Raw genomic sequence first — 56755 nt, forward strand, 5'->3', positions numbered from 1 at the left:
TACAGGCAATGGTCACGATGGTGGTCCCACAAGCCATCGATCTGGTCGGGAGGAAACGACTCTCGTTCCTCCGGCCTGGGGATTCTGCTGCGGGGAGGCAGCTTCACCGTCTCCCAGGTTAAGGAGGTGGTGGGCGGGCGCCTCCTCGTAGCAGACGTAATGTACAAGAACGCTCCACTCCGGTTAATTAACATCTACGCTCCGTCACAAATGACGAGCGGCTGGAGGTTTTTCAGCAGCTCCCACTGCTGCTGGCAACCTCCAGGCCGGTCATTCTGGGCGGGGACTTCAACTGCATCATCGATGCGGCTGGACAATCCGGCAGGGCCGACAGCAGATTGAACGCTACGTCCAGATCCCTGATGGAAACAGTTAAGGATGCCAAGCTGCACGATGTCTTCAGCAACCCTGCAGATGGAGTGCAGCGTAGATACACCTGGTCACGGCCTGACGGGTCCGTCTGTTCCAGGATAGATTTCCTGTTTGTGTCCCGTGCATTCGCAGTCAGATCCACCGACGTCAAGCCGCTGTTCTTCTCTGACCACTGCCTCCTAATGGCTGACTGTCACTTAGAGAAGGACCAAAGGGTGGGCAGGGGGGCATGGAAACTGAATGTGCAACTGCTGACCCTAGAGAACATTGAGGAGTTCAAGAGAGATTACAAAGGTTGGAGAACCGTGAAACCCCACTTTGAGTCCCTGACACACTGGTGGGAAGCGATCAAGGGAAACATCAAGAGGTTTTTGATCCTCAAGGGCACCCAGAAAGCTGGAAAGGAACAGAGGGAAATGTCCCGACTCCAGAAAAACATGCAGAATCTGCTCCGGCTGCGGTCGATGGGGGTCGATGTCAAGGAGGAACTCCAAGAGGTGAAGAGCCAGCAAGCCTTGCTCCTTGTCTCGTAGGCCTCCAAGATCATCTTCCGTTCCAGAGTCCGCTCCGTGGAGCAGGATGAGACGTGCTCACATTTCTTCTTCCAAAAGGTACACAGAGAGAGCTCTGTGACCAGCAGCCTGAAGGAAGAAGACGGCTCAGTAAAGTCATTGCAATCTGACATTTTGAGGATCAGCAAATCCTTTTATGCCAGATTATATGACGTGAAGCCCACAGACAGCACGGCCTCCCAGTCCTTCCTGTCCTCTATCACGGAGGTCTTAGACGACAGTACACGGGAGAGTCTGGACAAAGCGCTAACTCCTGACGAACTGACTAAGGCCCTTGAGTCCTTCGAGAAGAGTAAAACTCCCGGAAGCGACGGCTTGCCGGCAGAGTTGTATTCGGCTCTGTGGGACTGGATCGGCCCAGACCTGCTAGAAGTGTACGAGAGTATGCTCCTGGCCGGCAGTATGTCAGAATCCATGAGGAAAGGCATTTTCACCCTCATCTACAAGCACAAAGGGGGAAAGGGAGGAAATTAGAAATTGGCGACCCATTTCACTGTTGAATGTGGACTATAAGATTCTGTCCAAGGTCATCACCAATCGGGTCAAGTCCGCTCTGGAATTGGTGATCCACCCTGACCAGACCTGCACTGTGCCAGGCAGGAAGATCTCTGACAGCCTCACGCTGTTCAGGGATACGATTGCCTATGTGCTGGACAGGGGTGTGGATACCTGCCTCATCAGCCTGGATCAGGAGAAGGCCTTTGACAGAATATCGCACACCTACATGGTGGATGTGCTCTCCAAAATGGGGTTTGGGAAGGGAATTCGCAATTGGATCCAACTGCTCTACACTAACATCAGTAGTGTAGTCTCTATCAATGGGTGGGAATCAGATAGCTTTCCTATTAAACCTGGAGTCAGGCAGAACTGCCCTCTCTCGCCTGTTCTTTTCGTGTGTTGCATAGAGCCCTTTGCTGAGTCCATCAGGAAGGATCCGGGCATAAGAGGAGAGACGATCCCAGGCAGCGGAGGCACTCAGGTCAAAGCCTCCCTGTACATGGACAATGTCGCCGTCTTCTGTTTGGATCCGCTGTCGGTGCACAGACTGATCCACATCTGCGACCAGTTTGAACTGGCCTCGGGAGCCAAGGTAAATCGTGGGAAGGGCGAGGCCATGTTCTTTGGGAACTGGGCTGAGCGATCCTTTGTCCCCTTCACTGTCAGGGCTGATGGCCTGAAGGTGCGGGGGATATGGTTCGGAGGGACCAGGGCATGCGTTAGAAACTGGAAGGAGCGAGTGTCTATGGTGAAAAGGAAACTGGGCAAGTAGGAGCGACGCTCCCTCTCCATTGCGGGTAAGAACCTGGTCATCAGGTGTGAGGCACTCTCGCTGTTGCTGTACGTGGCGCAGGTCTGGCCCATTCCACACTCCTGTGTGGTGGCGATCACCCGAGCCATCTTCCGCTTTATCTGGAGGTCGAAAATGGATCGTGTCCGCAGGGACATGATGTACAAGCCTCTAGATAAAGGGGGAAAAAACGTGCCCAACATCGCCCTCATACTGATGGCCACCTTTGTGTACGGCTGCATCAAGCGGTGCGTAGACCCTCAGTATGCAAACACCAAGTGTCACTACATGCTGAGGTTCTACCTGTCCCCGGTGTTTGCGAAGGATGGGTCTGGCCACGATGCCGCGGAACGCTCCAAGTAGTTGGACCGTGCCGTACCACCTGTCCCTCGTGGGAAAATTTATGCAGAGAAACACCTTTGACCACAAGTCCATCAGGCAGTGGTCGGCACGTAACGTCTTAAAGGCCCTGAGGGAAAAGGAGAGGGTGGATCCTGTGGGATGGTTCCCTGAACAGACTGACAAAGTCATTTGGCAGAATGCCTCAGCGCCAGAATTTTACAACAAACACCAAGATGTAGCTTGGCTGGTGGTGAGAAATGCCCTCCCCGTCAGATCCTTCCTACATGCCAGGAGTCTCACCCCCTCTGCAAGTTGCCCTCGAGGTGGCTGTGGTGGGGAAGAGACCGTTGTTCACCTCCTTGTAGATTGTGTCTTTGCAAAGAAGGTCTGGAGAGGGATGCAGTGGTTTCTGTCGAGGTTCATCCCGAGCAGTTCTGTGACACAGGACTCTGTGCTCTACGGGCTGTTCCCAGGGACACACACCGAGACAAACATCAACTGCAGCTGGAGGATCATCAGCTCGGTGAAAGACGCTCTTTGGTCTGCCTGAAACTTGTTGGTTTTCCAGCGCAAAGAGTTGTCCCCGACCGAGTGTTGCAGACTGGCCCAGTCCAAGGTCCAGGACTACGTGCTGAGGGACACAGTTAAGCTTGGGGCAGCCGCCGCAAAGGTGCAATGGGGAAGGGTCGCTGCCTAAGACCTTTCTGCCACAGTGCACTGAGGGGCTGGGAACTGTAAAGAGCCCCTCAGGCTGTACAGATTAAAATCTATGTCTGCCAATGATTGTAATATTCATTGTTTGTACTGATACACCTTCTGATTCATGTTGTAAAAGTTGAACCTGATTGTATTTTTATAATGGTGATTTTGAAATGGTTCGAAATGTTTTTGAAGATTTATGAATAAAGTATATTTTTGCAAAAAAAAAAAAATTCTCTGTCCCTAGCTCTGTCCTTCTACTGCTGAAACCCTCATCCATGCCTTTGTTACCTCTAGATATGACTATTCTAACACATTCCTAGCCAGCCTCCCACATTCTACACTCAGCAGACTGGTCATTTGAATTTATTCAAGGCTGAGTTAGATAGATTTTTGATAAACAAAGGAGTCAATGGTTATAGGGAGCAGACAGGAAAGTGGAGTTGAGACCATAATGAGATCAGCCATGGTCTTATTGAATAGTGGAGCAGGCTTGAAGGGCCGAATGGCCTACTCCTGCTCCTAAGTCCTCTGTTGCCTGTGTCTTAACTCACACCAAATGCCATTCACCCAGCACCCCTGTGTTCATTGACCAACGTTATTCCCAATCAAGCAAATTCTTGATTATAAAATTCTCAACCTTGTTTACAAATCCCTCAATAGCTTCATCCCTCCCTTTCTCTGTAATCACCTCCCGCCCCACAACCTAACAAATATCTGTCCTCATCTAATTCTGGCCACTTGTACATCCCCGATTTTAATTGCTCCACCATTGGTGGCCATGCCTTCAACATCCTGACCTCTCAGGTCTAGAATTCTCTCCCTAAACCATTCTGCCCCTCTCTCTCCTCCTCCTTTAAACCTATCCGTTTGACTAAGCTTTTGATCACATACCCTAATATCTCCTTTATGCTGCCTCTATAAAGCACCTTGGGACATCTTATTAGTTATTTTATTAATTAATTACTTAGTTTATTGATTTTATTATACATTAAAAATGCTATATATTTACGAGTTGTGGTTGACAATGATTTGTCAATTGTAATTCTTCAAGATGGAATTCAGTGTACAAAGATATTGCAGTGTTGTGTTCTGAAGCACTGTCCTTCCTCCAGCAGGTGTCAGTGGCAGGTTTCAGTGTCACCATCCACTGCCAACGGATTGAATTCTTGGTGTTTTTCTGCAGTGGCATTGTTATACAGCAGGGGGCATTGTTACATTAATATATTATTTATACAGTTTAATGTATCATCTTATCACATTGCTATTTGTGGAATCTTGCTATGCAAAAACTGGCTGCCACATTTTCTACTTTATGATAGTGACCAGGTCCCAGACTCTCCAATTCTGTCTCCAAACCTCTCCGCCTCTTTGTCCTCCTTTCAGATGCTCTTTACCTCTTAAAACCTCGCCATGCGCCACCACCCCCCGCCCCGCCCGCCCCCCCAAGATTTTGGCCATTTGACCTAATCATGTGACTTGGTGCCATATTTTCTTAAGCCCTTGTGAAGTGTTTTGCGATGTTTCATTAAGTTAAAGATGCTACATAAATATAAGTTGTTCTTATAGTTAGCTACATTTCAAAAATACTTCATTGGCCATAAAGCACACCTGGAGATCCTGAGGTTGTGAAAGGCACATCTGAAATGTGAAGGGAGGTGGTGTTGTAATGGTGTTGTCACTGGTATACAGAGACCTGGGGTAATACTCCAGGGACCTGGGCTCAAATCCCATCATGTAATATTCATCGATTGTACTGAAGAACCTTGTGATCCATGTGCAAAAGTTGAATCTGATTGCACTCTTGTGATGGCCATTTAGAAATGTTTTTTCAGATATTTTATGAATGAAGTATATTTTTCCAAAAAAAAATCCCATCATGGCAGATAATGAAATTTGAATTCAATTTAAAAAACAAATCTGAAATTTAAAAGTCTGATGGTCACCATGAAACCATTGCCGGTTGTTGTAAAAACCCATCTGGTTCATTAACGCCCTTTAGGGAAGGAAGTCTGTGGGCCTACAAGTGACAATTAGGGATGGACAATAAATGCTGGCCTAGCCAGCAATGTCCACATCCTGTGAATTCTCTCCTTTTATGGGATGTGGGGGTTGCTGACAACACCAACATTTGTTCTGCTGAAGGGTCATGAGGACTCGAAACGTCAACTCTTTTCTTCTCCGTCGATGCTGCCAGACCTGCTGAGTTTTTCCAGGTAATTCTGTTTTTGTTTTGGATTTCCAGCATCTGCAGTATTTTGTTTTTACCAACATTTGTTGCCCATTCCTAATTACCCTTGAACAGAATGTCTTGCTAGGCCATGTCAGAGGGCAGCTAAGAGTCAGCCACATTGCTGTGGGTCTGGAGCCACGTGTAGACCAGACTGGATAAGGACAGCAGATTTCCTTCCCTCAAGTACACCAGTGAACCAGGTGGGTTTTTACAGTTGTCATGGTTCACCGCTACTGAGGCTGATTTTTGTTTTAAATGCCAGATTTATTAATTGGATTTAAATTCCACCAGCTGCTGTGATGGGATTTGAACCCATGTCTCCAGTGCATCAGCCTGGCCTTCTAGATTACTAGTCCAATGACATTTGGTTAGATGACAGACTGAGGGCCAAGTGAAGCATCAGTGCTTTATATGGTGGATAAGGTGGTAAAGGAAGCATTTGGAATCCTTTCCTTTATTGGGCGAGGTATTGAATACAAAAGCAGGGATGTAATGATGGAACTGTAAAAAAAGCTGGTTAAGCCACAGCTGGAATTTTGTGTACAGTTCTGGTCACCACATTAATTGCTCTGGCGGGGCTGCAGAGATTTATAAGAATGTTGCCAGGGCTTGAAAATTGCAGCTATGAGGAGAGATTGGATAGGCTAGTGTTGTTTTCCGTAGGAGAGAGGAGGCTGAGGGATGACCTAATTGAGGTGTACAAAATTATGAGGGGCCTTTGACAGGGTAGACAGGAAAGACCTGTTTCCCCCTAGCTGAGGGATCAGTTACCAGGGGGCATAGATTTAAGGTGATTGGCAGAAGGTTTAGAGGGGACATGAGGAAAACCTTTTTCACCCAGAGGGTGGTGGGCGTCTGGAATTCGCTGCCTGGTTAGGTGGTGGAGGCAGAAATCCTCAGCTCATTTAAAGTGTACCTGAATCTGAAGCGCTGTAATCTGCAAGGCTACGGAGCAGGTGCTGGAATGTGGGATTTGAATGGGCAGCTAGTTATTTTTATTTTTTTCATTTTCAGCAGGCACTAACATGATGGGCTGAATGGCCTCTTTCTGTGCTGTAATTTTTCTATGGTTCTAAGGTTTTTGTAGCCTTGCATTTTTAATGGAGTGTCAATTCAGGGATGTGAAACTAGTAATGTGGATAGTTACTGGAGCTATTTCCACTGAAGCAGAGAAAACCAAAAAGAGAGTTAATGCAGTTTTAAAAAAATAATAGAGTTTTAATAGAGTGAATGGAGAAAGTCTACTTATGCTGGTTAGGAAGTCAGTAAATTGGAGACATCAGTTTAACATTGTCATTCAGAGCGTGACAGTGTTCTATACCTTTATGCAGGGAGCCACTGGGCACATGGAGTGCTTTGCAATTGGTTGAGGCGGAGGTCACTGCATCTTTCAAGTGCAAATTGGATCAGATCTTAAGATACCACATTCTGGGGAGCAAACAGGGCAGTGCAATTAGTTTTGGACTGTTCAAGCGTTTCTGTATAGGTGAAAACAGCAAATACACCACATTTGAAAGAAAGAGAAGGGTTTATGATCTAGATTAAAAGCCAAAAGAGCTGAACATACGCCGCAAATCAGACAGACTGCATCTGTAAAGAAAAAGAGCTGAAGGGGAACAGACAAATGAGAAATACGTAGACATTTCAGTGAGAATGGAACAAAAGGAAGACAAGGGAAGGGAGTCAACATGTAGACTATAATATTCTGGATCATTGATCAGAGAAGCTAGGTGCCTGTTTTTCAGAATTACAATTAAAAGCATTATAAAAGCATTATAACATGGATGCTGCATTCTGTACAATGGTTGCAGACAATGCCAACAGCAGGACAGCACATCAGCTGCAAAGAAACAGGGCTACAAAAACAAGAGTAATATTTGCAAAAGCAAAATACTGGAAATGTGAAATAAAAATAGAAACTGCTGGAAGGACTCAGTCAGTCAGGCAGCAATGGGCAGAGAAAGAAACAGGGTTAATGCAGGGCGGGCACCTGAACGTTTGCAGTTTTCTTTGCATATTTGCACAGTGATGTGCGTGAAGGCAACAGCTCTTTTTTTATCAGTGATTACAAGTACTTCCATTTAGTTAGAGCATTTGACATATAAGAAATAGTCCACATCATTTCAGAGAGGCAAAAGATGAACACAGAGCCAAAGAAAGAAATATTAAAGCTATGGCCAAACACTTTGCAAAACAAAGAGAAAGATGAGGAGATTTAACATAGAAACATAAGTGTTATGACTTGTGGTTCCCAGAATATTGAAATAACCACACTTTTAAGCTCAAATGCTGGAGCTTCATCCAATGTATTTCTCAGATCACAACATGTGATGTGGACTGACACACAGAGTAGAGCGCAGTAGAGGGTGATGTGGCACACTGGATATTTATGTATACAGATACATGAACAAATAGTTCCTACATCATATTGGAACAACATAACAAACTAACATATGGAAACATCAAAAGCCCATCATGGCTGAAAGGGAGCTATCTAATCTAATCCCACTTTCTAGTTCTTGGTCTGTAGACCTGTAGGTTATGGCACCTTGTGTACAAATCCAAGTGTTTTTTGAATGTAATGGGGGCTTCTGCCTCTACCACCCTTTAAGGTAGTGAGTTCCAGACCCCCACTTTAAGAAGCGTACTCTGGAGTGTTTTTTTTTATTCATTCACGGGATGTGGGCTTCGTTGGTTGGGCCAGCATTTATTGCCCATCCCTAATTGCCTGAGAAGGTGGTGCTGAGCTGCCTTCTTGAACCGCTGCAGTCCATGTGGTGTAGGTACACCCACAGTGCTGTTAGGAAGGGAGTTCCAGGATTTTGACCCTGTGAGATCCTAAGTAGCTGAATTAATCTCTGGCAATGGTGCGGTGAAGGGAGGAGGGGATCCTCAAGAGACCAGAGTTAGAGGAACTTAGACCTTGTGGAGGAAGGGGTGGAGGAGGCTACAGAAATTGGGGAATTAAAAATCAGAATGAGAATTTTAAATTTGAGACATTGGTGGATGGGAAATTGATGGAGATCAGCAAGAACAGCCCTGATGAGTGAATGGGAAATGAAGAGTGATAGGATTCAGGTGGTAGATTGTTGAATGAGCTGATGTTTATATCAGTGTGTTGCTGGTCCCAAAGTGTTCTTGTAGAAAGAGCAATAACACTCTAATTTCTGTAGTATTGATGCCAACCAACAGGGTGCACTGTCACCCAATTTCATTTCAGAATTGGCTAAAAGACGATACAATCAGGTAGGACTCCTTCGTAATCATTCACTCGGGATAAATCATGAAACATCCCTATCTCCTGGTTATACAACCTATAGTTATGACATTCATTCTTATAACTAATGGCATTTGCCTTTTCCAAAATAAAAGAATTTCATGACCCCCTAGCCCATTTGTTGTGTTCAATGAACATTTATTATAAAAAGACACCCTGTTCCCTGAGGCACTTTATTAGCTCCTCATTTAATCTGTCTCTCTCTGTCTGTCTATCTGTCTCTCTGACAGTCTCTCTGTCTATCTGTCTGTCTCTCTGCCTGTTTATCTGCTTCGCCCATCTATCTGTCTCTCTGCCAGTCTCTCTCCTATCTGTCTATCTACCTGTCTCTCTGCCTGTCTCTGTATCTGCCTGTCTATATGCCTGTCTCTTTCTGCCTGTCTATCTGTCTGCGTCTCTGTCAGTCTCTCTCCTATCTGTCTCTCTCTGCCTGTCTCTCTGCCTGCCTGACTATCTGTCTCTCTGCCTGTCAACCCTCTCAATGGATGTAAAAGTTCTGATGGAACTATTTTGAAGAAGAGCATGGTAAGTTGCCCCCCTGGTATTGTGGCCAATATTTAACCCTCAATTAGAGTCACAAAAAAAATCATTAGGTCATTTTCACTTTGCTGTTTGTGGGAGATGCTGGGCGCAAATTGGCTGCTGTGTTGGTATTTCATCAAATGTAATCCGCTTTGGGACATCCTGAGGCTGTGAAAGGTATTACCGAAATTCAAATCTTTCTTTTTATAACTGTTTGTCTCTCCCTGTCTATCTCCATCTGTCTATTTATCTGTACCTATCTATTTCTCTTGCTTTAACTATCTATCCATGTCTCTATTCTTTATCTATCGCTCCATCTATCCATCTAGCTGTCTATGTATCTCTCTGTCCTTCTAGCTATCTCTCTACCCATATCTGTCATTCTGTTTCTCTCTGCCAATCTATTTCTCTGCATCTAGCACTCTCTCTCTATACCTGTCTCTCTATCTCTGTCTCTCTCCGAATTTCTCTGTCTATCTGTTTGTATTTCTGTATCTATTTCTCCCTCACTTTCTCTGTCTCTCTCTAACTGTTTATCCCTCTCTCTGCCCCTCTATCCCTCTCTCTGGCCCTCCATCCCTCTGTCTCCATCCCTCTATCTGTGTCTGTCCAATTCTATCTCTCGGTCTGTCTATTTGTCACCATCTACTTATCTCTCTAGATATATATCTCTCCCTCTGCCTCTCTTTCTATCTGTTTATCCCTCATTCTGCTCCTCTATCCATCTCCCATACAAGAAAGGCAGAAAGTTAGCATGCAAGTACAGCAAGCAATTAGGAAGGCAAATGGCATGTTGGTCTTTATTGCAAGGGGATTGGAGTACAAGCTTGAAGAAGTCTTGCTTGAGTTGTACAGGGCTTTGGTCAGACCACATCTGAAATACTGCAATGCTGTGCAGTTTTGGTGTCCACATTTAAGAAAGGATATACTTGCATTGGAGGCTGTACAGCAAAGTTTCACTAGATTGGTACCTGAGATGAGGGGGTTGTCCTATGATGAGAGGCTGAGTAAATTGGGTTTATATTCTCTGGAATTTAGAGGAGTGAAAGACGATCTCATTGAAACCTACAAGATTCTGAAGGGGTTTGACAGGGTGGAGGCTGAGAGATTATTTCCACTGGTCGGGGAATCTAAACATGGGAGCACAGTCTCAGGATAAGGGGCCGATCATTTAGGACTGAGATGAGGAGAAATTACTTTCACTTGAAGGGTTGTGAATTTTTGGAATTCTCTACCCCAGAGGGTTGTGGATACTCTGGCCGTTGAATATATTTCGGGCTGGGGTAGACAGAGTTTTTGTTCTCTCAAGGAATTAAGGGATATGGGGGGTGGAGTTGAAGCCCAAGATCTGCCATGGTCGTATGAATGGTGGAACAGGCTCAAAAGGCCATGTGGTCGACTCCTGCTCCTATTTCTTGTGTTCTTGTGTTATCTATCTCTCTGCCTTTCTGTTCCTATATCCAGCTCTCTATCTGTTTATCCCGGTCTCTGTCTATCCATCTCTCTTTCTCTCTATCCCTCTCCCTGTCTGTTTATCCCTCCATCTGTCCCTCCAGCCAAGTCTCTATCCTTATTGCCCTCTATGTCGCTTTCTCCATCTCTCTTGGTCTATCCATTTCTCTATCTATCCCTCTATTGGTTTATCTATCTCTGTATCTGCTCCCTATCTCTCCCTCCCTCTCTCTCCCTCTATTAATTTCTCTATCAATCCTGCTATCTCTTTATCGCGCTCTCTATCTGTCTGTTCTCTATCTCTATCCCCTTCTCTGTCCCTCTATTCCTCTCTCTATCCCCCTCTCTATCCCTCTGCCCATCTCTCTATTTATCCCTTTCCCTGTCTATCCTTCTCTCTGTCCCTCTATCCCTCTCCCTGTCTCATTTTATCCCTCTGTCTATCCCTATCTCTCTCTGTCCCTCTATCCATCTCTTTCTCCCCATCTCTCTCCCTCTATCCATCTCTCAGTCTATCTAGAAAACCTCAGCAGGTCTGACAGCATCTGCGGAGAGGAACACAGTTAACGTTTCGAGTCCATATGACTCTTCACCAGTTCTGTTAACTGTTTTCCTCTCCGCAGATGCTGTCAGACCTGCTGAGTTTTTCTAGGTATTTTTGTTTTTGTTTTGGATTTCCAGCGTCTGCAGTTTTTTGCTTTTATCTCAGTCTATCTATCTCTCTATTCATTTACCTGTTTATCCCTCTCGTTATCAATCTGTTCTCCATCTCTCTCTCCCTGCGTCCCTCTATCCCTCCCCTGTCCTTGCTGCCTAGAGACTGTGATTGACAGCTGGGAGGACACGCCCCCTTGCCCGATAATAACCTTTTACCACAAGGCGGTGACGTCATGCGGGTCCTTCGGGCCCCGCGCAGGCACGCGCTGGACACCTGCAGTCACGCGCAGCCGCGTCGCCCCGCCTGATATCCCTCCACGCGCTGTGAAACCAGGGGGTGAAGCGGCCCAGGAACTATTTCCACAGATCCCTTCCCCTTCTGTTAAAATCAACACAAACATCCGCAGGAAGACTCGGGGGTTTAGTGAGGGGTTATCGAGTGGCGGGGAAATAGAGGATTGACGCCGGCTGACACTCACCTGGAGGGAGCTTAATGAGGGATATTGAAAGAAGTAGTCCGGGGTTTATTTGTTTTGCTGAGTCTGGCGGATGTGGGTGATCCAGGGGGAGGGGGTGAGGTGGTTAAGATGGCGGCGCCCTGTGGAATGTCGACTCGGTGAGAGGTAAAAATCACCCACCCCCTCCGGACCCCGGCCCTGAGGAGGGGGAGAGGCCGGGGTCTCCACCCCTGGAGGGAAAGGGAGAGGCCGGAGAACCGCGACACGGGCTGCCGCTGCTTCGGTCCTCGGGCCCGGCCCGTCAAAGGGGGGAGAATACCCTCCACCTCCTTTCCCCTTCCCCTCCTCCCCCTTTCCCTCCGTCCCAAAACCCCGTTCCGGTGGGGGGGGCGGGGGGTGCGCGGCTGCTCCTGTCACCTCCTGTCACCTCCTCAGGCTTGGGTCCGGGCCGCCGCCGCCGCCTGGGCTTCAGTAGGGCCGAGCTGTCACCCCGGCCACTGAGCCGGATCGGGGGTGAAATGAATGAATCTGTTTAGATGGTGGCTCTGGGTGGGGGAGCGAGCTGAGGTTCAAAATGTTATTTCTCGTGTTTTCCGTTTTGTTCTGTTTACTGTTGGAGTTGTCCCTGAGCCTCGGCCGCTGTGCTGGGTCTGGGGCCAAGTCCAGTCCTTATTGTGAAGTAACCGTTTGATTGTGCAAAAGAAACATTGTCAAATATCTTCCTGTTGTATTTCCCCTTCTCCCATCCCCAGAATGTGATGCAGGATTTATCAGGGAACTCTCACTGTTTCCAATCGTCCCTTTGTGTTGTCACATGATTCTGAATTGTGGCGCTTCTTCAGACTGTTTAATTTTCAAGGGTCCTTGTATCACCTTCAAATAACAGGAGCAGAAGTATTTGGTGCATTGAATGAGCTAATCCTAGATGATGTAAACAGCCATGTTCTTAAAGGGCATGACATGTGGATGGGTTAAGATGCAGATCATCTCATTGAATGTCAGAAATGGCTTGAGGGGCTGAATGGCCTCCTCCTGTTCCCGTGAGACCTAATGATATGTTCTAACCTGTACTGACAGTCAGTCATATATCTTTTCAGGAACGTTCAGTCCTTTTTGATTGAAGTGTCAGTAGGCCATTCAACTTAGAATCTCTGGCAACTGTACTTTTAAATGTTTGCGCACCAACGCTGTTCAATGTTAAACTCAACAATGACAACTTGCATTTCTATTATCCTTTAGTAAAATGTCCCAAGGTGCTTCACAGGGGCATTAGCAAACAAAATTTGACACCCAGCCACATGAAATATTAGGGCAGATGAACAAAAGCTTGGTCAAAGTGGTAAACTTTTACAGAATTGTTACAGTGCAGAAGGAGGCCATTTGGCCCATTGTGTCTGCACTGGCCCTCCAAATAAGCAGGAGTGCCTTAAAGAAAGAGAGAGATTTAGGGTAGGAATTCTAGGGCTTAGGACCCAGGCAGCTGAATGCTGCCAATGTTGAAGGAATGAAAATTGGGAATGCTGAAGTCCACAATTGAAGGAGCACAAGGATATCCGATGGGTTGTAGCCCTGGAGGAGATTAGGAGTGGAGAGGCTGTGGAGACATTTGAAAACTTAGCACATGAGCAGCAGAGTTTTGATTGACTTCAGTTTACAGAGAGTAAAATGTGAGAGGCTGACCAGGAGTGTATTGGAATAGTCAAGTTTAGATGTAACAAATTTATTGATGAGGGTTTCAATAGCAGATCAGCTGAGGCAAGGGAGGAATCAGGCAACTTTATCAAGTTGGAAACGGTGATGGTGCAGATATGTGGTCAGAAGATCAGCGTTGGTCAAATGTAACTCCAAATTGTGAACAGTTTATACAGCCTCACAGTTGCCAATGAGAGAGTTGGAGCTTGATAAAGTGAGAAGTGTTCATGCTGTTCGCCTCCCTGATACTTAGTTGAATGTTTTTTTTTCTCAAACTTGTGTTGTGTTGCATAGAGCATCTAGGGTGAACTACAAATTTTATGGATCTGGTGTATTAATATATTCCCCTGCTTTCTTGACTGTCGCCCCACAGTGCTCCTGCATTCTGTTGACATGCAATTTTGCAGGTGATAGTCACCCAAGCGGTCATTCTGTCATGAACAGAGTTAGTATCTGAGGGCTTGCTCCCATCCTCGCCTCCACATGCTTGATTTCCACCAAGGCTCATCGCATGAAAAGGACCCATTTTTCCCCAACCCACCATAGGCGGTGAGGATTGAAGTATTGCAACTGCTGTCACGCCCACCACCTGCCCTCTTTCTCCCATCTGTGACCAGAAACCTGCTCTGTGTCATCCAGTGACACACTTTCCCTGGGGGGGTGGTAGGTGCAGGATCCCCAGTGACACAGCATCAATTAGCTTAGATTGTACAAAGGGATACTCAGTCTACACTGCAGTGTGTTTTATACAGTATATAGTGTTCCCCTCCTTTAAAAGGCTGCACACTTATTTTATTCATTCATGGGATGAAGGCATCGCTAGCTAGACAAGCATTTATTGCCCATCCCAAATTGCCCTTGTTCAGAGGGCATTAAGAGTCAACCGCTTTGCTGTGGGTTTGAAGTCACATATAGGTCAGACCAGGTAAGGACAGCAGATTTCCTTCCCTAAAGGACATTAGTGAACCAGACTTTGGATCATAATGAGTAATGCCAAGGGAGTTTAGCTAATGTATACATTTACAGTTGTTTGTATATCATTCATTCATGAGATGAGGGTGTCGCTGGTAGGCCAGCATTTACTGCCTTTGAGAAGGTGGTGGTGAGCCCCTGCCTTGAACTCCTGCCCTTATGGCTTCCAACAACCAGTGCTGTTAGAGAGTTCCAGGATTTTGACCCAGCGACAGTGAAGGAGTGACAATATATTTCCAGGTCAGAATAGTGATTGGCTTGAAGGGGAGCTTGCAGATGGTGGTATTCCCATGTGTCTCCTGCCCTTGTCCTTCTAGGTGGTAGAGGTCATAAGCTTGGAAGGTGCTGTTGAAGGAGTCTTGGTGAGTTCTTGCAGTGCATCTTGTAGGTGGTACACACTGCTGCTACTGTGCGTTGGTGGTGGAGGGAGTGAAGGTTTAAGGTGGTAGATGGGATACCTATCTAGCGGATTGCTTTGTCCTGGATGGTGTTGAGCTTTTGAATGTTGGAGCTGCATTCACTAAGCAAATGGACAGTATTCCATCACACTCCTGACTTGTGCCTGGTGGATGGTGAACAGGTTTTTGGGAGTCAGGAGGTGAATCATTTGCAGAATTCCCAGCCTCTGACCTGTTCCTGTGGCTGAAGTACTTGTATGGCTGGCCTGGTTAGTGGTGACCCTTGGAATGTTGATGATGCGGAGGTTTGACAACTGACAAAGTGATGGTGTTTAGGCTCTTTCATGTTGGAGGTGAATGTTGTCTGGCATTGAGATAATTGGCCTCCAACAACCATAACCATCTTCCTTTGTGCTAGGTATGACTCTAATCAGTGGAGAGTTTCCCCTGGTTCCCATTGACTTCAATTTTGCTGGGGCCCCTTGATGCCACACTCAGTAAAATGCTGCCAAAATGTCAAGGGCTGTCACTCTCTCCTCACCTCTGGAATTCAGCTCTTGACCATGTTTGCATCAAAACTATTGAGTTCTGGAGCCCAGCGGCACTGGTAGAACCCAAACTGAGCATTGGTAAGCAAGTTATTGGTGCATAAATGCCACTTGATTGCCCTGTTGTGATACCTTCCATCACTGAGAGTATACTGATGGGGCAGTAATTGGCCAGATCAGACTTGTCCTGCCTTTTGTGGACAGGCCATACCTGGGCAATTTTGAACTTTTAAGTAGGATCCAAGGAGCAGCTGTGTTGGAACAGCTTGGCTAAGAGCGTGGCTAGTCCTGGAGCACAAGTCTTCAACAGTAGAGCCAGGATATAGTCAGGTCCCATAGACATTGCAGTATCCAATGTGCTCAGCCATCTCTTTAACACACAGTGAATTGAATTGGGTGAAGATTGGCATCTGTGATGGTGGGAACCTTGAGGGAATCGAGAAGAATCCATCTACTTGGCATTTCTGGCTTGAGAGTTAAATGAGTTAAGGGAGTGGCTATTGAGTTGGATGATCAGCCATGATCATAATGAATGGCAGAGCAGGCTCGAAGGGCTGAATGGCCTACTCCTCCTATTTCCTATGTTTCTTTAGATAAAAGTACTTCAGCCATGTCTTTTACAGTCATGAGCTGGTCCCTGCCATATTTTGAGATGGGGATGTTCATGGAGCCTCCTGTGGTTAACATCTTGCCCATCACTTGGGTGTGTCTATTTTTTAAACGCAAATAGTTTATTTCTGTAATCTACAGAGAAATTTCTCGCAATAGAAAATACTTTTTTAAATTCCAAATTGCTGTTGAGCTGAGTTTACTACTTTTGTAAGAAATGCCCTTTTCACTCTGATTCAGTGTTGAAAATCCCAGTACGTGTGAATTGGAAGCCAAGACAGCTATGCACTGCTGCTTGATGCTCTTTATAGAAATGAGTTATTTCTTTAGCCCCTTAAATGATCTCTTGATACCCCAAAGTATATACTAGTCAATGATGTATAATTTTGAAGTGTAGTCCTTATTGTTATGTAGCAAGTGTAGCAGCTAACTTCCCCAAACAACATGATAATGAAATGATCAGAATTTCTTTTTGGTGATGCTGATTGAGGGATAAATTTTGGCCAGGATATCAAGGAGAACTCCCCTGCTCTTGAAATAGTGCTCCAAGAGCCCAGATAGGATTTTCATTTTTTAAACATCGTATCCAGAAGCTGGCACTTCCGACAGTGCAGCACTCCATCTGTTCTGCACTGGATTTTGTGCTCAAGTCTCTGGAGTGGGGCTTGAGCCCCCCATTTTCTGCCCTGGAGGTGAGAGAGCACCCCACTGATTCGTAGCTGCCACCTTTGGTTCACAGTCTGAGCTATGTTGAGTAGTGCTGCATCAAATTGTGTTTCCCAGTGAGGTGGGAAGGAGAGTGATGAATATACTGGGAGCGACGATCAAGATTAAAAATTATATTTTAAAAAAAACGGAATTTTTGCAGCAATAACTTCAGAACTTGTGATTCGGGGAGTTAAAGCATTTTGGTGACCTCCAAGAAAACTTCAGATAGATTAAAACTACTTTGAGGCAGAAAGGATTTCTATTTTAATCAAGTGCCAGTATGAATAAAAAGGAAACAAATCTGCAAATCCACCATATTCTTTTTTACACTCGGGCTCTGTAGGATATATAGACAAAATACCATCTGAAAGGATGAAAATTTTTTAAGATTGTTACTTGAACGAAGTTCTCTGGAATAGTTTTTGTCATTATTTAGGGAGCATCATTAACGCAGGTTTTTTACTTTTATCATAAAAGCAAAATACTGTGGATGCTGGAAATCTGAAACAAAAATTGCTGGAGAAACTCAGCAGGTCTGACAGCATCTGTGGAGAGAAAGAGTTAACGTTTCGAGTCCAAATGACTCTTATTCAGAACTAGAGAAGTAGAAATGTGGTGAAATATATACTGTATACGGGGGGTGGGACAGTTGAAGCTGGATAGAAGACCAGTGATAGGTGGAGGCAAAGGAAAGATTGCAAAAGATGTCATAAACAAAAGGCCAAAGGGAAGTTGATGGTGGTGATATTAGCTAAAGGAGATGCTAATGGTGACATTAAGAGTAGAAAGCAGGATGAGCAAGTGACAGATGGCCCTAGTGGGGGTGGGGTGGGGGGACGGAACAGTGTGGGAGAAAAGATTGAAATAGGCTAAAAGGGGAGATAAAACAGTGAATGGAAATAAATTTTTAAAATAATAAGAAATGGGTGGGAAAAAAAATGTATATATTAAAATTTAAAAATATTTGAAAAAAGGGATCAAAAAGGGGTGAAGATGGAGGAGAGAGTTCATGATCTGAAGTTGTTGAACTCAGTGTTTAGTCCGGAAGGCTGTAAAGTGCCTAATCGGAAGATGAGGTGCTGTTCCTCCAGTTTGCGTTGAGCTTCACATTGCAGCAGGCCAAGGATGGACATGTGGGCATGAGAGCAGGGTGGAGTGTTGAAATGGCAAGTGACAGGACGGTCTGGGTCATGCTTGCGGACAGACCAAATGTCTGCGTTTGGTGTCTCCAATGTAGAGGAGATCGCTTTGTGGGACACCTTCGGTCTGTCCGCAAGCATGACCCAGACCTCCCTATCGCTTGCCATTTCAACACACCGCCCTGCTCTCATGCCCACATGTCCGTCCTTGGCCTGCTGCAACATTCCAGTGAAGCTCAACACAAACTGGAGGAACAACACCTCATCTTCTGACAAGGCACTTAACAGCCTTCCGGACTTGACATGGAGTTCAACAACTTCAGATCATGAACGCTCTCCTCCATCCTCACCCTTTTTGTCAAATATTTATTTTTTAATTTTAATTTTTATTGTTTTCCCACCCATTTCTCATTCTTAAATTTTATTTCCATTCACTGTTTTATCCCCACCTTTTAGCCTATTTCAATCTTTTCTCTCACACTGCCCCCTCTCCCCACCCCACCCCCACTAGGGCCATCTGTCACTTGCTCATCCTGCTTTCTATTCTTAATGTCACCATTAGCACCTCCTTTAGCCAGTATCACCACCATCAACACCCCTTCGACCTTTTGTTTGACACCTTTTGCAATCTCTCCTTTGCCTCCACCTATCACTGACCTTCTATCCAGCTTCACCTGTTCCAACCCCTTAAACAGTATATGTTTCACCACATTTCTAATTCTCTTTAGTTCCGAAGAAGAGTCATCTGGACTTGAAATGTTAACGCTATCTCTCCACAGATGCTGTCAGACCTGCTGAGTTTTTCCAGCAATTTTTGTTTTTGCTTTTACTTGTTGCACTGAGTCCATTGTGGAGAAAATATCAGGGGCTGCATTTTTGTGATTTTGCTAGCTTGCCCTTCCAGTGAAGCAGTGGCATTGACGGTATGATTTCTTTCTGAGGGGCTCTGGGGAGTGGGGCTCACATGGCGTTAAATCAAGCCGGCCCAAGTGGTGTCTGCCAGTGTTTATGCTCCACATGAGCCTCCTCCCACCGCCCCCCTTATGTCACCCTGTCACCATATCCTATTGCTTTCTCTCTCATGTTTATCCAGCTTTCCCTTAAATGTATCTATACTATTCACCTCAACCACTCCCTATGGTAGAAAGTTCCACCTTCTCACCACTCTGAATAAAGAAATTCCTCCTGAATTCCCTATTGGATTTATTAGTGACTAGCTTATATTGGTTCCAAGGTTTGAACCCTCGCCAAAATTCACAACTTTACATTGATTCTGTCAAACCCCCTTCATAATTGAAAGACTTCTTACAGCATAGAACCAGCAGCTTAGCCTCACTGATCCACATCAGCGTTAATGCTGCACACAAAACAAAAATAGAAAATGCTGAAAATGAATTCTGGCGAGGCTTGCACACCGGAAACCTTAATCTGTCTTTTTTTCTTTCTGAATGTTTACTGACCTGTTGTACATTCTAGAATTTTCTGTTGTTTTTATAGGATGGCACAGAGCTGCACAAAAATCTCTCTGTGACTGATTAGTAAAAGTCAGGAAAGACTGTCCATGCTCTAACACTCTTGCTGTTTTTTGCTCATTTTTAAAAATAAATGTACTGTCCCAGTTTTCTCCATTTTAACTCAGATTTTAAATACCATGAAGTCCAACTTGATTACTGTAAATAAAGTTGGGAGTTTCTGTCCCTCTGGGCAAGTGGCCAAGAATTCGAACACGAGGCTCCCAATCGGTGTTTTGAACGTCTGTCTCCTGCCAGGCACAAGTGGTTGCTTTGTGGTTGTATTTTTTTAGTCGATGTTTCTGTTTCCAAGTGACAGTCCTTATCGGGGTGCCCCATTACTCTGACTTTTGGGGCGGGGGTGGGGCAGCAGAGGACAGGCCTTTAGGGATCTATATTTTGCAGCTATTTTTGCATTCTGTTTAGCTCCATGCTGTGGTAATGTAAAGCTCGTTCATATCCTTGTGTTAAAATTTCATTTAAGGAGTTATCATCCTCTTTGCTTGCTGCTCCTTATCTCTGTAACCTCCTCCAGTCCCACAGCCCTCAGATCTTTGCAATCCTCCACTTCTGGCCTCTTGTCCATCCCTGATATCCTTTGCTGCACTGATAGGGAGGCACAATCGTCTTTAACACTCAATCTACCTCTGACAAAGCTTCTGGTCAGCAGCTGTTGTAATTTCTTCCTATGTGGCTTGGAGTCAAATTTTGTTTGGTGAAACACCTTGGGATGATTTGTTACATTAAAGGTGCTATATGAATGTAAATTGGTAAGTGTTTTATTAGAACCTGGCCATGAAGGACAGTGGGGAAAATACAATGACTTTCCTGCAGCCAAGAGTTTATTAAGGAATATTGTCGAGGTGCTGGTTCTTTGGGCGTGTTGTACAACTCCCTGGTACTGGTTTATGTGGTGGATTATCATAAGATATTCTGCAATGCTACTTTGGGGGCCCTGGTTTGTGTGTACTGTTGTGTTGATTTTGTAGGGTGGATACTGTCAGAGCCTGAATGACAAGAATCAGAGTTTGTGGTTTTGATCCCTTCCCTAGAAACTGACTGAATCACCCAGCAATCTGGTGACTGGAAAATATTACCACCTGTGACTTTTTGGTCTTTGGGTGTTACCACGATTTGGAGTGCAATATTGTGGTGTTGTTGATTGATTGGGGCCACCATAGTGAATAGCATTTGCTTCCCTTCCCCTTCTTTCTCCAATTCGAGGCACTGGGTATTAGGCCTTTCTGGTGCTACAGTGACACAGACAATCACTCCCAAACCTCTGCAGTGCCCAGCTCACTGTCTGAGCTGAGAAGACAGCAGTGGAATTGGGGCTGTCTTTCTGAGATGAATGTCTTGCTTTTCTATAGCACCTTTCACAACCTCAAGGCATCCAAAAGCATTTACAGCCACTGAAGTACTTTAAGTGTTATTGTTTATCCTGTAGGAAAGGCAGCAGCCAATTTGCATGTAGCAAGCTCCCACAAGCAGCAATGTAATGACCAGAAAAGCTATTTTTGTGATATTGGTTGAGGGATAAATATTGGCCTGAGATACAAGGGGCATTTCCCTGCTCTTCACAATAGTGTCTGAGAGGGCAGACAGGGCCTCTGTTTAACACCTCATTCAAAAGACGGCATCTCTGACAAGTGCAGCACTTCCTCAGTTTTGCACTCACAGCATTGGCCTTCAATTTATATTGAAAATATAAGGACATACCCTGGCCCAAATTATCCCCTGCTCGTTAATCCCATTTCAGGTGGAAATTTCACGTGCTCTGGATTGTGTGTGAAGTGCCATTGGAGGGGGTCAGCTGGTGTTAAAAGAAGAAAATTGAGGGTTCAGTTTTAATTTGCAACCATCTGACTTGGGTGAGGGAGTTACCACTGAACCATGGCAGATAGTGATTCCACACGGGTTGTTGGTTCATTGTTCTCCTGTAATCTAGGAGCACTGAGACCAATTCTAACACAACAGCTGCGTCAGCTGAGATCAGTTAATTTGGCACAAACCAGGGATCAAATGCAAAATCTTCCTAGTATAGCTCAGCTGCCGAACAAAAACTTGCACTTATATTCCACCTTGAACACCCCAGTGCACCTCAAGAAAACATATTGGACAAAATTTAACATTCAGCCACATATGGCGGTATTAGGGCAGATGACCAAAAGGTTGGTTTAAGCAGTCTTAAAGGAGAAGGGAGAGGGTAAGAGATTTAGAGGGGGAATTTCCAGAGCTTGGGGCCCAGGTAGCTGAAAACATGGCCAACGATGGTGGAGTGGGACAAGACCATGGAGGGATTTCAACACCAGGATGGTTATTTTAAATTCAAGGTGTTGGACCAGGGACTGGTATAGGTCAGTGAACTCATGCTTGATGGGTGATCAAAACTTGGGGCATGAGTTAGGATTTAGGCAGCAGAGTTTTGAATTAACTCAAGTTTATGAAGGATGGGAAGCTTACAAGAGTGGTTAAATTAATTCAGTCTGGAAGCAAGAAGAGCATAGAGGAGAGTTTCCGAGGGAGGCAGTTACAGCGACAACAATAGCTTGCATTTATGTAACGCCTTTAACATTGTAAACTAGTGATATTACAGAATAAACTCTGAACCATCAAAGGGAGAATGCTCAATTGATAAATGATCTGTTGCAGCATTAATTTTTGCACTGAATTATGTGTACGTGAATAAAATAATGAGTAACAATGACCTCTGATGGATTCTTCCTTTTGTTTACAGCGCTACCCTGCTAGTCAGCAGTCAGGGTTGAGTTGGTTTAGAGCTGGTTTGGGTTGAAGCTGCTGCCTAGGTTTGGGTTGAGGAAACTGGCCACGTGAAGTATGCACAGCATGGCACAGCAGGTAAACGTTAGCGATTTGGTTCCACTGCTGGAAACCACGGACCTGCAGGTTCTCGAGGAAGTGAAAGGGATGGTCACGGACAACCTCCGCTCAGGTGAGATTGTGCAGGAGTTCAGTCTTCAGTTCTGTTGAAGGGATTCAACCAGTGTTTTTGATCCTATTTTTTTGTACGGGCAATATATTTCCAGCATCTAATGTTTTTGCTTAATTTCTGGTGCTTGCTGTTTTTTGTTCTTAAAAAGAATTTTCTTTTAATATGTGTGCAACTTTGATTAAACAGACCTGATGATCAGTGTTTTGATAGTTCTCCAAATCATCAGTGATCAATTTGGGAATCATCAGTGGTTCATTCTGTTCGCTCTTCTAGGCTCATTCATCTGATGTTATATTTGACAGGCTACTCAGTCCATCACACCTGTGCCAGCTCTTTGCAAGAGCTATCCAATGTGGTGCCCTGCCCGTTCCTCATAGTCCTAATTTATTTTTTTTGCTTTTCAAGTGTTTATCCATTTCTCTTTTGAAAGTTACAATTGAATTTGTTTCCACCACCTTTTTCAGGTGGTGCAGTCAGATCATTGTGGCTTCCTATGTTGATGTATTTTAAAATTTCCTCATCTCCCCTGTGGTTATTTTACCAATTACCGTAAACCTGTCCCCTCTGGTTACCAACCAACCACCACCTCCCCCCACCCCCAACCAACCAGTGAAAATAATTTCTCCTTACTCCATCAAAAAACCCTTCATAATTTTGAACACCTACTAAACCTCCTTTTATCCTTCTCTGCTCCAAAGAGAACAATCCCAGTTTCTCCAGCTTTTAAGTAAGTGAAGTCCCTCACCCTTAGTATCATTCTGGTAAACCTCCTGAGTTGAGGTTACAATCAGATCAGCCATGATCTCATTGAATGGCAGAGCAGGCTCGAGGGGCCAGGTGGCCTACCAGAACTCATTCATATGCTTGTATGTTCCAAGGCATGTGGAGCCCAGAATTGGGACACGTTACTGCAGCTGAGGCCTAACCAGTGATCTATAAAGGTTTAGTTTAACCCTTCACATGGAGCTCATTCCCCTTAGCCAACCCACCAGTGTAGTGTAGTGTTTTGAAGTGCAGTTACAGGGAGACATGTTACAGCAGCTTTTTGTCTTGGACTCATCAGGGCAAATGCAAAAATGCCAATCTTCAAATGATCACAACCAATCAGCACCCTTTTCTCCTGTAGCATAAATTGTGATTGTTTGAAATTTAGCATTCTTGCATTTGACCTGATTATGGAAGATGAAAGACTTTGGTAACATCTCTCTCTCTTCAGCAAGTGTGATATACAAAAATTATTGAGATCACCTCTTTAGTAATTACAGAGCTTTTACTAATTGATATTATGTCTACAGACCGTGGCCCCTTGCTGCTGAACGCATTGGTGGATCATTACTTGGAAAATAATTCTGCATTAGCTGTACAGATTCTTTCAGCTGTACAGGAACCCCATGATAAGGTAAGCAGGATCAACAGCATAGTAACCTTCAAGACATGGTATTACTTTTAATAGGGAGTGTTGAGCCATACACTCTTCAACAGGAGAGTTTGGTGGTAATCGGATAAATGTGGCTCCAACTCACCTAACTCCAGAAAAATTGGCCAGAATGCTGGCTTGTCTTAGCTATGAGGATACAAAACAAAAGAGAAACCCGAAACTATTTCAACTGGCTTCTCTTTAGCCTAATGAAGGAAATTTGGGCTGCCCGTTGATGCCACAATCCAAGACTCTAAGCACGATGTATGGGAGATGTAGAGTGGAACACCCAGGTATGTCATCGGGCAGGTGTGTCTTAAACCTAATGTACAACTTTGCAAATACCCGTAAACTGGATTCCCTGCAGAAAGGAGGGAGTAAACTGTCTCGCCTAAAGGCAATGATGTGCTCTCTATGAAAGCTGACCCTTTTAAGAACCATCACTATTTTAACATCTTCACAGCTGCTTCAAAATGTAAACCCAAGGACTGCAACTTAAACTTGAATTTGGGTTTGGATACTACAGGAAGTAAGAGCCAAATCTTTTTAATTGTGCTTTCAATATGTGTGGATTATTGAAATGCTTCTAGAACCCAGCTACTTGGGGACTGGCAGCCTGTTGTACTTCACCTGGGTGGCCATTTTTCATTTTTCTAGACAATGTTAGCATACTGTTTTAGTTTGAAGTTTTGTCTCCAGCAATCGGTGATCCATTTGAAAGTTTGTTTTGTGTTTCCAGCATCTTCTGGACCGACTAAATGAATGCATGGGAAAAGCAGCCACCCGGCAATCTGCCGTGACTTTACTGGGTCATGTAATCCGACGTGAGCCAACTTGGATTCATAAACTCTTTCGTGCACCTGTGCTGGTTTCATTACTCAAGTGTCTGAAGGTTCAGTACACAAGTTTTAAAATAACTTTATTGCCCACTGTTTTTCTCTTCCCCTCAAGTGTGTGTCTCAATGTTTGCACCTAAAATGTACTTCGGTGTTTAGGGAATGGGTTACTGTTGGAAGTGCATGATGGTTAGCTTCAAATTATCATTGGGTTATTGGTTGGCTTAATGAGTGGTTTCTTTAATATGTTAATTTTCTACAGTTCCTCAAGCTTTTTTTGTCTTTTTTTAAGGCAATTATGATTTTAGATGTGTTTAGATTTCTTGCCCTTCCCCTTCCTTTTTCTTCTCCCAGCCTGCCTACCCTTTTATTTCAAAAACCCTTTTTGATCTAAATTGATGCTCTCCTAAGCAGTAACCAGATAAAAACTTTGCTCCAGTGTCTCAAACATGCTTGCAGTTCTAATGACCTTTCCATTCTCCTCTCTCCCATCCATGATTTTTGTTCATGTTGGGGTTTGAATGAAAAACAACTTGCAACTGAAAAGTGCCTTTCACTATGGCAGGACACCCAAAGCACCTTACTTTTTTGAAGTGTAATCACTGCTGTAATGTAGGAAATAAAGCCAATTTGCGCACAGTAAGTTCCCACGTATAGCAGTGTGGTAACTACCAAATAATCTCTCTCGGTTGGATGATGAATGTTGTTCACACTAGGGGAATTCCCCTGCTCCTCTATGGATTATGCCATGGGATCATTTATGCACACTCAAGAAAGCAAATCGAGCCTTGGTTTAGTGTCTCACTCGAAAGATGACCCCTCTGACAGTGCAACAGTCCCTCAGTACTGCACTGTAGTGTTGTCCTGGATTATGGGCTCCAGTCTCGGGGTGGGACTTGAACCCACGACTGTCTGATTTCAATGTGTGTGTGTTTCCCGCTGAACCATGGCTGACAAATCTAGAGTTTCTGCTATCTCAATGCCAGCAGTTCAGGAAATAAGCCAATCTATACTTTTGTGTGGATTCCCTCTTCGGTTATTTCCCTGCTCTCTGGCATCTTTAACAGCTGACCTATTGCCAGGCAAAGGGGAGTGGAAATCTGGAACTCTCCCAAAAAGCTGTTGAGGCTGGTGCTTAATTTAAAAGTTTCAAAACGGAGATTGATAGATTTTTGTTAGATATGGGTATGAAGGGATTATGGGGTCATGAAGGAGTTGAGAAACTGATCAACTGTGATCTAATTGACTGACAAAACAGCCTTGAGGGGCTGAATGGCATCCTTCAGTTCCTATAATGCCTTTGAATGCTAGAATGCACACATGAAGGTCCCTTTTCCCTGTGGGTTCCTGCTCATTGCCTCCCTGGCTGGGATTGAGGTCAATCCTCATGCTTCACTATGTTTTCTTAAATTTTAAGGACTGTCTCCGTTGACTTACAGCTGTTGATCTTCTCTCTGCAGACAGAAACCGAGATTGTTGTCCTCACTACTGGAGTCCTTGTGTTAATCATCCTCCTGCCAATGATTCCACAAGCTGGGAAGCAGTATCTCCTCGATTTCTTTGAAATCTTTGGCCGGTTAGCTGCCTGGAACCTACGAAAGCCAGGTATTCAATGGTGCAGTGAAGGTGGTGCCCTGATTCTACCATTCGAGGCTGAGTGTGTGGGTCATCAGGCATTTTTTTCCCCCCCCAAGTACTTGGTTTTGAATCGAAGGTTCCTGGGATGAGAATCTCTTCTGCCCCAGAGTGTTAAATGTAGTTTTGAGTTTTGGCACTTTCAACTCTTTTCCCAATGGTCAATTGTTCAATGTGCAAACTTGGCAAACTGTTAAATGTCTGTGGCAGGTTGATGTAAGAAATGTCACCAACAGCTGGGGGAGATGAGCGTGCTGGTGTTTTTGGGCTTAAAACTCACCAAGGCTCCTTTAGGCAGCACCTTCCAAACCCACGACCACTACCATCTAGAGCAGCAGAAGGGAACACCACCACTTAGAAGATCCCCTCCAAGTCGCTCACCATCCTGACTTGGAAATATATCACCGTTCCTTCACCGTCGCTGGGTCAAAATCCTGGAAGTCCCTCCCTATCAGCACTGTGGGTGTACCTACACCACAGGGACTGCAATGGTTCAAGAAGGCAGCTCACCACCACCTTCTCAAAGGTAACTAGGGATGGGCAATAAATGCTGGCCCAGCCAGTGATGCTCACATCCCATGAATGAATAAAAAGGATAGCCACTGTTGTAACAAAGGAAACACAGCAGCTGATTTTCACACAGCAAGATCCCACAGCAACGTACTAAATGTCGGGATAACCTGTTTGGTGGTGATAATTGAGGAATAAATATTGGTCAATACACCTGGGAAAACTCCCCTGCACTTCTCTGAAATAATGGCCTCGGGATTTGTTTTACATTCATCTGAGAGGGCAGATGGCTTTGGTTTAACAGATCAAGTTATCAATCATAGTTCTAGGAACTGCAGAATCTTCCTTAGAATCTATAATTTGGTTTTCCACTTCTGTGCTTGCTCATCCATCATTTTTGTAACAAAAATGAAGTAGTTCTGATGCTAGTAATCTGAGATGAAAATGTAAAATGCTCAGCCAATCAGATAACACCTATGGTGAGAGAAAGAGTGTTAATGTTAAGGTCCATGGCTGTTAATCAAAAGCAGTTTTCTGTACATTGATTTTAGTAACAACTTATATTTATATAATGCCTTTAACAAAGTAAATCTATCTTATTGGGTGGATAATGATGAGTTATTGTGTGCAGAAGCACCAGACCCAGGCCCATTTGGTGAACACATCAGCCCACATAATCCAGAGTTGCTGTTAAGCAAATTGGTTGAAAGTGGGGTTAGGAAACAGTCAGGGAGTAGGTGGGGGGAGATCAGTTCAGTTGTGTATAATTTGCTGTTCTACAAATGGAGTTTTACACTACATTTAAAATTAGCTTTTTAAAAACAAGTCATCATTTTGTATTGACAGAGCTGTCCTGACTCTTCGATACATAGTGTTTTCTGTTCTCTATTTACTCTAACAGGCCAAGTGCCAGAAGTATATCTGATCCACCTACACGCCAGTGTTTATGCATTATTTCACCGTCTCTATGGGATGTACCCGTGCAATTTTGTGTCCTACCTCCGCTCCCACTACAGTATGAAGGAAAACATGGAAACTTTTGAGGAGGTGGTAAAGGTAAGACCCAAGCTGGATTCTTTTTTGGGGCAGTGGCAGGATATTGTAGCATTGATTAATGGACACAATCTGTGTGCATCCTAAACTGTACTGACTACTACAAAGTACTTCATGAGGTGTAAAGTGGTGTGGACATCCTGAGGTATGTTTGTCTCAGTCACTGTGAGACATCGGGAAAACTCCTGGATCTTCTCAAAGTGGAATAGAAAGCCAAAGATGTTGTATAGTTAGGGCCAGAGGTGCTGCAGATGAATTTGTACAGCACCTTTCACCACCTCTGGACATCCCACACCACTTTACACCTAATGAAGTACTTTGCAGCAGTCACTGCAGCTTAGGAAACACCACAACCAATTTTTGTACAGCAAGCAGCAGTAAAATAATCAGGTCATCTATATTAAGCAATAGTTGAGGTAAATGTTGGTCAGCTTACAGAGAGGGAATTTCTTTCGCCCATCCCCGTCACTCTGCTTCAAATAGGGCCACGGAATTCTTTTACATCCACCTGAGGGCAGATTTTGAATTCTTCCTCTTGCTGTGGTGGGTTTAAAAAATAACTGATCCCTGTTTCATCTATTGCCCAACCCTAGCTGCCCTGAGAAGATGGTTCTGGGCTTTCTCTTTGAACCACTGCAAGTGGTTTTGATACAGCAAAGTGGCTTTCAAGATCACTTCACTGGTCAGTTAAGAGTCCACCATGTTTATGTGGGGCTGGAGTCACATAGACGTGACTGAATAAGGAGAGCTAAAGGCTTGACAGTCCATGGTGGAGTTCTGCTTGGGGATGGTGGTGTGGTTTGGCAGGAGAAAGGTTGTGGGGCTGGCAAAGTATAGGGCTTTTGGGGGGTGTAATCGCTTCATGGCTGAGCTGCCTGCTGGCATGCACCCTCTCCCGAGGTTGTCGCAAGTGACCAGTTGGGTGAGGCATGAGAGCAGCCAGCACACTGTCTGGGTTTGTGCTTCAGAATGGGTCAGAATTTTCAGAAGAGGGAAGAAATTTGGAGACGGGGTGGGTGTTGGTGGGGAACAATTTAAATGGACAGGGGCTAAGTACAAATGGTAGGAAATTAAAACTAGAATGGATGAACTTGATAATTAAAGAGTGACTGTTCAAATTGTTAAATGTGTTGGAGACATTTACCTATTCTCATCATTGAACTATACATTTCATTAAACTCATCTGTGCAAACTAGCTTAGACTTAGGCCTGAGGTTTATTGAGGGGGAGATTGTGTGCACGCGCACACAGGTGTATACATTTGTGTGTGTTTCACTTTGACTGGTTTGGTTTATCTTTGAAGTCCCTGTAAGACTCTCAGGCAGCAACAAGCTCTTGGTTGCATTGATTTTAAACTTACTGCATTCCCAATAACTGTTGCAGCCGATGCTGGAACACGTGCGAATCCACCCCGAGCTAGTGACTGGAACCAAGGACCATGAACTGGATCCCATTAAGTAAGTGATGTCTTGCGAATCCTTATGTTTGTCTCACTCGCACTTTTTCCCATCTTTATAAAAGTCTGCACTCATCAAAGAGCATTTAATCTAATGCCATGTTACAGTTGCTTTAAAATTGTTGAATTTTTATTTCATTTGGGCAGTTTAACCTCATGGACTTGTTGCTCACATCCCTTTTCCAGCCATTTTGGTTTAATTTTTTTTGTGGTCTTAGCCTTGTGTCAAAGCCAGGTTTCAACCAGCTTTGAAGAGATTTATTGTTTTGTGTAAGTTTAAGTCTCTGATATAATCAGTCTGGTATTGCACAGGTACCTAGTGGCCAGTATTACAGTGAGTGAGCTGTAATGTCCTTTTTTTATTTCTCTGTTCCTCCTCCAGCTGTGTAAAACATAAACTTTGCATTTCTATAGCACCTTTCACAATCTCAGGGTGTCAAAAAGCACTTTACAGTCAATGAAGTACTTCTGAAGTGTAGTCACTGCCTTAATGTAGGAAATGCACTGCATTTCAAGGTCCTGTAAAAAAACAAAGGGGTAATAACCAGAGAATCTATTTGTTTAATCTGTTTGTCCAGGACTCTGGGGAGAACTCTCCTGGTCTTTTTCAAAAATAAGTGCCGCAGGATCTTTTGCCTCCCTGAGATGGCAGGCAGAGCCCCTGGTTAATGTTTCACCTGAAAGACAGCACCTCTGACAGTACTGCCCTGGGAGTGTCAGCTTGGATTATGGGCTCAAGTCTCTGGGGTGGTGGGCTTTGGGCAAGATCTCTGTGTGATGAAGGGAAAAAATACAATGGGGCATAATGTAAAGCCAGAAACTAATCAAATAGAAACATAAAATGGTTACAGCACTAAAGGAGACCATTCAGCCCTTCGAGCCCATTCCAGCACTATGCAAGAGCAATTTAACCAGCTCTACTTCTCCCTACCTGCCCTTTCCTTGAAGCTCTACAAATTTTTCCCCTTGAAGTACTTATTTGATTCCCTTTTGAAAACCACGATTGAATCTGCTTCCATCACACACGCAGGCAGTGCATACAGACCCTAATCATGTGCAAAAAAAAAAAAAAATTCTTCATTTTGCCTTTGGTTCTTTTGCCAGTCACCTGAAATCGGTGTCCTCGATTCTCAACCATTCAGCTTATAGGACCAACTTCCCTGTCTGGACTCCTCATGATTTTGAACACCTCAATATTAAATCTTCTCTCAATCTTCCAAAGTAAAGAAATTAACAGGAATTTCTTTGCAGAGATTGCTGAGAATGTGGAACTTGCTGGTTGAATTTGAAGGCATTGATGCATTTAAGGGGTAGCTTGATTCCTGTGAGGGAGAACGGAATAGAGAGAGCAAGAAGAGGTTATTCAAGTGGCAGGAGTCTCATTGAGCATGAATACTAGCATAGACTAGATGAGCCAAACAGCTTCTGCTTCGGTTGTGTTGGCATCATAGACTAATGAATGTGGTCAACAATGTGATAATGACCAACTAATCTGTTTTTTCCAGTAAAAGCAAAATACTGCGGATGCTGGAAATCCGAAACAAAAACACAAAATGCTGGAAAAATGCTCTGAAGAAGGGTCACACGAACTCAAAACGTTAACTCTGTGTCTCTTTCCACAAATGCTGCTGAGTTTTTCCAGCGTTTTCTGTTTTTTGTGATGTTGATTGAGGGATAAATATTGACCTGATCACAGAGGATAACTCCCCTGCTGCTCTTCGAAGTGCCATGGGATCTTTTACATCCATCTGAACAGGCACATGAGACCTTGATTTAACATCTCACCCGAAAGGCAGCATCTCCGACAGTACAGCATTCCCTAAGTACTGCATTGGAACGCTGCCTTGATTTTATGTGCTCAAGCCCTGGAGTGTGGCTTGAACCTGGAACCTTGAGATTCAGAGGCAAGACTGCTGTCAACTGAGCCAAAGCTGATATAGGCTTGTGCTGTAGCTTTATGTAACCAGCTGCTTGTGAAATAGACCTGAAATCTGAGAAGCCAATGGTTACTTTCATAAATTCTATGGACTATAGAGGAGTTACAGATGCATGTATTGTTTTAGGCACTAGAGATAGTAACTGAAACATGATTCTTACAACAGCTGACTGAGTTAGACCCACCCTGTGGCAATAAGTTTTTATTCCCCAGTGTTACTGAATGAAATGAGTTGACAATGGCTAATGGTTCTGTTTCCTGTTCCATTGCACAGGTGGAAGCGATTTGAAACTCACGACATTGTCATAGAATGTGCCAAAGTTTCCCTGGACCCAAAGGAGGCATCATGTGAGGAGGGTTACACAGTCATGCCTAAGCACTTCTCTACGCATACACAGCATAAGCACACAGACCACAGCTCCAGCCCGTTCTCAGATTCTCAGAGCAGCTTTGGTAAGGAAGGCTATCTTGAGTTATATAAAATTGTACAGAAGTTACAAAACAAACAGGCCATTCCGCCCATCTAATCTATATTGTTGATTATCCTTCTCACAACAGTATTCTAGCTCCATGTGCCTGCCCTGTTTCTAATCCATTTATTCGCCCCTTCGTTCCATGACTTATCGAACCAGTTTGTAAATATTGACCTGGTCTTTGGTTCATTAACTCTTGTGGTGCATTTCACAGCCCCTCAACCTTCTGTCCTAAATCTCTTCTATTTATTCTTTCATTCAAGAGTCAGGACTCCATCAATTACTGGAAACAATCTGCACTTCATAATTTGAAATACCTTTAAATCATCCTGTAATCAATGGTGATCAGTAAAATTTCATAAAGTCTTTGTGTTGATGTACTTTCAAATTAAATCTAATTTTTGACTAGACTTGGGGGAAAAAAAATGTTTTTTCTTGGGGGATATTTTACTGGTTTAATTTCTGTACAGAAAGCTTCTTTGAGTTTCACCTTTTTACTAAATTTAATTGCAGGAAGTGCATCTTCTGCATCTTACACACCCAGGACCCCCTTCTCCAGTCTCCCAGGAACCCAGCCTCGGTACAAGACGCCACCAACCTTGCAACGTCTCCCTACAGATGGGATCCAGGTAAACCAAGCCCTTGCTAAGCAAGGACGATGTGGTTTAATTGAATTTTGAAGCTCAGTGTTTTTGAATTTGTGACTCCATCCTAGGACATGCTCTGGAGCCCATCAACCACCTGTGGGCTGTCGACACCTCCCTCCTCCAGAGGACTTTCTCATAGCCCATCTGAAACATCCCAGAGTGCCTCTTGCCTACACAGGGTTCACAGTACACCTGGTGAGTATACCCCAGCCCGCAACCTGCTGTATCTCCAAGGATTGTTGCTTAATCACCTGGGCTGACCCTGTATAATGTGCAGTAGGAAAATCCTCAGGTAAACTGTTCCTTTGAGTTTGAATAGTTGGTGTTGTCACAAGGCTTTCAATGAAGTGTGATGGTGATTTTGTGACATTTTCGCACCGTGTCTGCAATGGAAAAACACCTAGTGCTGTGATTACAGATTAATCCTCCCCTTGGTTTGGGTTGTATTGAACTGGTGTACAATACTATTAGTTGCTGGTGGTTGCGATTTAGAGCAATTTGAGATGGGGTGAAATGAGCATCACGTTCAAATGCATTAGCTTAAGGTTATGTTGAGTCTGGTGACAACACAGTGCAATAATGTAAATCGAGGAGAGAATTACCTGGGCAGATGTTGAATCCTCTCAGTAGCGGCCTGACGGTCATTGACATCATGGCGCTTGCTGTATACCCCTCTGTCACAAGTGAGCAATGGTTGTGGTTGTTGGGACAACAAGACCCAGGACACTGCACAAGTTCCTTAGTGTAGCACCCTCGATTAAACTCAAAAAAGTGGATGGCTGAAGAAATCACCAATGCTAAAAATGGGCAACACTACAAATACCCAGGAGGTCAGTCAGTCTGCAAGGAAAAAGACAGGTTCTGATGTTTTGGGTGTGAGAACTTTGCTCACATTGAGCCTCTGACCTGTTAACTTCCACAAGTTGGGTGGAGTTCGGTTTATTTGAAGGTGTGGTACGGAGTTGCTGAACAGACCGATTTATGATAAAGATTCAACAGCTGTTGTTAACAAGAAGGTACAGCTGCAGTTCCTTCACATCATATGCTGCTAACTAAACTGAAAGCTTCTCTGAGCCATATTTGCTGGTCACATGGTTAACATCCTGGCTGCTTACTATTATCATATTCTCTCTTAATGATATCACAACAGGGAGCCTAAGGTTGTTGAAAGAGCAATTTGTTAATTCTGGCTCTCTTTTTACAGTTGGGAAAGGATCGTCTACTGAAGCACCCACCCTCTCCCCTCCCCCTACGTGCTCTGCAGATGAATTTATGCACAGTTCATTTCAGGCAGCAGCACTGCCAAGGAAGGTAAAAGGATGATGTTTTGTGGTGTAAATTCATAGATGAGTAAATAAATGAATGTTACCTATAGTGCGAATGTTATTGTGTATAAGTGACACATTGCACACGGTGATCAGTGTCGTCTTGCAATGCTGTTCTCAGGACAAGCCTATGGAATGTTTTGAGGTGTTTTAATTGCAAGCCTGTGTGCCTGATTTCCTTTCTTTTTCTTTCTCCTCTGTCTTCCCTTTCTTTTCCTTTCTTCTCTTATCCTTTCCCATCTTCCCTCTCTTTCCTCCTCCCTTTTTCCCTGCAATCTCACCGTGTCATTTCTCTCCATTTCCTTCTTTACAGCCACGTTCACTAGTCTGGGCTGCTGTAGCAATCGGCAGTGACATTTACCATTGGCTTTACTTGAATCTTATAGAAGATTTGCATGAATCCTTTCCAAACTTATTCAGCCATTTTCATAGCTGCTGGTTCTGCTGACTTGGATGCGGTGAGCACAACCTCCAGTCTTGCATTAAAGGGCCTTCCTCAGAGTCCAGTGATTCCCAACCATTCTTGGGTGAAGGACCCCTTTTCAAATGGGCTCATAATCATGCTCCAACCATCAAAATCACAATGCTCATAATACTTGGGGCAAGTTTGTATTTCAGTGCCCTCACTTGAGTTTAAATATTTTTTTAAAACTCGCCTCTTTTGAGCAAGGCTGAACTCACCTGCTGCCCACCTCTGGTCTTGATAACTGTGGGTCTACCTGGCTATTGTCCTGCCACTCTTATCTCCTCCATGCCTTTGACATGAGACAGTCAGCCCACCCTGCATTGTACATGGCGACTGTGCTCTGCTCCAGGCTCTCTCTGTGCCTGCCGTCAGCCGCCACTCTCTCATACTGCTAGACTATTTTGCAGATTACCCCACTCCGGTAAGTGTTTACGCTCCCTGCAGTTTGAGAAATACTCCACTGAGCTATCCCACCCAGAGCGTGCTCCTGGACTAGGAACTGAGAAATCGCACGTTCAAACCTACAAAGCAAGTTGTGATACTGAATTTAATAAATCTGGAAATGTGTGCACTGGCACCAGGAAAGGTAAAAGGACCACAAAAGCTACCAGAATTGTGGATTAAAAATCTAACTGGGTCACTATTCCTTTTTTTTTTTGGGGGGGGGAAAGAATCCTGCTACCATTCCTACCTGGACTGGAATTCCCTGTAAACCAGACCAATGATGTATTTGACTCTGAGTCAGGGCATCTTGGAGAGGACAACAAATGCTAACTTTATCATTGTCGCCTACTTTCCAAGAACAATAAGTCCTGGGCTATCTCTGTCCTATCTGTCTTTGATATTTTGCTCTGCCTGTTTTCCTGTGTAATATGATTCTTTAACTTGATGCATTCGGGGTTCATTTGTTTTGCAGCTTTTAGCTCATGTTGCAAGCATTAATTACAACATAAATGCTAACTGTCACAGACTCCAGTGTTCTTAATTCAACCCTTACATTCCTAATATCTATTTGTATAAGGTTCCTCCTTTTAATGTCACGATGATGTAATGGTATCCTGTCTTATTTTTTTCATTGCTGTTGCAGGATGGTAAACTGGACAGTGGAAAGCCATTAATCAAGCAGCGACACATGACAAGTGATAAAGGAACAGCTGACAGCCCGTGTGGTGAGTGGAATGCCTGCTTTGTCCATATTCTAATTCAGTTGAAGTGCTCAGCCCCTTGTAGATGTGTGTTCCAATGTGTAGATAAACCAATTAACTTGGTAGATGGAGAAAAAAATATTTGCTTCTAGAACTTGGCTTAATAGAATTTGCAGCACAGAAACAGGCTATTCAGCCCAGCTGGTCTATGCTGGTGTTTATGCTCCATTTGAGCCTCTCCCACCCCTCTTTATCTCACCTAATCAGCATATCCATATCTTCTTTTCTTCCTCATGATTATCTAGTTTTCGTCTTAAATGCAGCATTGCCATTTATCCTGACTCTCAAATGTGGCCAGAAGCACCACTCTCTGGGTAAAGTAGTTTCTCTTAAATTCCTTACATCTTATATTTATAGTCCCTAGTTTTGTAGCAACATCTTTTCTACCCTATCAAACCCCATCATAAGTTTCAAGGTGTTTATCAGGCCACCTGTCTTTGTTATTTAGAGAAGAGACTCCCAATTCATCCAATCTTCTCTTGTAGCTACTCTACCATTGCACCCCCATGGGCTAGAACTATTAGCTTTTTCACTGCACTAGTAATAATATTTTGTCAACTATCAGGGTATTGGAAGCAGCAATTCTGATCTCTGCCCAATTGAACTTAGTATTTTTCCATGTGACCTGCAGCAATTTCTTTCTTTTTGTGTCCTTTGTATTCAGGGTTAGAGAATGAGAACGTCAAAACGGTATCCTTGAAAGAGCTGCCAGAGGTTATAAAGGGTTTGAATCTACAGGATGGAATGGAAAAAGAGAATGAGGAAGGTACGTTTCTCATGCCAAAGGTAGTAAATGAATAAGCGGGGGTGCTGAAATATAATGAATGCAGAGATAATGAAGGACCTACCATCTTTCTTTTCCCCATCTGCACCCCTCCCTCTTATTATTTCCAAACTGACTGTTCTGCCCCTTCGTGAGGATGCTTATACTAAACATCTCTGTGCAGAATGTTGCATTGTCCTTTTTCTTGTAGATTTTATATCCTGTTATGCCAGACAAACGCCTTGTAAAACTGACAAGACTCTTAGATGGTTAATACCGATAGATCCTTCATCAGGAGTGCACTTGTTCTGAAACTGTTCTCTCCATAGACTTCAGAGACTCATTCTTATCATGGTGTTAGTTTTAAAACTTTTTGAGCCCTAGATGCCAATATCCAGAGCGCAGAATGCAAACAAAATTGGAAAAAGAACAAACTTTTTCAATACAAGATGCAGTGATAAACTTGTATTTTGACATCCTGTAAAATTTAGGAGTTCAGGAGGCTCTTGAGATATTGAGGGGAGGAAAAGTATAGATGATGCGATGAGCCTTGTTTGGAGCTTGGTGAGGGTACAGGAAGGAATAAAATGTGTAGGACGTTGTATTTAGAAACAAGAGAAATGAACTTTAAAAGAAGAGGATGGCACACAAATAAGTTATGTTTTAGCTCAGTTTGTTGCACTGTAGCTCCTGAACCAGAAGCTCGTAGTTTCAGGCCCCACTCTACGACTTGAGCACATAATGCAGGCTGCATTGTCAGATACATCATCTTTTGGCTGAGACCTTTGCTTGCTCAGTTGCGAAAGATCCCATAACAGCACTTGGAAAACAGTCACTGGGAGTTCTCCAGGAGTCTTAGCCAACGGTCCTCCTTCAAATAACACCAAAAGATTTGGCTGTTCGTTTTTTTTTTTGCTCTTAGCAATCTTGTGTTTCCCTACAGTGCCACAAGTGACCACACTCCAAAAGTAATCCAATGGCTGGAAAGTGTTTTGGGATGTCCCAAGGACATGAAAGATGTTACATAAATGCAAGTTTATTATTCTTTTCCCTCTTGCTTGTATAAATGCAAATAGTGTTTGACAGGTCTAACATTTGAGCACAATTAGGGGACATAGAAACACATTCTATGGAATTCTCTGCTGCAAACCATTGTTAAAGGAGAGCAAAAGGAGATTAGTTGTTTGAAAAAGAGGGATTTTGTGTGGCCAGGACAGTGGGAATGTTCTAGGTGGCTCATGGAGAAAAACTCTGGCAGACTTAATGGGCCGAATGGCCTGTTCCTGTGCTATAATATTCCGAATTCATGTTCGTTTCTGGCCCCAGTTGATAGCCAAATACAAGAACAGAAACCAGTTTCTATTTAAGTTAATGCACGTCAGCTAAATGACTGAACTCCTGATTTATTTGGCTCTGTTGGTGGGCAATATCATGAGGGATTATTCGCAAACTTCAAAACAAAATTTGTAACTAAAATTTCAATGGTGTTAGTTCATCTGGGCTCATGGTGACATGCAGTAAGATAAAAATGTTTCCTCTCATCTAGGGTCATGCCCTCCATGGAGAGCCTTAAGCAGGGATAGTGGCTTTGGCAATTAATCTCTGCTGCTTTAGGTATGGAGTTCAAGAAACCTCTACTTCCTCCTATGGACAATTTAATTATCACCACTTTCCTTCATCCCATCATAAGCAGCCATTTCTTCAACTGCCTAGACCTTAAGCTGTGGAATACCCTCCCTAAACCTTTCCAACTCTTGACCACCACCACCCTCCTTTAAAAACTGATCTCTTTGACAAAGCTTTTGGCCACCTCCTTATGTGGCTTGGTGACAACTTTTGTCTAATACTCCTGTGAACTATTTGGGACATTTTACGGTGAAGATGCTATATAAATGCAAGGTTTTTCATATCACTTTTTGACTATCAGTGGCATAAGAACTAGAAGCAGGAGTAGGCAATTCAGTCCCTCATATATGTACAGGGACTTAGAATAGCACTGCTCATCTGTGGAAGGAGAAATGGTATAATTAGACCTGTGTTGGGAGTTTTACTGAATATAATGATATAGTTTTACCTTGGCAGCCGCTATTGCTGATGAACTTTCTGAAATTACACCCGTGGATCTGCAGTCCCTGGTTACTCGAGGAGGATTCGACTCCCCATTTCAGCACAGGACTGAAACACTCACTGGCCCTCAGATGAAGCGTGAACAGGAATTGTACTCTTCAGCCACTGAGCAGGGAATATGCCCTGAGCTCCAGCAAGCCCTACCTACAACTTGCAAAGCACCAGACCCTCACATGCAAGAGCAGTGTCCTATCAAGCAGGGGTTCATGCCCATTGACAAGCCAAATGACAACTATTCTGGAAGCCCAATCAAGCAAGAGGTGCTCAAAACAGGGTCGACAATATTGGAGGTTTTTACACCCAACCCCCTGTTAAAGGTCCAGGCACTGAGGCACCCTCCACTTGGCAGTGGTCATCCCTCCCCGTATGAGCATCTTTTTGATTTGGCCTTGCCCAAGACGGCAAGTCTCTTCATCAAACAGAAGACCTCTGAGCTGCAAAAGCTAGCAGGCAAGCAATCGGAGGATTCATTGTCCCAGTCGTGTTCATCGATCTCACCCCTTGACGTGCTGGACAAGCTGATTCAACATGGGGGAGATGCACATGTGAAGGAGCTTAGCAGGTAAGATGGAAGGGGATGGTGGGAATTCCAGTGCAGTATTGAAGGGGCACTGCACTGTCACAGGTGCCATCTTTTCCAATGAACCATTAAACCAAAACCCCGTTTGCCCCCTCAGGTGGATGCAAAGATCCCACAGCCTCTCTCAATGAAGAGCGGTGGAATTCTTCCCATTGTCATAGCCATGAATTATCCCTCAACCAACATCACACAATGTTTTACAATGTCCTGAGATAATGAGACACTCTGTAAATGCAAGTCTTTAAGAAAGTTCAGAACGTTTTGATTTTGAATGCAATAATGCACGAGTATTTCCTGCATTGCAAATAAAGCCAAAAGTATTCTTAATTGTCCTATTCAGAGATATTTTTCTCTCCACCTGATCAAATCCTAATTTACATTTTTCAGGAGTGTTATAAGTACAGCTTTCTCTTTTAGTGCATTGTATAGCAAAAGGTTTGTTTCTATTGCACTTCTTAAAAATTTGCTTTTTAAGAAAATGCATGGATTGCTTTCATGGACTCCAACCCCAGCTTGATCTCTTTCCCTACTAATTTTGATGAGTTGTAGTGTTGCACTGCCTCCACACTCCAACCTATGATCATCTTTTTGGATGGCAGGACACGCTTCTTGCTGTGGGGCGGCTGGTACAACTTGCCACCAATAGAGATTTGTTGTTGCTAAACAATGAGGATGGAAAAGGTAACTGATGCAAGTGTGCCCCCCCTGTTTGTTTTAGACTTTGCCCTGTGCACCCTGAGCCCCAAGGCCCAAGAAAAATGGCCAGGTAAGTGTGGAATTTGCTGTCACGCCATCAATAACCAGCACTTGAACTCCAATAATTAACTGAATCCATGAAATGTTTCTAATGCTGTGATTGTTATGGCTAATATATTTGATCAATGGGAAGCCACAATGTCCTTAGCGATTCTTGAACTCCTGTACCCTTGTGTAGAATCCTACTGCATATGAGACATTAACAGAAATGTTTTCCTCTTATCCTTTGAAAACTTGAACATGTCGTAAAAATGTTGAGATGGACAAGGGAGGATAAAAGCTGACTGAGACAGACAGTTGCAAGTGTTGATGAAACTTTCAAGAGTTAGCAACACTGCAAGGAATCTACACACAGTGCCTATTTGATTGGCTGGAGATGCACATCACATCTAAACGTTGTTATAGGTCACTTAATAGTGTATGGTAGTGGGTGCAAGCAGCTGATTTATTTATTCTTCCAAGCGCTGTGACCTGCTAAAGTGTTCCTACTGCACTCCCCTCCTTCAGTTTAATAAACATTTTTGATGTTGGGGCAGCAGTGGTTCTCAGACTTTGCCCTTTGCGGGTCACATCCAAATGCTGACCTTGCCCTGGGATTTCCCCCACACTCCCCCAGGCTCTGCTTTCAAAGATTGCCGTTACATCAACTCAAATGATGTTGCCATGTGCAGTAAGTGTTTTTTCTGATGTACACTAAATAAAAACCACATGCCAGGCAGTCTAATTATAGGAATTGGATGACCTTGGGCATCTTCTGATAGGGATCATATATATATTTCTCCTCTTTCCACTAACTCAAGAGTGCTAGTGCCAGTTGCAAGTATCCTGTTTGTACACAAGGGAAGCTTGCTTGTGCCCCAACTCTTGTGAGGACCCATGAATGACAAAGACCTGGTGCTGCATTATTTGGATATACGGGAGGACAAAATACAAACTGTCAGAGGACTATCTCAGTATGGATGAGCCACATGCTGGCCTATTATAATGTTCCACATTCCTGGTCTGTTTCTGGGATGGTGGGACTGACATATGAGGAGAGATTGAGTCGATTAGGATTATATTTGCTGGTGTTCAGAAGAATGAAGGGGGTTCTCATAGAAACCTATAAAATTCCAACAGGACTAGACAGAGTAGATGCAGGAAGGATGGTCCCGATGGTGGGGGAGCCCAGAACCAGGGGTCACAGTCTGAGGATACGGGGTAGACCATTTAGGACTGAGATGAGGAGAAATTTCTCCACCCAGAGAGTGGTGAGCCTGTGGAATTCGCTACCACAAAGTAATTGAGGCCAGAACATTGTATGTTTTCGGGAAAGAGTTAGATATAGCTCTTGGGGTGAAAGGGATCAAAGGATATGAGGAGAAAGCGGGAGCAGGCTATTGAGTTGGATGATCAGCCATGATCATAATGAATGGCGGAGCAGGCTCCATACCACCATTTGAAATTTTTGATCCAATCTTAAATATTCCACTTTTAAGAATGTAGTTAATGACATTGAATTAATCTTAATTTAATTAAGTGGGGTGAAAGAATCATTTAGGGGCGAGCTTAACACTCCAACCATTTAAGCCCTTTCCCTTGCCTTATCATACAACCAGTGTTTGCAGTATTGGTTTTCCGTGATTGAGCTTGTGTAATGGCCAGTTTGGGTAATGGGAATGCCACTTTGTGGTAGCAAGTCCCTCTCCTGAAGTTGTGGGGGAGGTTCATTAATGTGTCATCCTCTGAGGAGAACATTTTATTCTACCTACCAGCTTGCTATACCTGGCCTGAGGGAATATCTTCTACTTTGGGTACCCTTTGCTGTTTCCCAGCACTGACATCCGTTATGTAAAGCACAGACTTTAGCCAAAATCTGAAATCTCACTCTGCCCTGGATGATGTTTATTGAAATGTACCTGGTTTATTCACCCACAACTGTCTGCTGGTGTGTAAGTCATTGCTTCTCCTTAGTCTCTGTGAAAGATAGACCAACTTGAATTAATGTTGAGCCCTGAATGTGCTGCATCTAGTGAATTACTTTTGAAATCTAGTCTTTGCTGTGGGCAGATTTGGCAGCTAATTTGTGCTCAGCAAGAGCCTATAAATAGTAAATGAGAAGAGAAATCATGCGATCTGTTTCTTTTTGTTGTGCTGGTTGAAAATATTGGTGAACATTCTTCTTTGTGGAATTTCGGGCCCCATTTTTATCATCAGAAAGCTGGCATCTCTGGCACTGCAGGCCTCTCTCAGTACTGTGCTGAAGTGTCAGTCTAGACTAAGTGCCCCAGTCCAAGAGGGGGAGCATCAACCACAACTGTCATGAGTCCAAGGTGAGACTAACACTCTTCCACCGTCTCCTGGAAATCAGTGGCAGTGACTCAACATATTTTTCACAGCCTTTTTCCTCCTCCTCTTACTAATTCCCCACCCCCTGAAATACTCACCCTGGCAAGATTTATTCCCACAGATGTGGTGTCACTCTTAATATTTCTCCCAAGTGTCCATTCTTCTTGTGTGAGCATTGATGTAGAGTCCACAGGCTTATCCAGCCTTAAGAGGGCATTCCAGGCTGAACCCAGTTCTGTTTTCACCCAGATGTCCATCTGCACATTTCTTAGCATAAGCTGCGGGAAGGAAACCTGTAGGCAATTTAAGGAAGGGGAAAAGGGGGCAGTGGGATATCTAGATGGTTATTAACCAAAGCTACAACCTTGCATTTTTGACTTGTATCCCAGATGCCACAGTTCAGGTTTTTTTTTTTTGGGTCTGTGATCAACTGACTTTCACTAACTGTTGTATTAGTGGTGAATTTGCATAAGTGGAAGGCAGTTCTAGTTGGTAAAATGTTTACCTGTCCTTGATCAGTATCAATTTCTCTGTTTGTTTTCATGCATGAATTTTAGACTGCCTTTGCCCAGCAAATCTGCAGACTGGACACACTTTGGAGGTATGTTATGCGTGTTATTGTGATTGCTCTCTCGGTTACAATGCTTAATCGGTGAGTGAACCTGACATATGAATCACAAATGATGCAGCTATTGATAATGAGCAAAAATTTAATCAGTGGCCTACTAAGCATACTCAGTGCAGTGTGACATAGACACAAAGTTAAAAAGTGCTAGGTTATCACCCCTTACTGCCATGTACTTGTTAATGCTCGAAAACAACTCCCAGGTAGTCTGAGACCATTTTGTGCAGATTTCCTGCTCCCGTGAAGTGCGAGCTCCCCTCAGGTCATTTAAATGGCACAGTGGATTCTGAGCAGTTTCCACGCGTGATGTTGCTGTGGTGAACCTTTGGAATGTCACTGGGCAGTCAGAGCCAGTCTAAATCATTGAAGGGGGAAATGAGGCATTGTTAAGTGAGTAGGTATCTCCTTTCACAGTACACAAGTATACTGAGCTAATACTCATTTAAAATTGTCACAATGGCCATAAATTGCAAACCATCATTAACTTGTGTGACAAAGTGAAATGATAATTGTGTTTTTTAAATTATTGGAGTGTCTGAGCTTTTGTGTGTAAGTCCCATACATCTGTGTAGTGGAGCCTAAGTACCATATATAAAGTTTAAATTAGTGTTACTATTAATTTGTGGCTATCTCATTCCTCATGCTAACAAATCTCAGTGCTCTAGTTTAGGATTTATCCGTCAGAGGCAGTAGTGCTGTGAGCAGCCCTTTCAAACCTGCAGACCCATGATACAAAGCAAGAAATCTATATATTTCAGTATAACTTGTGTAAATTAGCTGTTACGTGAGTAAGGCACCAAAAGGAGTGTCTATTAAATGTAACAGCAATTAACTAAGTGGATATCAGTAGATTTTTTAAGGCAAAATGAGATTCTGTAGGGGGTAGAATGAAAATTGTCTCGTTGCCATGTAAGAAGTTGTGTAAATCACATTGAGAATAGTGAGTGGTTGGGGTGGCCATCTAATACCAACAAGAATATTGGCTTTGTGAGGTGATGGAGTCTCAGTGAGGGATAAGACAGTCATTAGAAAGTTAAATCTGGAGAAGAGATTAGAGATTTTTTTTTAAAGAAGCAGATTAGCAATTGATAAGGATATCAAATAACCGGGCCCCACAATCTTAAAAATGTGGAAATAGAATATCAATTAAAACTCTCTTATCAACATAACTCTCTTTAAGTGTCTCTCCCTTGTTGCTTCTCTTGTTTCAAAAGTGCTTTTTTTAAAAAGAAAATATTTGTTTGATTCACTTTTTTCCCCTTCCCAACTTCTCTTGTCCCCACTTCCTGGAGCCTTTCTATTGGGTGTCCTAAAATATTCACACTTATTTGGGGCTCTGTACACATGATTGATGGGCTTTAGAATAAGGTTTTAGAGAATGCTGTGGAAGCAACAAGCTGGTTTGTGAGGCTGAGTACGAGAAACATCAATTGAAGGATAAGGTGTGTTGAAATAAATGTCACTCGCTCATAAATTTTTGGGTTCTGTACATTAAGGGAGACAGAGTCATCCTGGGACAATGTTTCTATTTGTGAGCACAACAAAATCCTGCTCAAGAGCAGTTCAAGGAAGACTGCCACAATGGCATACAGGCTGATTTCACCATGCACTGATTGCAATGGAGCTGCTGTAGGCAAATGCCAAGCACAAACAGGATGCTTTCTGTGCCACTGAGTTTGATATTGGGCCTGTTTTTTTTTCTATCAAACTAGTCCTAGTCCTAGTCCTGGTGCTGTCTTGTGGAAGTGACCCTCTTGGTCACATCTCGGCGTTGTGGCTTTCAACCAGATGTAAGGTAATAATTGTAAGTGAGCCATTATTCCCATTGTAAAAAAAAAAACACTAGAATACTGAAACCCAAGCACAAGTGTGTAGTTCAGCAACAGGAAATAGCCCCAGTTCCTCAGCCTGCCTGCTGCTGAAACATTCATGCTTTTGTTACCTCCCCACCCAACTATCCCAGTGCTCTGCAGGTTGGCCTCCCACTTTCACCCTTTGTAAACATCAATTTATCCAAAACTCTGCTGTCTGTATTCTAACTTTCAACCAGTTTCATTCACCCATTATCTCTTGTGCTCATTGATCTACACTGTTCCCTGCCCTGGCGACATCTCAATCTTTTTATTCTCGCCCTTGTGTTCAAACTCCTCTATGCCCTTACTCCTCCCAAGTCGTGACCTTAAGCAATGTACACTTACAATTTTGGTCTCTTGCACATGCCCCTATCTTGATTTTCATCTTAACATTGGCGACAGGGTCTTGGTTCTAAGCACTGAAATTCTCTCCCTAAACCCCACCACTTCTGTCTCCTTTTAAAACATTCTTTAAAATATACCTCTTTGACCAAGCTTTTGGTCACCTGTCCCAAGATCTCCTTTTGTGGCTTAGTGTCAGATTCTTTTTGATAAACAATGTGAAGTGCCTTGGGGTGTTTCAGGCGCTGTATGAATGCATGTTTTGTACCTGATATACATGGAATGGCAAGGTTTTTGGATTTGCCTAGTTCTAGCTTTCACTTGTGATGTAATACTGTTCTATTGATCTCAGGTTCTGTCCCCATGGATGAGCTGCAAAGGCTTCGGAATCAACTAATTTTACTGCACAACCAGCTACTATATGAACGCTACAAGCGAGAGCAGCATGCCGTTCGAAATAGACGTCTGCTGCGCAAAATTCTCAAAGCGACTGCACTGGAAGAACAAAATTTAGCTATGGTAAGGCTTTAAAAATAAAATTTTAACACATTTATCTCGGACACCCACAAGAAGGCTCTCGCGGTAGGTTCCAACAGCTTTACTCTTGTGTGACTATATGTGTCAACCATTTGTACCCCCTTGCCCCCTCTCTGCTTCCACTTTGCTGAGATTCAACACTTAATTTTAAGGGTTTTCACTCTCCATCACTAAATGTTAAACCAAAGGCCCCATCTGCCTTTTAAGGTGGATGCAAAAGATCCCCTGGCACTATTCAAAGAACACACGAAGTTCTCCTGGTGTCCTGGCCAACTTTCCTCCTTTGATCAGCGCTACCATGGTACATCATCTGATACTATTTTTGTTTGTGAGATCTTCCTGTGCACAATTTGGCTGCATGTGTTGTGCCCCCTCCCTTGTCTTGGAGCCTTGAAGTAGTCAGCCTGCCAATTTTCATCATCTTAACTCAAACTTGCAAAGTACCCACTTGGGCAAGGAAGGCCTCTGGCATCTCATCGTGCGAGGTTGGGGCAATAGCAGGCTCTTAAGCTTGCTGTAATGTGGGGTGGGTAGAGAGGAATTTTGACGTGGGAGGTGTAGTCACTCTCGCTTTCCTCGTTGATTGTAGACTTGGTGAGGTTTGTGTTTCATCACTCTGAGTAACCAAGCATCTATCTTTCTTGTGGCCAACGCTAAATGTAGAAGGACCAGCTGAAGCTCCAGGAGTTGGACATTGGATCTCTCAAGCACAGTTTATTCATCGAGCAGAACCAGTATCGGCTACTGCGAGAAGAGAAAGAATCCATTGTCAGGCATCTCAACAACCAGATCGCAGAGCTACAGAAGGAGCGGGGTGACTATCGTGCCAGCTGCCAGGAGCTACAGGTAAAGCATGGCTGACAGTCAGAAACCATCTCACCATTGGGCCAATTTGAAGGGGGAGAAGGTTAAAGGTATACATAAAGTTGCCCATTTTATCTTTTAATTACATATGTGGATAACTTGAACTTAAGTACTGACTTGTGGTTAACCTCTTACATTTTGTCCGCTAATCAGTCCGAGAGTGAAAGTAGCCCACTCGCTGCTGAGAGGTGGGGAGTTCCAGCATTTTTGATCTAGTGTTGATGAAGGAATGGTGATATATGTACAAGCCAGGATGGTGTTAACCTATTCATGGTGACCCTGTTACTGGGTTTATTCATGAACAATCTGTTTGTAGTCAATGAGTCGATACATAGGAGAGATTAATACAGTGAATGTTTGCATCTTAATTTCTTAAGAGGTGTTTAACTATCTGCTCTGAAAGGTTCCCCTTAAAGGTAAGGATGCTTAACAGATTCCCAGCAAAAGCATTTGAGGCTGAATCAGTAACTTATTCAAACAGATCTAGATAATTACTGTTGGAAAGAGGGACACGTTGCTGAAGCTTTTTGTCTTGCATGCATCAGGGCAAACACAAGAAAGCTAAATTTTAAATGATAATTTATACTATAGGAGGAAAGGATGCTGTTAAATTGACTCTGATGGGGAAAGGTGTTGCCTTGGAGAAAGCCACGAAAGTATAGGGCCCCCAAGTTCGCGGGTAATTCAAAAAAGGCGCAAGGCTTGAACATATTCCTTTTGTTTGCAGAAAATGTGTTCCTGCATATGAATGTTTGTCGCTTCTAACAAGTATAAATGAACTATGTTACAAACTTGACTGATTTTGATTAAATTGGTTGTTAATGTAGTTATTAGCACACTCAGGATTGTTCACCAAGTGCTGCACAATTGTGGAATCACATCTAACATGTTTTGTTTTGGGGTTTTCCAAATGCGGGCTGGTTGAATATGGTCTGTAATGTGGCTATTACTGTGGGTGAAGGGGCATGCTGTTGGATTCAATCAGCCAATCATTGAGACATATAGCCTATGTACCTGACCAACATCACACTAGCACTGAAATTCATATGTGACATTGTTCAATTGTGTGGTAGGCATACATAGGCAGATATTGATAAATAGGAGAATAGGATTGATAATTTAAATTGTACTATGAAGCATTTTTATAAAGTAAATAAACTAGTTCCACTGAGAGGAAGGTTGATAACCACAGGACACAGATTTAAGATAATCGGCAAAAGAAAGGAAATGAAGAAAAATGTATACAGCTAGTTGTGAACTGGTAAAACAGTTTAAGGATGGTGAGGTGAAGCAGATTCATATATTAATTTCAAATGGAAAATGAATATAGGCTTGGAGAAAAAAGTTCCTAAGGAATGGGACAAGAGCAGGGCTTTTGCCAGAGAGCTGGCAGAGACACAATGGGCTGAATGGCCTCTTTGTGCTGTTTAACACTATGATTGTGGTGATAGATATAGACTGAGCTTGTCAAATGCTCCATGAAGTAACTTGATTCCTCTACCAGAGGGAGGGAGGGAACATGTCTATGGAGCGCAGTTGTATAGTGGAGATGTAGCCTTGCTGGTAATGCCTGGATAGGGAGATGAATAGATGGGACAGAGTCCATGACTGGGTGCTTTACACACACAATTATAGAATGGTTACTGCCCAGGAGGCCATTGATCCCATCATGTCTGTGCTAACTCCTTAAGAGCTATTCCGCTAGTTTCACTGCTCTGCCTTTTCGCTGGAGCCCTGCAATATTTTTCTCTTTAGATATATTATCTAATTCCCTTTTGAATATCCCAGGCAGTAGTAAGGGTTCTGTCCTGTCTGATTTTGCTGTTTATTTCAGACTAGTCCGATACCTAAATGAAGTAAATCACCGCTGAAGCCAGGTGCTATTATTTGCTTGATAGGCGCTTTAACCAGTTGAGCTACAGAGTCAAAGCAAAGTCTGTGCAAGGGAACAGGGTTGACATGCACAATGGCCTATTTGGATTGTGCTTTGCTTTCTAATTTCCAGATTTCTTTTTAGAATAAACTGCAGGATTGTCAAAAGATGATCGGGGAATTGAAGCTGGAACTACAGGCGGCCAATAACAAAGCATGTAACACAGCATATCTGTTAAACCAGATGACTGAGAAGGTGAGGGATATGACAATGTGCTTAATGAAAACCTGAATTGGCTTGAATAAAATAGCGGCTGACATTGACTTCATTAGAATGTTGTTATGAATGAGAATTTCTCTCCCATCTCGCTTTGCCTGGATGAGACTTGTGCTCTTTCTGCCATTCTGTATAGTTAGCCCACACAAATAACCATAAAATTATGAATCTCGTTGCCAGGAAATGGGACAGTTTCTCAATAGCCATTTCTAGGATAGGTACTGCACAGGGTTAGGTACTGGGTAAAGCTCCCTCTACACTTCCCTCATCAAACACTCCCAGGACAGGTACAGTGCAGGGTTAGATGTAGGGTAAAGCTCCCCCTACTCTGCTGGTTCAGTGCTATCAGTATGGTGCATGTTGCTTAGTTCTGTGGCTGCAGGGAGCCCAGAGGAAACTAAAAGATTACTCTCCAATCTCTCTTGTCATCCTCCCCCTCGGTGTGCCAGTGGAAGGCTGATCCTCTTGTTGAATTATTCCTAGTTCACCAGCACCCAGTCTGTACAGCAGCAAATGGAATGGCTGAACAAGCAGCTGCTGCTCCTGAGTGAAGTGAATGAGCTGCATATGGAGAAACTGCGGCACTCTCAGATGGGTTCCGCCAAGGTAAGGTTATTAGCAGAGAACTTGTGTGTTTGTTGTTGGGGCATTGTGAACTCTGAAGTTCAGGTGTTCTGTTTAAAACTGGGCAAAGTCACTGTGGGAATTACTTAAGTCTGTAGGAATAGTACTTGGGATTCTTTCTAAATTTCAAGCTCACTGTAACTTTAAGATTTTACAATTCAATCCCCTGTAATGTTGCACATGGGGAATCCAGACCAAGTGAAGAATGGGTAAGGGATGAAAATGCCTTGTTTTTTAAAAAAAATTCATCCTGATGTTCAAATTCCTCAATGCCTTGTGCCTCCCTACTTCTCTCACCACTTCCAGCCTTAGAACTCTTTGAGATCTCTCTTCTCCAGTACTGTCCTCTTGCACATCGCTGATTTCCTTCGCCCCACCATTGGTGTCCCTTCAGCTACCTGGGCCTTGAGCGCTGGAATTCTATTCTTAAATCACCTCTCCATCTCTGTCTACTCCTTTAAGACACTCGATAAAATTTACCTCTTTGACCTGTCGTAATATATGGCTTGATGTTGAATTTTGACTGATCATGCTCCTGTGAAGTGCTTTGGGACACTTTGCCACATTAATGGTGCCATATAAATGCACTTTGGTCTAAGGCACAATAAACTTAATCCCAATTTTAAGGTCATTACATAGAAACAAAAAAAATAGGAGCAGGAGTTTGGGCCTTCGAGCCTGCTCCACCATTCAGTATGATCATGGCTGATCCACTCTCTCAATGCCATGCTCCTGCGCTCTCCCAATACCCCTTGATGCCTTTGGAGTCCAGAAATCTATCTATTTCCTTCTTAAATATATTCAGTGACTTGGCCTCCACAGCCCTTTGTGGTAGAGAATTCCACAGGTTCATCACCCTCTGAGTGAAGAAGTTTCTTCTCATCTCAGTCCTAAATGGCCTATCCCATATCCTGAGACTGTGAACCCTTGTTCTAGGCCCCCCCAACCAGAGGAAACATCATCCCTGCATCCAGTCTGTCCAACCCAGTCAGAATTTTATATGTTTCAGTGAGGTCCCCTGTCATACTTCTAAATTCGAGTAAATGCAGGCCTATTCGGCCCAATCTCTCCTTATACAACAAATTTTGCCATCGCAGGAATCGGCCTGGTCAAGCTTCACTGCACTCCCTCAATGACAAGTATACCCTTTCTTAGGTAAGGAGACCACAACTGTATGCACAAGTCCAGATGTGGCCTCCCCAAGGCCCTGTACAGTAAGACATCCTTGCTCCTGTACTCAAGTCCTCTTGCAATGAAGGCCAACATACCATTTGCTGCCTTAACTGCTTGCTGCACCTGCATAATTGCTTTTGGAGATTGGTGTACAAGGACACCCAGGTTCCTTTGTACATCAACATTTCCCAATCTATCACCATTTAAATAATACTCTGCCATTCTGTTTTTCCTACCAAAGTGGATAACTTCACACTTATCCACATTATACTGCATCTGCCATATATTTGCCCACTTGCTTACCCTGTCTAAATCAGCTTGAAGCCTCTTAACGCCCTCCTCACCGCTCATGTTTCCACCAAGCTTCATGTTGTCAGCAAACTTGGAAATATTACATTTGGTTCCCTCATCCAAATCGTTGATATACATTGTGAATAGCTGGGGCTCAAGCATCATCCCTGCAGTACCCCAATAGTCACCATCTGCCACCACGAAAAAGAGCCGAATATTCCTACTGTTTCCTTTCTGCTAATCAATTCTCAATGCAAGCCAATATATTACCCCCAATCCCATGTGCTTTAATTTTACACACTAATCTCTTATGTGGGACTTTAATAAAAGCTTTCTGCAAGTCCAAATACACCACATCCACTGGTTCTCCCTGATCTATCCTGCTAGTTATGCTGTCAATCAAAACTCCAGGAGGTTTGTCAAACATGATTTCCCTTTCATAAATCCATGTTGACTTTGTCCAACCCTTTTGATATTTTCTAAGTGTCCTGTTATCACATCCTTCATAATAGACTCTAGCATTTTCCCTACTAATAAGCTAACCAGTCTGTGTTTCGCTGTTTTCTCCCTCCCTCCTTTATTAAATAGTGGGGTTACATTTGTCACCCTGTAATCTGCCAGGACTGTTCCAGCATCTACAGGATTTTGGAAGATGACAACCAACGCATTCACTATTTCCATGGTCACCTCCTTTAGTACCCTGGGATGCAGATTATCGGGCCCTGGGGATTTATCGGCTTTCAATCCCATTAATTTCTCCAGCACTATTGTTTTAGTAATACTAATCTCCTTTAATTCCTCCTTTTCACTAGACTTTTGGTTCCCTAGTATTTCTGGGAAGGTATTTGTGTCTTCCTCTGTGAAGGCAGAACTAAACTAGTTGTTTAATTGCTCTGCCATTTCCTTGTTCTCTATTACAAATTCCCCTGTTTCAGACTGTAAGGGACCTACATTTGTCTTCACTAATCTCTTTTTACATACTTTTAGAAGTTCTTACAGTGCTCTTTTATGTTCTTGCAAGTTTACTTTGATACACGATTCTCCCCTCTTAATCTCTTGATCCTCTTTTGCTGAATTCTAAACTGGTCCCAATCCTCAGGCTTATTACTTTTGCTAACAACTTTATATAACTCCTCTTTGGATCTAATACTATTCTTAATTTATTTTGTTAGCCTTGGTTGGGCTGCTTTCCCTGTTGTATTTTTGCAGCAGAAAGGAATGTATAACCATTACGATGCATATGCGTTCCTTTAATACATTTTATTGTTGCATATTTACAGCACAAAAATGGGCCATTTAGCACACCAGGTCCACGCCAGTGTTTATGCTCCACGTGAGCCTCCTCCCTTTGTCTAACCCATTTTTTATTCTCTCACGTGATGTGGGCTTGCTGCCTAGGCCAACATTTTTATTGCCCACCCCTAATTGCCCTTGAAGGTGATGGTGAGCCATCTTCTTGAACAGCTGCAGTCTGTGGTGTAGCTCCAACCAACACTGCTATTAGGAAGGAAGTTCCAGGATTTTGATCCAGCGACAGTGAAGGAACAGCGATATAGTTCCAAGTCAGGATGATGTGCGGCTTGGAGGGGAACTTCCAGGTGGTAGTGTTCCCATCCATCTGCTGCCCTCATCCTTCTAGTGGTGGAGGTTGCGGATTGAAAGGTGCTGTCGAAGGAGCCTTGGTGAGTTGCTGTAGTGGATCTTAGATGGTACACACTGCTGCTACAGTGCGTCAATGGTGGAGGGAGTGAATGTTTGTAGATGGGGTGCTAATCAAGTGGACTGCTTTGTCCTGAATGGTGTCAAGCTTCTTGAGAGTTGTTGGCGCTTCACTCATCCAGGCAAGTGGACAGTATTCCATCACACTGCTGACCTCATTGCCTGCACACAATGGAAAGAGCATACGTTATCATTGTGACTAGACCCTCTGGTGTGGCACTGCTTGCATTGGTAGGAAGGTGTAACCACCATGTTACAGGTTTATCTGGGCTGATTCCATTCAAAACACTGATTGTGAGGGGCCATCCATCAGAAGAGATGTTAAACTGCTCCAGTATAAGAAAGCAATTAACAAGAAGGCAGACACTAATTTGTGTATTGTTCTGACTAATTTTTCAGTAAACATAACTTGATCATTCACCTGGAAAGTTTTGCTAATGCCTCTAAAAGATGATCCTTTTTTTTTTAAATCCACTCTGCTCTGTTCAGGCAGCAGAGGCAGAAATGTTGCAGATTTCTTTAGTCCGAGAGAGAGAGAAAATGAAGCACCGCATTCAGCAGCAAGTCCAGAGGGTGGAGGCATCACAGCGCCGCATAATGGAACTGGAAAGCCAGCTGACTAAGAAAGAGCACCTTTTCCTTGAGCAAAAGAAATATCTGGAGAACGTCAAAAATATGGCTAGGTATTGAGTGGGTGAGGGCTTGGCATGAGGTGGGCGACGGGCTTGGTGTAGTGGTGGTACATTTATCCCTTTAAGCCATCAGGTGGACATGACTGTTTCTCAATATTGCCAGGTTCTGAAATTTCTCTGCAGTTGGGTTACAGTTTGAGGGGACGGGTGGTGCTCAGTTGTAACTGAACGTTATGGAATTATTTTTTCCAGTGGAGAGCTGCAGGCAGCAGAAAGCCGCTATGAATCCCAGAAACGGATAACACAAACTCTACAGTGTGAAATCCTGGAACTCTACAGTAAGTTGGAACAGGCGGGACCTCCAGAGAAACCAGCGGCAGCAAAGGGAACACCTCGGCCTGTAGAGGACAAGTAAGGAGCAATGTTTCTGTTCTTTAAGTTGGCTTGGTGTAAATCGTGGGTGCTGCAATGAGTTGATGTGCTGCCCCAGCACCCTACAACCTGGATTCCTTATGCAGCTCAGACTAACTGGCTGGGTGTCTTCTCTCTGTCAGCTCTAAGGATTCTAACTGAAATGCCTGATAGGATAAATATTGGGCAAAACATTGTCACAATCCTCATGGGGGAACCATAAACCAAAATAACCAAATTTACTTAATGATCCCCAAATGAAGAAATTACCAACTAGATTCCACTATTGTAGCTTTTACTTAACATGACTCAGAACCAACACATGAATTTTGGTGAACTATAAATTACACATGGAATAGCAGATACTACAAAGACTCTCTCGTGATTACATGAATTCACATCACTTCCCACGCAAACATGGCACTGTGCAATCTCAGTCTTTCCGACTTAGCCTCTGGACTGTATCTCTCTTTTGTCCCTCAATGGATTTGGAAATCGAGTGAGCTGCAACAATAGTCTCCTGGAAGCAGCTGTCACCTAAATGGCATGCTCCTGCAGAACCTCCTTAGTTAGGTTTGCAACAATCTTGATGGCAGATTCCTCAGACTCCTTTATCTGACTCCTTTAATAAATCTTGAACAGCCTGGGCATCTCTGGCAAAACTGAAGCATAATCATAGACTTATCCAATTCAGAATCAATGGATAGGCCATGCACAACAAAAAATAATTAGAGGGAGCATTACTCCCTTGTTCTTCAGAGTGCAATGAGATCTTTTACATTCACTCGAGAGAAGGCAGAGCTTGGTTTAACCCCTGATCCGAAAGGCAGCGTCTCTGACAGTCTTAGTACTGCACTGGGAGTGGTAGCCTGGATTGTGGGCTCAAGTTTCTTGAGCAGGACTTGAATTCTCAACCTTCTGACTCAATGAGAGTGCTGTCCACTGAGCCAAGGCTGGTACTGAGTTCAGAACCACATGGGGTGTGAGCAGTATTATAGAACTCAAAACCTGAATGATTATCATGTCCAGAAGTGGAATCCTGGCTGCTAATCAAACACTTGGAATACATCTGTAAGGAATTTGGGAGAAACTTCTACATTTTAACCATTCTGACTGGGTGAAGAGCTCGCTACCACACAGTGTAATAAAGTTGATGTTTTTCCACCTATGCCTCAGCTCATCTGGTGAAACCTTTGTGCCTTTGTTGCCTCTGACTTGCTATTCTAACACTATCCTGGTAGCCCACTAATCTTCCACCCTCAATAAAATTGAGCTGATCCAAAACTCTGCTGTTGGTATCCTAAGTTGCACCAAGCCCCATTCACTCATCCACCCCCTGTGCTTGCTGACCTGCATTGGCTCTGGAAAACATCTTGGGTTTTTTTTTAGATTTTCATCCTCATTTCCAAAATTCCATGGCCTCACCCTTCTCTATCTCTGAAAACTCCTCCAGCCCTGTAACCCTCCAATCTCTGCATTCCTCCTATTCTGATCTCTTGCACATTTAATTGCTCCACCATTGATAGCTGTGCCTGCAGCTACCTGGGGATCTAAGCTCTAGAGTTCCTTCTGTAAACCTTTTCATCTCTCTCCTCCTTTAACTTGCTCTTTAAAACCCAACTCTTTGACCAAAGTTTTGATCACTCCTAATCTTGCAAAATAAAACTAGAGTGCTGGAGAAAGTCAGCAGGTCTGGCAGCATCTACAGAGAGAAAAATAGAGTTAACGTTTTGAGTCCAGTATGACTCTGGCTTGGAGTCAAATATTGATGACATCCCTTGAAGTGTTTAGGGACATTTTTCTATGTTCAAAGCACTACATAAATACAAGGTGTTGCAAATAAAGGATGCATTTAAATGAAAGTTGGATAAAGATATTAAGGAAAAGGGAATAGAAGGTTCTGAGGATAGAACTAGATAAAGCAAGGTGAGAAAATGCTCCTACAGAGAGTAAATCCTAGCATAGACCAGATGGGCTGACCTGGCCTGTTTCGATACTATAATCTTTATGTAATAAAATTTGAGCTGGAGCAAAATCTATATTCAGCCTAGGATTTTTCAATTGAACAAATTTAGCTGCTCTAATATATTTTATTTTTACATATAGGTCTGAAAACATTGGTGCCATTTCTGACTCATTCAATAAGACCCCAGATGGAGAGAGCAAAAGCCAACAAGCCAAGCCTCCTGTGGCCCCCAGCACCTCAACTGACCAGTCTCCCAACAGAAAGCCGCAACCAGCAACAACAGTTACTGAGGAGGTGGGCCAAGGCCAAGGTGCCTTGAGCGCAAACCTTCTGGAGCGGCCCACTGCCCCGATCACAGTCGGCTCCTACCCCAGCTCCAAGAGTCTCCTCGGAATGCGTGCCCGCGAGCTGTTCAGGAACAAGAGCGAAAGCCAGTGCGACAACGAGCGGCCTAAGATGGACAGCCTCTTTGAATCCCTCAAAACGGAATGCAGTGTGGAGCTGGGTGGCTCTCTCGGCCCCTTGAAACTGCAGGTGCCCAGTCCAGAAAGTGTCAGGCAGCTCAGCATAATGGACTATGATGGAATGCATCATGACCAGAATTAATTGGGGGAGTGGGTGGGGAAGAAAAGAAACTTAGTCAGTATTATTCTGAGCAGTTAATGCCTGCTTTGCTTTGTAAGCATGTCATAAGTTTATAACAAGGTACAATCCAGTTAAGGGCCATGTACTCCCTTCAGTGGAATGTTCGTATATTTAAGAAGAAAAAAAAGCAAAAAAAAACTTGACATCAAATCCCTGTGTAACTGTGAACAAATAAGTTGTCCTTCATGTTTTGCACTACATTATGTTGTACGTATGGTATGTCTGTAGATGATGGCCACCCAGGTATGATGGAACATCTGATTGGAATCTTTTATACTCCCTCCCCTTCAAATGCTTGCTGCTGACCCAATCGGACTGCTCCTCTTCAGTTGGGATGGAAGCATGACCTTGAAGACGTTCATCGTACAAGCAGACGAACTCTATTGCGGTGTTCAAAAAAGAAAAAAGGCTGGACCAACTCCCCGCAGGATCTTTGTATCAGACTGTGTACTTTAAATAATGAAACAGTGCTGTGATTTAAAACCCCCTTTACTTTGACCCCAACATTTGCAGTCGCTGTTTTCCCCGAGCTGTGATGATTTGGACCCTTGAACTTGCTCACCAATTGAAATCAAGCCAGAGACTGGGGGCAGAACTGCTTGTGAATTTGAGTGAGAGAGACTCTGACTCACCATTTGAAGTGCGGTGGTGGTGTTCAGTGGTATCTTGCCAAATTTGTCTTTTTTTTTGGGGGGGTGCGGGTGGCCAGTGGGGGGAGGGTTTGTCTGCCTGCTCAGACACAGTATTTTTTGGGGGGTTCGAAGTTGAGTTGGCAATGAATATTGCGCAGTGATTTAATAAAGGGCTACCCTCCACACTTGCAATTCTCTCTTTGTTTGATTTTATTTACATCTCCTGGTCATTGTCATCACATTTCAGGTCTCTCTTGTACCCAGTGTGAAATGTGTTTCTGCAGTTTAGCCCACACTTCCATGACCTGGAATATGAGCACAGTGATCTGAGAATGTGGGCTGCAGGCTGAACCCTTGTACCAAGTGAGGTGCATATG

General features: G+C 43.6%; 1 protein-coding gene across 4 annotated transcripts; it reads left to right on the top strand.

Moving 5' to 3' along the window:
* Positions 1–11910: 11910 nt before the first annotated feature.
* On the top strand, positions 11911–56463 carry tsc1b (TSC complex subunit 1b). Of its 4 annotated transcripts, none has more exons than XM_041193405.1 (23): positions 11911–12037; positions 22187–22402; positions 23698–23801; positions 24559–24711; positions 26116–26260; positions 27702–27856; positions 29237–29310; positions 31520–31698; positions 32232–32347; positions 32434–32560; positions 33570–33676; positions 35244–35325; positions 36026–36127; positions 38207–38813; positions 39550–39597; positions 42473–42516; positions 45088–45254; positions 45936–46118; positions 48154–48264; positions 48769–48891; positions 52582–52775; positions 52977–53135; positions 55242–56463. In XM_041193405.1, the coding sequence occupies exons 2-23, from the start codon at positions 22288–22290 to the stop codon at positions 55705–55707; spliced, it is 3561 nt and encodes a 1186-aa protein (XP_041049339.1). In that variant the 5' UTR covers positions 11911–12037; positions 22187–22287; the 3' UTR covers positions 55708–56463. The 4 variants fall into 4 exon arrangements, with proteins under 4 accessions (XP_041049339.1, XP_041049343.1, XP_041049342.1 ...); XM_041193407.1 differs by lacking the exon at positions 11911–12037 and adding an exon at positions 14474–14489; XM_041193409.1 differs by lacking the exon at positions 48769–48891.
* Positions 56464–56755: the final 292 nt, after the last annotated feature.

Source organism: Carcharodon carcharias, chromosome 8, assembly GCF_017639515.1.
Source record: "Carcharodon carcharias isolate sCarCar2 chromosome 8, sCarCar2.pri, whole genome shotgun sequence".
Lineage (NCBI taxonomy): Eukaryota > Metazoa > Chordata > Chondrichthyes > Lamniformes > Lamnidae > Carcharodon > Carcharodon carcharias.

Bases quoted from the DNA above. Each gene is read 5' to 3' on its own strand.
- tsc1b (XM_041193405.1), top strand. From the start codon at position 22,288: ATGCACAGCATGGCACAGCAGGTAAACGTTAGCGATTTGGTTCCACTG. The intron at 31,699-32,231 runs GTAAGGAAGGCT...ATTTAATTGCAG, and splicing joins AGATTCTCAGAGCAGCTTTG to GAAGTGCATCTTCTGCATCT. The intron at 33,677-35,243 runs GTAAAAGGATGA...TTGCTGTTGCAG, and splicing joins CAGCAGCACTGCCAAGGAAG to GATGGTAAACTGGACAGTGG.